This window comes from Salvelinus alpinus, chromosome 1 (assembly GCF_045679555.1).
Source record: "Salvelinus alpinus chromosome 1, SLU_Salpinus.1, whole genome shotgun sequence".
Classification (NCBI taxonomy): Eukaryota; Metazoa; Chordata; class Actinopteri; order Salmoniformes; family Salmonidae; genus Salvelinus; species Salvelinus alpinus.
The window spans coordinates 44,573,263-44,637,831 of NC_092086.1; the positions used below are offsets into that span (position 1 = coordinate 44,573,263).

Genomic DNA, 64,569 nt, shown 5'->3' on the forward strand with positions numbered 1-64,569 from the left:
CAAATTAATTACTTAAAAATCATACAATGTGATTTTCTGGATTTTTGTTTTAGATTCCGTCTCTCACAGTTGAAGTGTACCTATGATCAAAATTACAGACCTCTACATGCTTTGTAAGTAGGAAAACCTGCAAAATCGACAGTGTATCAAATACTTGTTCTCCCCACTGTATGTGTTAACCCTCACAAGGCTGCCGGCTCAGACGGCATTGCTAGCCCTGCCCTCAGAGCATGTGCAGACCAGCTGGCTGTTGTATTCTCTGACATTTTCTCTCCCTAGGTCAGGCCGCTATACCCACCTGCTTCAAGATGTCCACTATCATCCCCGTGCCCAAGAAAGGGAAAGTAACTGAACTGAATGACTACCAACCAGTAACACTCACTTCCGTTATCATGAAGTACTTAAAGAGGCTAGTCAAAGACCATATCACCTCCTCCCTCCCTCCCACACACACTCGACTCTCTCCAATTCGACCTACCGCCCTGACAGTTCCACGGACGACGCAATCGCCATTGCACTGCACACTACCCTTAGCCACCTGGACAAAAGGAATGCATATGTGAGGATGCTGTTCATCGACTACAGCTCGGCCTTCAATACCATAGTGCCCTATAAGCTCATTACAAAGCTCACAGCCCTGGGTCTGAACTCCTCCCTTTGCAACTGGGTCCTTGGCCTCCTGACGGGACACCCCCAGGTGGTGAAGGTAGGCAACATTACCTCGTCGACACTGATTCTCAACACAGGGGCCCCACAAGGGTGCGTCCTCAGTCCCCTTCTGTATTCCCTGTATACACACGACTGCATAGGCTCGCACAGTTCCAACTCCATCATCAAGTTTGCTGACAACACGACAATAGTAGGCCTGATTACCAATAACGACAAGAGAGTTTAAAGCTAGGAGGAAGGCACTCTGATGGCGTGGTGCCAGGTAAACAACCTCTCCTTTAACGTTAGCAAAACAAAGGAGCTGATTGTGGACTTCAGGAGGAACAAGGCTGGACATGCCCCCATTCTCATCAACGGGGGAGCCGTGGAGACAGTCAATAACTTAAAATTCCTTGGGGTACACATCTCAGAGAAGCTGAAATGGTCTAACCACACGGACAGATGAAGAAGGCACGACAGTGACCTTTTAACCTCAGGATGCTGAAGAAATTTGGCCTGTCCCGAAAGGCCCTCACAGTGTTCTACAGGTACATCATCGAGAGCATACTGTCGAGCTGCATCACAGCCTGTTACGGCAACTCCACCACCACGGACCGTAAGGCACTTCAGAGGGTGACACATGCAGTCGAATTCACCATTGGGTGCACACTGCCTGCCCTACAGGACACCTACCACATCAGGTGTCGCAGGAAGGCCAAGATGATCATCAGGGACCCCAGCCATGCCCTGCCCTGTTCTCCCTGCTTCAATCACTCAGATGCAAACAGTTGTAAGGGATTTCTGCCCTATGTTCATACAAGAGACCACAGGAAACTTCTTTGATCGGAGGTTAGTTTGTTTAATAAGGATTGCAACCCGGAGTATACACTTACAGTAATTTGAAAGTAACACACTCAGTTCTGGAGATGGTGTTTTCCCTTTTTACCCCCTACTATGGTTCACTCCGCCCAGGGTGATGTCCCTTAACTTTAATACCATATAAGCTCATAATTATCAGTTGCTAATACAAAATTGTCTCTGCTAGCCATGTCTTGAGGGTATGCATTGTTCGTTTACATTTAGGCCTACATTGTTTACAAACATTGGTGTAAATCAAGCTTATATTTTGGGTTCTGATGGGGTAGGTCTACGACAGTTGAACTAGCTCATGAGGCATTTATAACTTAGCCTATTACTCAAGAATCAATGGGTATAGGCTATATCATTCTTTTAATGCCTATATCCAAAATTGGATGTAGCAACTAAGAGTTATAGCTGTGTTTGTTGGTTAGAATAAGAGAGCTCCTTTTACGGCTTGCCTCAGAAAGAAAAAGTGAGGAGCGCTATACACTATAAACCTACTTCAAACTGAGGACTTTCGGAAGTCTGCCAAGACTTGTGGCTTTCCACTTACATCAAATGTTGGCGAGAGAATGTTGGCTGCGTTCCGAAACGGAAAACTATTCCCACCAGGGTCCAGGAAACACGGCGGGCGACAACAGACAAATCAGATGAGGTGTTTTTTCACTTCGACAGTGCAGTGAGACCCAGGCTAGTGAAAAGCAACAAAAGCAACACCATCAATTGTTTTGTCTGCGCGTGATGCCTGGTTTATAGAGGCTTCTCAACTAAAATAACCATTATAGTGTATTTCAACTTCAAGAAGACGATGCTCTTGCACACCACATTTTGTGTAAAAATAGTTACACATTTAATTTTCTATCTAGGCCTACATGAACTAATAAAATATCTGTAAAAAATATATCAACACAACCAAGTCCATTGAACAAGTATTTATTTGACAGGAACGCACAACCCTTTCCACAGGGAGCATACAATATGTGCGTAAAATACACTTTACGCAGGAGGAATGTTGGCCTTTATCCAAAAACTATTGGATTAAATCCCGGCAATTGCATAACTTTATTCAAAGTATACGAGAACTTTGAATTTCTTGAGGGTGCTGCACGGGGGTGGGACGAGGGACGGACGGGTGTGGCTCATCCCAAATTCACTTGCCGCCTAATCTTATGCTCATCACAATCGCCTCCTCTATCCAGAACACCCCAGGATGTTTAGATTGTGGTTTGGAGAATGACTTCATTAGTTAAATGGATATTGATACTCTTGGGACTGATCTCAGTAATAGCGAATATTGTCATCGTATGTCTTTACTCAGGTAGGCTGCCCAAATGCTCCTCGAAGCCGCATCATGTTTTCAAGGGAAAACACAATGAACGCAGCGCGATGTTTGCTGACCTGTCCGCGGAGGAATATCTCCAAGTCCGCGACTATATGAGTAATCAGAAAGACTTGGATATTTCTGTCAATGCGCTTACAAAGCCTTCAGGGAATTTTCTCTTCTTAATTGATATTTTGCTGCCAAGGAAAGCGGATGCACTTGGCTACCTAGATAACAATAAGCCCAAGCCGGTGAGAGAGGCGACTGCGGTGGTTTTCTATGGCACCCTTGGGCACATTAAAGAATATGTGGTGGGACCTCTCCCCAACCCGACTTACCACCGCGATGTCACCGTTGAGAGGTATAAAGAAGAGTTGCCCATCAATGCTCGTACGGTCACCATTGGTGAATATGCACTTATTTTCAAGTTTATTAATGAAGAGGTATTTACAAAACTTGGCCAAATAATGAAAGAAAGTTTTGATGTCAGTAAAGAGAAAACCCTGAATGGTTTCGAAGGCATGCCTCGGGGTGTCAAATCCGGAGAGAGACAGACATGGATATCTTTCTTTCGTGATTTGAGTGGGATGTACATCCACCCTGTAGGTTTGGAAGTTTTAATCAACCACGAAAGCACCAACGCGTCTCTTTGGAGTGTGAAGAGATTACTTTATAACGGACAGTACTTCGACAGTGTGGAGGATCTTATAAAACAATATGATGCCGGGACAGTGACTAAAATTGTGTATAAACCTGTCCAGAACTATGCATCACTCAAACCTAAAAGTAAACCCACCGGTTTAAGCCCTCAGCAGTTTTACGCGCAAGGTAAACGCTTCAGTGTCAAGAATAATCATGTCATGTATCTCGAATGGAGTTTTGCGTTCGGTCTGAGTTCCCTCACCGGTATGAGAGTTTTTGACATTCGTTTCAAGGGGGAGAGGATAGTTTATGAGCTTAGTGTTCAAGAGGCAATGTCAGTTTATGGTTCCATCACACCCGGCATGATTCTGACTAAGTTTTTGGACTCTAGTATCGGAATAGGTCGCTTTGCGCACGAGCTCGTTCGAGGCGTGGATTGTCCGTACGCGGCAACCTACATCGACACTTTCCGATACATTGACGTCAGTGCACCTCATAGATTCAGGAATTCAATTTGCCTTTTTGAGCACAATACAGGCCGTCCTCTCAGAAGACACTTCTCGGACTTTTTCAGCAATAGTTATGGAGGCATGGTAAACAGTGCCTTAGTTTTTAGGACCATTACGGCCATAGGTAACTATGACTACTTGTGGGACTTCATTTTTTACCAGAGCGGCTCTGTTGAGACCAAAGTGCATGCCACTGGATACATATCGTCATCTTTCAATGTTGATGGCAATCTCAAATACGGACACCAGGTGGCAGAAAATACTATTGGGAACATCCACACTCATTTCATCAACTTCAAAGTTGACCTGGACGTGTTGGGTAAGTGTGAACAATACATTTGGCCTAGTATGAACCGATGAAAGTCAAGCACAGTTATACATGTTTTAAATGAGTTATCTTTCATTTCGATGATAGGATTATAACATGATCCAATAATTAGAATTTTGAATTGGGATTTTGTACCACAGGGGTTGAGAATGTATTCCAGACCAAGGACATGAAGTTTATGAATGTTTCTTTACCCTGGATGCCGGAGCGCTATGCCATGGTTCCTCAGCTGGTGGAGGCCCAGCTAAAGACTGAGAAGGAGGCTGCTCTCCGCTACGACACCAAGACGCCACGCTACCTTCACATCGCAAGCAACCGCACCAACCGCTGGGGCCACCAACGCTCCTACCGCCTCCAGGTGGTCAGCTTCACCGGTGACAGCCTTCCAGAGACGGAGCCAGAGGAGAAGTCCATGTCTTGGGCTAGGTGAGGCTCCCTCCTCTCTCCTCCTAAGGAAGGTCCTAATTCCCAAAACACAGGTTACAGGTAGACCAAAGGCAAAGCAGTTTGACCAACTTTTGTTATTTTATTTGGCAGGTATAAAGTGGCCATCACTAAGCACAAAGACTCGGAGCAGACCAGCAGTAGCCTGTACAGTCAGAACAACATGTGGACACCAGCAGTGGACTTCAGCAAGTACATTGAGGATGACGAGAGCATTGAAAACCAGGTGTGTTTTTGGTCTTATGTGCCGTTGTCCTTACATATATTTTACCACTCTCTTGAGATTTGCACATTTTCAGGTCATTGATAAATGAAGGTTTGGTAGTCACCAAATGAGTGTTTTTTTGTCTAGGACCTGGTTGCCTGGGTAACCACCGGCTTCCTCCACATTCCTCATGCTGAGGACATCCCCAACACAGTTACCGTTGGAAATGGAGGCGGAGTGATCCTGAGACCACATAATTACTTTGATGAGGACCCGTCTATTCACTCTCCAGACGGGGTGTACATCAGCCCAGGGTCAGAGGGAAACTGTGAAAATAACAAGATGGCCTGCTTGGCTGAAGACGCATGCAGCCCAGTCGTTGAACCGTTCACCTACAATGGGTTTGAAGGGACCATGAAGTTGAAGGGACCATGAAGTCCCCAGTCCCAATCCTGAGTGTGCTCTGCGCTAAACACTAAAACACTTATGAAAATGTGAAAATTTGAAATAATTAAGAAACAATTTTGGATTTCTAACTTGGCATGGACTCTACAAGTTGTCAAAAGTGTTCCACAGGGATGCTGGCCCAAATTGACTCCAATGCTTCCCACAGTTGTGTCAAGTTGGCTGGATGTCTTTTGGGTGGTGGACCATTCTTGATACACATGGGAAACTGTTGAGAGTGGAAAAACCCAGCGGCGTTGCCGTTCTTGACACACTCTTAGCTGTGTGCCTGGCACCTACTATCATACCCTGTTCAAAGGCACTTAAATCTTTTGTCTTGCCCATTCACCCTCTAAATGGTACACTCACTGTATATATTCAACTCAATACAGTATAGGTTTATATCTGCTCATTTGAATACTTTATCACTGCACTGAGGCTTTTCAATTCACGTTCGTATGACCACTCTCTGTATGAGGAGGAAGCTGTAACTCTCCGTTGATTGTTTTGTTTATGTTTTTACCTTACACATAAGAAATAATCTGTCTAGTTGTCTCTCCCAATAAAAATACAAATATTTGTTTAAAATGGGCTGGACCTCAGCTGTTTCCTGTTTTTTACAGTCTTTCTACTCCCCATGGTGTCTGCAGAGACCAGATCAAAGTGGGTGAATGAACTCCCCACCCCTCCTCACTTAATGGGAACGGAAGTTGTTGTTGTATACCTTTTAATATGTTGATTTTTTTTTTTAACCTTTATTTAACTAGGCAGGTCAGTTAAGAACAATTTCTTATTTACAATGACGGCCTACACCGGCCAAACCCGGACGACGCTGGGCCAACTGTACGCCGCCCTATGGGACAATCACGGCCGGTTGTGATACAGCCTGGATAAGAATTAACTTAGACATTTTTTTCACAGTACAATAGGGTTTGTTGGACAAGATTTTGGCATTTTTAAGGCCATTGCGAGTTTGTAATTTTCCCCCTTGGACAACCCACAGATTTTGTAACATATCTTGGCACAGCCTCCAATCCCTACTAAAGGTGACCTGAAAATGACCTCCTCTCCCTGGCCATTGTAAATATTTGAAGGAATGTCCATGCAGCTAACAGGCCTCTTACGCAGAACTTTGTCCACATTTTGGAAAGATGGATTTCTGCTCCGCTGCTAAGTGCCTCTTAGACCTGTATAGGCTACTCATCACACACACATACATACATACATACATACATATACACACACAAACACACACACACACACATACATATGTCTACTCCCACTTGTGTTGCAAAACGTATGTTTTAATTTGACCTTCCACTTTCAATAAATTCCACTCAGACTGTGTAGACATTCAGTTACAGACTAGATGTTAAAGTGTTAGAACTGTGAGGGGAATGGATACATTGAATCAACACTGGAGTTAGTGGTGTCAGAGAAAACGTTCCTATGGAGATTACCACATCTGGGTTCGCATGATTTCAGTCAGACACTAAGGAAACTTTGGTTTGTTCTCCATTCTAATTAATGCCTGCAGGCTAGCTTGGTTAAAACAAGAAAGATTAGCAACAAAAAAAAAACACTCAGGAGAAAGCAAAGGAACTTAATTTGTCAAATTCCTAACTTGACTCCTGACACAGCAACCACATCCCCCCCCTAAATAAAGAGGAGATAACTGCATCTGTGTTAATGTCAGGGACATTTTACATTGGATTCAAACTCTCAGCTGCCTAGTGCTGGTCACCCCAACGTCCTCGCCCTGTGATCTTCCTGCTCCACTAACCATATAACGGTCATGAGTCATGACCAGTAGACTGCTCCGGTTACTGGTAAGAACCCCCACACACTGATCTCAGTGGTAGACCAAAGATTGGTTGTCAGTCTCTTCAGAGGCACATTCATTCTGAGAGTCACTCCCTTGGAGTTGAAAAGTCTACGCCAAGATTACTAGACTTAGACTAAGCAGTAAGAAGACTTGAATAGAGGAATATACACAGGATAGCCTATAGCCTACATAGAAAGATAACATATTTCTATAAAACATTAGATCAAATGCTGGCCAGATAAAATCACACATCTTTAGCTATTTACCTGAGTTGACTTGAGTTTGATTTTCATTTTATAATAAAAGACCCATGCACAACTATTAGGTAACTTCAACCATGGGAAATGTTTTTGTTTATGGCAACAAGAAAATCTAGCATAAAATACTCAATGTCAGGGTCTCTTGGTTCAGGGCATACTGTGAGGAGTCTGAACAGACTTGGGAAAGTATGTTGGTAGTTTCTATAAAGAACCTTACTGTCATAACAAGACTGTTTATCATTTGGATTTTCTTGGCAGACTGCCTGACGAGACATCGATAGCAACATGGGTGTCACAAGCTATGGCTTCATCTGTCTATTCTCAAGGGCAATAGATGGAAAGTTGCCTATAAGCTGAGGTTCATGATAGTATAGTACAACACTTCCTTTGAGCCTGTAGTCCTTAATTGGTCTAGTTTCTCTTTCAACAACAACTGCTATAACAGATGTATAAATGCTGAACAGACCAGATGACTATATAAACAAGACCTCAACTTTATGGCTAAATTGTATTGTGTAAACACAGTGATGCTATTTTAATACGCTAATCTAGCTGATGCAACACATCAGATGATTGTTTATTCAATATTTCAATGTGCTTGTACCCATCCCTATTAAAATAAACCATAAATGTAATTAAATCTAGGCTTATGCATGGTGTGAGACCCCAGTATTTGACTACCCTTTGGAACTTCCTCAAAGGTAAGCCTCTCCAACTGATGAAAGAGGATGCTGACAGAGTCCAGAAACTCAGGGAGGAATCCTACCATGTGATCTGCAAGGATAAATTTCACAAAAATCTCCCATTGACATGAATGCATTATTTCCGCAAAAGTCTGAGCCTTGTGATTCCCTGGTGCTAAAAGTCTCCAGTAGACCATTATCCTCCTTTTATAACGTGGTGAACAACAGCAACAATAGACAATGTAATGAACGCATGGTGCCCTGCACATGTTTCCTCTCTAATGCATTATGCATCCTCACACTTGTGATGAATGTGTTGGGGATGTCTGTATTCATTAACTAATAGACCTGGTTGGGTCATAACTCACAGTCCCAAACAGCCACAGCTCAGAAGCCTGATCTCCATACAAAGCAGACAAACATCGGCTGAACATTCAATATTTGGACAACTGTGTGTTTTTCTCTAGTTTATCAGCACTGTCCACTGGGACAGATGGTACCTTGGTGTGCAGGGCAGTGATGTTGGTGATGTGGTCTATGGCAAGGGTATTATTGGTGATGGAGTGCCCGGTTTAACCTCTGTTTTAACTCTGTTTACTAAACTTGGTAAAAGCACTCTGGTAATCAACATGGCGCAATTAAGACAATTGCCTTGTTAATCACAGACGTATTTGTGTAGACATAAACAAGAGGCTTTTGACTGAGTAAACATCTTCACAGTGACATGTTGCATAGCAGAGATCAACCACAGTTAATGGCCTCCTTGAGTTGGAAATAACAACTTTCTTGTCACGTTCTGACCTTAGTTCCTTTTTTATGTCTTTATTTTAGTTCGGTCAGGGCGTGGGTTGGGGTGGGCATTCTATGTTGTGTTTCTATGTTTTGTTCTGTATTTATATTTATATGTTTTTGGCCTAGTATGGTTCTCAATCAGAGGCAGGTGTCAGTCGTTGTCTCTGATTGGGAGCCATATTTAGGTAGCCTGTTTTCTATTGTGTTTTGTGGGTGATTATTTTCCGTTTCAGTGTTTGCGCCATACGGGACTGTTTCGGTTGTTTGTTTGTGTTTTTTGTTATTTTGTTCTGTGTTCATTTTGATTTATTAAAAATCTAATTATGGACACTTACCACGCTGCACATTGGTCCGATCCTTGCTACTCCTCCTCAGACGAAGAGGAAATCCGTTACATTTCTCCCCTCTCACACCAGTAGCAGTCCCTTAGCTGGCTAGAAAACATCAATAGGTTTGTAATGGATTTACAAAGGTTACGTGAATAAATATCGCGAAAATATGTCCTATTATACCATCAGGGAAGAGTTCAACAAAACACACTTAGATCATGCATCTCTCACCTGGTTTCCCCTCCCCACCCCAATCACACGTTCACTTGTCTCCCCCCTCCCTGAACGTGTTTCTCAAGGGAAAGCCATCCGCTCCGTTAGTGCAGTTGGAGGGGTGGGGGACGGACATGAAATGGGAATTGTAGGATGTGTGTGTACGTGTGGTGGGCTGCACAGTGGGACCATGCTAGTGTTATTTTTAGCTCCCTGGGGAAGATCATGGTTTGTGGAGCAAACAAGAGCAGCAGCAGGCAAGGAACAGGCCTAATGTCTGTCAGCCGGCCACGGCCAGATAACATATCACCTTGGAAACGTGTGCTGGTTGGAGGGTGGTGGCTGGGAACACGCTAGAAGTAAACACAGACCCTCTCCTCCTCCTCTCCTCTTCCCTCCTTCACTCCCCTACATGCCTCACTAAACGAGGCTACACTCTTTTCCATCACTAGCTCGACGTGCCTGTACAGCGTGGGTTTTTCCATGTTGTCCTCTTTTTTTCCCTCCTCCTTTGACCTTCAGCAACACATGCTAAGTAGTATGTCCTGAAAAAGTCATCTTTCTTAACATGGTGAACCATACACTCTTAGAAAAAAAGAGCTATCTAGAACCTAAAAGGGTTCTTTCGGCTGTCCCCATAGGAGAACCCTTTTTGGTTCCAGGTAGAACCGTTTTGGTTCCAGGTAGAACCCTTTTGGGTTCCAAATAGGACCCTTTCCACAGAGTGTTCTACATGGAACCCAAAAGTGTTCTACGTGGAACCAAAAAGGGTTCTCCTATGGGGACAGCCAAAGAACCCTTTTGGAACCCTTAGAGAGTACATGTAGTTTAAAGCAGTCATTGAATGAAATAAGAATGATGGACCAATGAGACATTGAGGGATATTGAACTCTTGAAAGGAGAAATCTGTCAGCGATTCATTAGCGCTTATATTGAACCCATACACTTGTTATTGTTCAACTCCACTAGCCCCATAAGAGGGCAATCAGCCGGCGGGGGAAAAAGAACAGTTCACATTTACTTCATCTGGTATCTACTCACTCTGAGCTCTCAACAGGGCAGGGAGCGATAACTGGAGGAGCAGCCCCTGCACATGCATGACGTGACGGTGGTGATGAGTATGTGTGCATGCATATGTCTTTCAGTGGAGGCTGGTGGGAGGAGGAATAGCAGGACGGGCTCATTGTAATGGCTGGAATGGAATTAATGGAACGGAGTCAAGCATGTGGTTTCCATATGTTTGATGCGTTTGATACCGTTCCATTGATTCCGATCCAGCCACTACAATGAGCCCGTCCTCCTATAGCTCCTTCCACCACCCGCCACTGGTGTGTGTGTGTACGTGCGTGCATGTGGGGGGGGGGGGGGGGGTCTTCCAACAATACCACACCACAGGTAGTCCCCATGGTGATGCACTGACCAGCTGGCTGCAGTGCAGTCAGTCATGATGTAATGTTTGTCCAGTTCGTTTCCCTCCTCACTCTCTCCAGTTCAAAGATCAGGCGTGGTGGAGTGACCAGGTGTTCACACAGGGTATAAAAGGGATGGCAGCGGTGACAGGCGGGCACTGGACAGACAAGTAGCACACACTACAAGGGCTGCACAGAGACCTCACACCACTACCTCTTGACTTTATCAGGCAATACACACAGAACTATGGTACTGCCAGCGGGCATCTCAGCAGACACCTCTGCTCTTCTGACATAGGATATCAGACACAGCAGCAGCTATAGACTAGTTGTCGAAGACTGGTCTTGACGTTAGTGTGACTGTCAGATATAGTGAACTAGAGAGCAGCCATGGACACCGTCCACACCTATGGGGTTAGCACCACACGATACCTCCAGACTCACTACAGGGACACTCAGAGCTGGTTCCTGTTTGTTTCCATGGCAGCTGACCTGCGGAACACCTTCTTTGTCTTCTTCCCTGTGTGTTTCCACCTGCGGGAATCAGTGGGGGTCAAGCTGGTCTGGGTGGCTGTGGTGGGAGACAGGCTCAACCTTATCTTCAAATGGTAGGTGACTACTAATACTAATCACAGTGCTCAGATGGTAAGATAAAGAATAACAATATAATATGTATATTTCCAGGATAAAAAATACTGCAGGTTCCGAATGATTTAACTATGCTATGAGAACAATCCAACAGATGATCCCTCCAGTGCGTATGTTGCTAGACAGAGGAGGATTCAATATGTGATACATGATATATTACTCTCTCATGTCTACACAGGATCCTGTTTGGCGAGCGTCCCTATTGGTGGATTCAAGAGACTCCTTACTATGGCAACTCATCAGCGCCACAAATTGGGCAGTTCCCTATGACCTGTGAGACTAGTCCAGGTGATTGCCTGTTTGTCTGCTGCTGGTTGCAAAACCACTTTCCTTTCTGGAGAATCCATGCAGTATTTTCAACTCAAATGAATTAAATTCCATTATTTTATTTTATTTTTTATTTATTTAACCTTTATTTAACTAGGCAAGTCAGTTAAGAACAAATTCTTATTTACAATGATGGCCTACCAAAAAGCATAGAAGCAACACATGACAACACAACATGGCAGCAGCACAACATGGTAGCAGCACAAAACAGGGTACAAACATTATTGGGCACAGACGACAGCACAAAGGGCAAGAAGGTAGAGACAACAATACATCACGCAAAGCAGCCACAACTGTCAGTAAGAGTGTCCATGATTGAGTCTTTGAATTAAGAGATTGAGATAAAACTGTCCAGTTTTAGTGTTTGTTGCAGCTCGTTCCAGTCGCTAGCTGCAGCGAACTGAAAAGAGGAGCGACCCAGGGATGTGTGTGCTTTAGGGATACTTTAACAGAATGTGACTGACAGAATGGGTGTTGTATGTGGAGGATGAGGGCTGCAGTAGATATCTCAGATAGGGGGGAGTGAGGCCTAAGAGGGTTTAATAAATAAGCATAAACCAGTGGGTTTTGCGACAGGTATACAGAGCTGACCAGTTTACAGAAGAGTATAGAGTGCAGTTCGATTCAGTTTGATTCCATTCTGTTCACAATTTTTTTTTCAAGCAAAACTGTACTTGACAGCAGTTCTCCTCTCACAGGAAGTCCGTCGGGTCATGCCATGAGTGCTGCAGGGGTTTACTACGCTATGATCTCATCACTCCTTGCCATCCTCCTCAAGGAACATGGGGGTCACATCAAGAACTGGTAAGAGGACAAATTCTATGTTGTATATCAGAGTTTATCTGCTAGACACAAATATCTAGATTGAATGATCCAACTCTGCTAAGTAGGTGACTGTGTGTCCTTCCCTGTGTGTGTGTGTGTGTGTGTGTGTGTGTGTGTGTGTGTGTGTGTGTGTGTGTGTGTGTGTGTGTGTGTGTGTGTGTGTGTGTGTGTGTGTGTGTGTGTGTGTGTGTGTGTGTGTGTGTGTGTGTGTGTGTGTGTGTGTGTGTGTGTGTGTGTGTGTGTGTGTGTGTGTGTGTGTGTGTGTGTGTGTGTGTGTGTGTGTGTGTGTGTGTGTGTGTGTGTGTGTGTGTGTGTGTGTGTGTGTGTGTGTGTGTGTGTGTGTGTGTGTGTGTGTGTGTGTGTGTGTGTGTGTGTGTGTGTGTGTGTGTGTGTGTGTGTGTGTGTGTGTGTGTGTGTGTGTGTGTGGCGCGCGCGCGACCCTGTGGGCTGTCTTCTGGTGTGTGCAGGTGTGTGTCTGCCTCTCCAGGGTTTTCATCGCTGCCCACTTCCCTCACCAAGTTGTCGCTGGGGTCGTCACAGGTCAGTGGAGAGCCCCAACTCTTATACTGAATTCTAAATCAAACCCTACACCCTACTACCCTGTTGGCCCTTCTTTCAGTTCTGGATAAGCAATATGGTAATAGCACTGCTTTGAACACTGATTGGCTTGGTGTAACTTCTGCTATGAATGTAGTTTATGCCAAATATGTTGTTTATGCATACACACATCATAACATACGCACTATACACACACGCACACATAGATTTTGTGTTGTAGATATGTGGTAGTAGAGTAGTGGCCTGAGGACACACACTCAATGTGTTGTGAAATGTATTGTGATGTTTTTTTAAATTGTATAACTGCCTTAATTTTACTGGACACCAGGAAGAGTATCTACAAATACAAACCTTTCAGATATACACTGAGTGTATAAAACATTAAGAACACCTGCTCTTTCCATGACTTAGACTGACCAGGTGAATCCAGGTGAAAGCTATGATCCCTTATTGATGTCACTTGTTAAATCCACTTCAATCAGTGTAGATGAAGAGGAGGAGACAGGTTAAGGAAGGATTTTTAAGCCTTGATACAATTGAGACATGGATTGTGTATGTGTGCCATTCAGAGGGTAAATGGGCAAGACAAATAATTTAGGTGTCTTTGAACAGGTATGGTAGTAGGTGCCTGGCGCCTTTGTTAGGTGTTTTCCCAATTGAGAACATGCAAGTGAAAGCTGGGAAAGAACTTCTCTTTGACAAGCCTGTCCGTTTTCCTAGGCATCCTAGTGGCGGAGACCTTTGACCGGGTCCAGTGGATCTACAGGGCTAGCCTGATGCGTTACATCTACACCACCCTCTCCCTGCTCTCCTTCGCTGTGGGCCTTTACCTGGTCCTCAGGGGCCTGGGGGTGGACCTGCTCTGGACCCTGGACAAGGCCCAGCGCTGGTGCCAGCGGCCCCAATGGGTCCACATAGACACTACACCCTTCGCCAGCCTCCTGCGCAACACCGGCACTCTGTTAGGCCTGGGCTTGGGCTTGCACTCGCCCCTCTACGCCGAGGCCCGGAGAGTAGGCGGTGGCGCCACATATAGGCTGGCATGCGTGGGCGCCACACTGCTGCTGCTCCACCTACTGGACTCATTCAGGCCACCAGCCCACACCAGGGCTCTGTTCTATCTGCTGTCCTTCTGTAAGAGTGCCACTGTGCCCCTGTCCACTGTGGGCATAGTGCCCTACTGCGTGGCCGAGGCAGCGGGATGGAACGGAAAGAAACACCAGTTTTGAACTAATTCGAACTTATTGTAATTCTGTGACAAATGCCCTGAAGGGACAGACAGAGGCGGACTGTCATAGGAGAAGCAGGAATGTTCACCCCAGTTGAAAGGGCTTGAAGGTCGGTCAGTAGACACTTGTTGCTGCATGAGGTGGATGTTTAATATGACTTTTTTTCCCTCTTTTTTTTGTCACATGCACAGATGTAGTTGCAGTGTACAGTGAAATTCTTAAGCTCCGAGCTCCAGCAGTGCAGGTGTGAATGAAACAATAAAAAAATACAAATAATAATCATTATTATTATGTATACATGTTTACAACGTGACAATGATCAATATAAATGTTCATTGGGTGTGGGCAGGGTAATTGTCCGTTGGGGGGGGGGGATAAAATGTCCATAGAGGGATCAGCTGTCGTTTTTCAATGGAAAAGTTCTGGTAACCTCACACAGTGCAGTGGTCATGGACAGGGCCTGCCCTGAGAAATTAGACAGCAATATAAAGCCGTTATTTACATTTACATTTACATTTAAGTCATTTAGCAGACGCTCTTATCCAGAGCGACTTACAAATTGGTGCATTCACCTTATGATATCCAGTGGAACAACCACTTTACAATAGTGCATCTAACTCTTTTAAGGGGGGGGGGGGGGGGGTTAGAAGGATTACTTTATCCTATCCTAGGTATTCCTTAAAGAGGTGGGGTTTCAGGTGTCTCCGGAAGGTGGTGATTGACTCCGCTGACCTGGCGTCGTGAGGGAGTTTGTTCCACCATTGGGGTGCCAGAGCAGCGAACAGTTTTGACTGGGCTGAGCGGGAACTGTACTTCCTCAGAGGTAGGGAGGCGAGCAGGCCAGAGGTGGATGAACGCAGTGCCCTTGTTTGGGTGTAGGGCCTGATCAGAGCCTGAAGGTACGGAGGTGCCGTTCCCCTCACAGCTCCGTAGGCAAGCACCATGGTCTTGTAGCGGATGCGAGCTTCAACTGGAAGCCAGTGGAGAGAGCGGAGGAGCGGGGTGACGTGAGAGAACTTGGGAAAGTTGAACACCAGACGGGCTGCGGCGTTCTGGATGAGTTGTAGGGGTTTAATGGCACAGGCAGGGAGCCCAGCCAACAGCGAGTTGCAGTAATCCAGACGGGAGATGACAAGTGCCTGGATTAGGACCTGCGCCGCTTCCTGCGTGAGGCAGGGTCGTACTCTGCGAATGTTGTAGAGCATGAACCTACAGGAACGGGTCACCGCCTTGATGTTAGTTGAGAACGACAGGGTGTTGTCCAGGATCACGCCAAGGTTCTTAGCACTCTGGGAGGAGGACACAATGGAGTTGTCAACCGTGATGGCGAGATCATGGAACGGGCAGTCCTTCCCCGGGAGGAAGAGCAGCTCCGTCTTGCCGAGGTTCAGCTTGAGGTGGTGATCCGTCATCCACACTGATATGTCTGCCAGACATGCAGAGATGCGATTCACCACCTGGTTATCAGAGGGGGGAAAGGAGAAGATTAATTGTGTGTCGTCTGCATAGCAATGATAGGAGAGACCATGTGAGGATATGACAGAGCCAAGTGACTTGGTGTATAGCGAGAATAGGAGAGGGCCTAGAACAGAGCCCTGGGGGACACCAGTGGTGAGAGCACGTGGTGCGGAGACAGATTCTCGCCACGCCACCTGGTAGGAGCGACCTGTCAGGTAGGACGCAATCCAAGCGTGGACCTTGCCGGAGATGCCCAGCTCGGAGAGGGTGGAGAGGAGGATCTGATGGTTCACAGTATCAAAGGCAGCCGATAGGTCTAGAAGGATGAGAGCAGAGGAGAGAGAGTTAGCTTTAGCAGTGCGGAGCGCCTCCGTGACACAGAGAAGAGCAGTCTCAGTTGAATGACTAGTCTTGAAACCTGACTGATTTGGATCAAGAAGGTCATTCTGAGAGAGATAGCAGGAGAGCTGGCCAAGGACGGCACGTTCAAGAGTTTTGGAGAGAAAAGAAAGAAGGGATACTGGTCTGTAGTTATTGACATCAGAGGGATCGAGTGTAGGTTTTTTCAGAAGGGGTGCAACTCTCGCTCTCTTGAAGACGGAAGGGACGTAGCCAGCGGTCAAGGATGAGTTGATGAGCGAGGTGAGGTAAGGGAGAAGGTCTCCGGAAATGGTCTGGAGAAGAGAGGAGGGGATAGGGTCAAGCGGGCAGGTTGTTGGGCGGCCGGCCGTCACAAGACGCGAGATTTCATCTGGAGAGAGAGGGGAGAAAGAGGTCAAAGCACAGGGTAGGGCAGTGTGAGCAGAACCAGCGGTGTCGTTTGACTTAGCAAACGAGGATCGGATGTCGTCGACCTTCTTTTCAAAATGGTTGACGAAGTCATCCGCAGAGAGGGAGGAGGGGGGAGGAGGGGGAGGAGGATTCAGGAGGGAGGAGAAGGTGGCAAAGAGCTTCCTAGGGTTAGAGGCAGATGCTTGGAATTTAGAGTGGTAGAAATTGGCTTTAGCAGCAGAGACAGAAGAGGAGAATGTAGAGAGGAGGGAGTGAAAGGATGCCAGGTCCGCAGGGAGGCGAGTTTTCCTCCATTTCCGCTCGGCTGCCCGGAGCCCTGTTCTGTGAGCTCGCAATGAGTCGTCGAGCCACGGAGCAGGAGGGGAGGACCGAGCCGGCCTGGAGGATAGGGGACATAGAGAGTCAAAGGATGCAGAAAGGGAGGAGAGGAGGATTGAGGAGGCAGAATCAGGAGATAGGTTGGAGAAGGTTTGAGCAGAGGGAAGAGATGATAGGATGGAAGAGGAGAGAGTAGCGGGGGAGAGAGAGCGAAGGTTGGGACGGCGCGATACCATCCGAGTAGGGGCAGTGTGGGAAGTGTTGGATGAGAGTGAGAGGGAAAAGGATACAAGGTAGTGGTCGGAGACTTGGAGGGGAGTTGCAATGAGATTAGTGGAAGAACAGCATCTAGTAAAGATGAGGTCAAGCGTATTGCCTGCCTTGTGAGTAGGGGGGGAAGGTGAGAGGGTGAGGTCAAAAGAGGAGAGGAGTGGAAAGAAGGAGGCAGAGAGGAATGAGTCAAAGGTAGACGTGGGGAGGTTAAAGTCACCCAGAACTGTGAGAGGTGAGCCATCCTCAGGAAAGGAACTTATCAGGGCGTCAAGCTCATTGATGAACTCTCCAAGGGAACCTGGAGGGCGATAAATGATAAGGATGTTAAGCTTGAAAGGGCTGGTAACTGTGACAGCATGGAATTCAAAGGAGGCGATAGACAGATGGGTCAGGGGAGAAAGAGAAAATGTCCACTTGGGAGAGATGAGGATCCCAGTGCCACCACCCCGCTGTTATTAGCTCACTACTTGGTTTTCTTTTTATATGACATGAGAGACAATTATTTTAAAATTAAATATCTACAGTGGGGAGAAGAAGTATTTGATACACTGCCGATTTTGCAGGTTTTCCTACTTACAAAGCATGTAGAGGTCTGTAATTTTTATCATAGGTACACTTCAACTGTGAGAGACGGAATCTACAACAAAAGTCCAGAAAATCACATTGTATGATTTTTAAGTAATTCATTTGCATTTTATTGCATGACATAAGTATTTGATCACCTACCAACCAGTAAGAATTCCGGCTCTCACAGTCCTGTTAGTTTTTCTTTAAGAAGTCCTCCTGTTCTTCACTCATTACCTGTATTAACTGCACCTGTTTGAACGCGTTACCTGTATAAAAGACACCTGTCCACAGACTCCAACCTCTCCACAATAGCCAAGACCAGAGAGCTGTGTAAGGACATCAGGGATAAAATTGTAGACCTGCACAAGGCTGGGATGGGCTACAGGACAATAGGCAAGCAGCTTGGTGAGAAGGCAACAACTGTTGGCGCAATTATTAGAAAATGGAAGAAGTTCAAGATGATGGTCAATCACCCTCGGTCTGGGGCTCCATGCAAGATCTCACCTCGTGGGGTATCAATGATCATGAGGAAGGTGAGGGATCAGCCCAGAACTACAATGACCTGAAGAGAGCTGGGACCACAGTCTCAAAGAAAACCATTAGTAACACACTACGCCGTCATGGATTAAAATCCTGCAGCGCACGCAAGGTCCCCCTGCTCAAGCCAGCGCATGTCCAGGCCCGTCTGAAATTTGCCAATGACCATCTGGATGATCCAGAAGAGGAATGGGAGAAAGTCATGTGGTCTGATGAGACAAAAATAGAGCTTTTTGGTCTAAACTCCACTCGCCGTGTCTGGAGGAAGAAGAAGGATGAGTACAACCCCAAGAACACCATCCCAACCGTGAAGCATGGAGGTGGAAACATCATTCTTTGGGGATGCTTTTCTGCAAAGGGAACAGTACGACTGCACCGTATTGAGGGGAGGATGGATGGGGCCATGTATCGCGGGATCTTGGCCATCAACCTCCTTCCCTCAGTAAGAGCATTGAAGATGGGTCGTGGCTGGGTCTTCCAGCATGACAACGACCCGAAAGACACAGCCAGGGCAACTAAGGAGTGGCTCCGTAAGAAGCATCTCAAGATCTTTGAGTGGCCTAGCCAGTCTCCAGACCTGAACCCAATAGAAAATCTTTGGAGGGAGCTGAAAGTCCGTATTGCCCAGCGACAGCCCCGAAACCTGAAGGATCTGGAGAAGGTCTGTATGGAGGAGTGAGACAAAATCTGGTATGGAGGAGTGTGTGCAAACCTGGTCAAGAACTACAGGAAACGTATGATCTCTGTAATTGCAAACAAAGGTTTCTGTACCAAATATTAAGTTCTGCTTTTCTGATGTATCAAATACTTATGTCATGCAATAAAATGCAAATTAATTACTTAAAAATCATACAATGTGATTTTCTGGATTTTTGTTGTAGATTCCGTCTCTCACAGTTGAAGTGTACCTATGATAAAAATTACAGACCTCTACATGCTTTGTAAGTAGGTAAACCTGCAAAATCGGCAGTATATCAAATACTTCTTCTCCCCACTGTATTTTTTTAAATTGTGTACAATCCAGATTAATCATGGTCTATGAAACAGCCCCTTTTCCTGTAAATGCCCTGTGATTTGTAATACCCAATGGCACATTTTATTTGACTATCAAATAGCATAATTAATCATCACTTACTGTAGATAGACCACAGTTCATTTATTTGTTATCGCTCTCAGCCAGAAAAGCCTGTGGAGGATTCAGACTTTAGATTGTAAAATCAAGAAGCACTCCCAATCGGTTTCTTGTCTTCATGAAATATTGTTATAGGGAGAGAAGGAGGGTGAGCATAGAATTACATATATACTGAACAAAAACGCAACATGTAAAGTGTTGGTCCCGTGTTTCATGAGCTGAAACCAAAGAGCCCAGAAATTTTCCATACGGACAAAAAGCAGATTTCGCTAAAATTTTACGTACAAATTGGTTTACATCCCTGTTAGTGAGCATTTCTCCTTTGCCAAGATAATCCATCCACCTGACAAGTGTGGCATATCAAGAAGCTGATTAAACAGCATGATCATTACACAGGTGTCACACAACACAATGCCACAGTTGTCTCAAGTTTTGAGGGAGCGTGCAATTGAATGACTGCAGGAATGTCCACCAGAGCTGTTGCCAGAGAATTGAATGTTCATTTTTCTATCATAAACTGCCTCCAACGTTGTTTTAGAGAATTTGGCAGTATGTCCAACCGACCTCACAACCGCAGACCACGTGTACTGCAGTCCGCCGCGTAACCGACTTCAGTGGGCAAATGCTCACCTTCGATGGCCACTGGCAAGCTGGAGAAGTGTGCTCTTCACGGATGAATCCCGGTTTCAACTGTACCGGGCAGATGGCATCGTGTGGGCGAGTGGTTTGCTGATGTCAATTTTGTGAACAGAGTGCCCCATGGTGGTGGTGGGGTTATGGTATGGGCAGTGTCGTGGCTGAATCAGATTTAGCTAGGTAACATAGATAGATAAAATGTTATTTTCATCATATACTTGTGAGATACTGTGGGCAGTTGCATTTTCCCTTCTGAGCTAGGGCGTAGTCACTTGGGGCCCAGAGAGGGGAGAGGTCAGGCTTGTCTTCATATGTCAATGTATCTGTTAAACCATGTGGTGCTATGTAGAATATCAGAAGGGGAGGAGGACAGAATTGAACATTGTCTTCTTATGGGAATGTGTCTGTAACTATTCCTAACCATGAGAAGGGATAGCGTTATTAATGGGGAACCAGTTAGATATCTCATACAATGTCTGTACGCCAGTCACTCCCTACTTTTCTCATGGGGGGAAGGAGTAAGGCAGTGTTTGGAACCATTGTAAGTCCCCTCTGAGGTTGCCCTTATCTTGATCTAGTATATGACCTAAGAGGCTCACTGTCTTTTCTGAGCTTATCCAGGAGGGGTTGTATTTTGGATGGGAGTATCTAGACTTGACAATTGATGTATGCCATTGGATGAGGTGATGTTGTGGTACCAAGCATGGGATTGGGCCTCGTCTTGGGAGACCAAACTGAACGATGATTTATAGCTAATGTTATCTAGCTATGGGATACTCCTCTTTCAAGTAACAGATTCTTTGTAAGTTGAGAGGGGTGTATCTTGGCTATAAATGAAACTAAGAATTCTTTTGTAAGCACTCTCAGAGAATTCATTTATAGACACTGAATTGATCTGAGAGTCAAAAAAGGGCTATGGTGAAGCTCATATATATATTAAAGATGGACTTTATAATATAACTCTGACTTGTGTGTGGTTGGCTCTCTTTATTGAGTAATACAGGAAATTACCACGTCAGCAGTCATAAGCTACGGACAATGAAAACAATTGCATTTTATCAATGGCAATTTGAATGCACATCCCGTGACGGGATCCTGAGGCCCATTGTCGTGCCATTCATCCACTGCCATCACCTCATGTTTCAGCATGATAATGCACTGTCCCATGTCGCAAGGATCTGTACACAATTCCTAGAAGCTGATAATTTCCCAGTTCTTCCATGGCCTGCATACTCGCCAGGCATGTCACCCATTGAGCATGTTTGGGATGCTCTGGATCGACGTGTAAGACAGTCTGTTCCAGATCCCGCCAACATCCAGGAACTTCGCACAGCCATTGAAGAAGAGGCCACAATCAATAGCCTGGACAACTCTATACGAAGGAAATGTGTCGCACTGCATGAGGCAAATGGTGGTCACACCAGATACTGACTGGTTTTCTGATACACGCCCCTACTTTTTTTTTTAAAGGTATCTGTGACCAACAGATGCATATCTGTATTCCCAGTCATGTGAAAGCCATAGATTAGGGCCTAATGAATTTAAATTGACTGATTTCCTTACATGAACTGTAACAGTAAAATCTTTTAAATTGTTGCATGCTGCATTTATATTTTTGTTCAGTATAGAACTCTATAGAACTCGGTGGGAGTGAGACTTAGTAGTAAAGACAGAATGTGTGGGGGAGGGGAGGTCAGTTACACAAGACCTCCCCTGATAAACACTCAATGAGCGCTCTATGATGAATGAATGGTCTATTTACATCCTCATCAAACGACTTGCTATGCATCTTGTGTACTGTACTGTATCTTACCTCAGGAAAAAAATACACAGTCTATTTTTATGTAAACTATGAGTCAGTGTACTGTCAATGTATTTCCCTGTACAGGATCCTGGGACTGAACACCTCCCTCTGCAACTGGATCCTGAACATCCTGACGGGCTGCCCCCCAGGTGGTGAGGATAGGTAGCAACACATCTGCCACGCTGATCCTCAACACTGGAGCTCCCCAGGGGTGCGTACTCAGTCCCCTCCTGTACTCCCTGTTCACCCACGACTGCATGGCCAGGCATGACTCCAACAACATCATTAAGTTTGCAGACGACACAACAGTGGTAGGCCTGATTACCGACAACGACGAGACAGCCTATAGGGAGGACGTCAGAGACCTGGCCGGGTGGTGCCAGAATAACAACCTATCCCTCAACGTGATCAAGACTAAAGAGATGATTGTGGACTACAGGAAAAGGAGGACCGAGCACGCCCCCATTCTCATCGACGGGGCTGTAGTGGAGCAGGTTGAGAGCTTCAAGTTCCTTGGTGTCCACATCAACAACAAACTAGAATGGTCCAAACACACCAAGACAGTCGTGAAATGGGCACGACAAAGCCTTTTCCCCCTCAGGAAACTAAAAAGATTTGGCATGGGTCCTTAGATCCTAAAAAAGCTGCCATACAGCTGCAAAATCGAGAGCATCCTGACTGGTTGCATCACTGCCTGGTACGGCAATTGCTCGGCCTCTGACCGCAAGGCAATACATAGGGTAGTGCGTACGGCCCAGTACATCACTGGGGCTAAATTGCCTGCCATCCAGGACCTCTACACCTAAAAATTGTCAAAGACCCCAGCCACCCCAGTCATAGACTGTTCTCTCTACTTTTATTTGATTTATTTTTATTTCACCTTTATTTAGCCAGGTAGGCAAGTTGAGAACAAGTTCTCATTTACAACTGCGACCTGGCCAAGATAAAGCAAAGCAGTTCGACACATATAACAACACAGAGTTACACATGGAGTAAAACAAACATACAGTCGATAATACAGTAGAAAAATAAGTCTATATACAATGTGAGCAAATGAGGTGAGATAAGGGAGGTAAAGGCAATAAATAGGCCATGGTGGCGAAGTAAATACAATATAGCAATTAAAACACTGGAATGGTAGATTTGACAGTAGATGAGTGTGCAAAGTAGAAATAATGGGGTGCAAAGGAGCAAAATAAATAACTAAATACAGTAGGGGAAGTGGTAGTTGTATGGGCTATTTATAGATGGGCTATGTACAGGTGCAGTGATCTGTGAGCTGCTCTGACAGCTGGTGCTTAAAGCTAGTGAGGGAGATAAGTGTTTCCAGTTTCAGAGATTTTTGTAGTTCGTTCCAGTCATTGGCAGCAGAGAACTGGAAGGAGAGGCGGCCAAAGGAGGAATTGGCTTTGGGGGTGACAAGTGAGATATACCTGCTGGAACGCGTGCTACGGGTGGGTGCAGTTATGGTGACCAGCGAGCAGAGATAAGGCGGGACTTTACCTAGCAGGGTCTTGTAGATGACCTGGAGCCAGTGGGTTTGGCGACGAGTATGAAGCGAGGGCCAGCCAACGAGAGCGTACAGGTCGCAGTGGTGGGTAGTATATTGGGCTTTGGTGACAAAACGGATGGCACTGTGATAGACTGCATCCAATTTGTTGAGTAGGGTGTTGGAGGCTATTTTGTAAATGACATCGCCAAAGTCGAGGATCGGTAAGATGGTCAGTTTTACGAGGGTATGTTTGGCAGCATGAGTGAAGGATGGCTTGTTGCGAAATAGGAAGCCAATTCTAGATTTAACTTTGGATTGGAGATGTTTTATGTGAGTCTGGAAGGAGAGTTTACAGTCTAACCAGACACCTAGGTATTTGTAGTTGTCCACATATTCTAAGTCAGAACCGTTCAGAGTAGTGATGCTGGACGGGCAGGCAGGTGCAGGCAGCGATCGGTTGAAGAGCATGCATTTAGTTTTACTTGTATTTAAGAGCAGTTGGAGGCCACGGAAGGAGAATTGTATGGCATTGAAGCTCGTCTGGAGGGTTGTTAACACAGTGTCCAAAGAAGGGCCAGAAGTATACAGAATGGTGTCGTCTGCATAGAGGTGGATCAGAGACTCACCAGCAGCAAGAGCGACATCATTGATATATACAGAGAAGAGAGTTGGCCCAAGAATTGAACCCTGTGGCACCCCCATAGAGACTGCCAGAGGCCCGGACAACAGGCCCTCAGATTTGACACACTGAACTCTGTCGGAGAAGTATTTGGTTGGCGCATGGCAAGCGGTACCGGAGTGCCAAGTCTAGGACAAAAAGGCTTCTCAACAGTTTTTACCCCCAAGCCATAAGACTCTTGAACAGTTAATCAAATGGCTACCCAGACTAACTGCTACTCTCTGTTTATCATATATGCATAGTCACTTGAACTATACATTCATGTACATACTACCTCAATTGGGCCGACCAACAAGTGCTCCCGCACATTGGTTAACCGGGCTATCTGCATTGTGGCCCACCCACCACCCGCCAACCCCTCTTTTACGCTACTGCTACTCTCTGTTCATCATATATGCATAGTAACTTTAACCATATCTACATGTATATACTACCTCAATCAGCCTGACTAACCGGTGTCTGTATGTAGCCTCGCTATTTTTATAGCCTCGCTACTGTATATAGCCTGTCTTTTTACTGTTGATTTATTTATTTTCCTACCTATTTGTCACCTAATACATTTTTTGCACTATTGGTTCGAGCCTGTAAGTAAGCATTTCACTGTAAGGTCTACACCTGTTGTATTCGGCACACGTGACAAATAAACTTTGATTTAATTTGATTTACACTATCTGGGCCTTTGGGATGTCCTTACCTCTAAACCCTAACCTTACATTTCAACTTCAATGTGGGGGGTAGGGACATCCCAAGGATTCCGAATAGCAAGGGGCCTTTACACAAGGGACCATCATGTACAAGATACAACACTGCTATCTAGTGGCCAATTGAATAACAGTTGAACCGTTTCAAAACATTCCGAAACGTGTCGACTTGCTTGAACATACCACGGAAGTGTGAGACAAACGTTGAGCGGTATGTCCAGTCAACCAGTTTCTTTAGTGAGCATTTTCATTTTAAAACGCTGTGTTTATTTTTACTGCTAAGGGATAGCCAACGTCTTAAAACAGACGCCGTTAAAGTGAAATATGCCTCGGAGAAAGGTAAGAACTTGGTTGATTTAGATACGTAACGTTGGTGGTAAAATACAGGTGACTGACTCATGCTAGCTATATGTAATGTTAATTTGTTTAGCTAATTAGCTATCATGTCACTATAACGTGACAAATAGGAGCTAATTGAGCCCTAGTTTGCGTTAAAGCATAGCACAATACATTTTGTGTAACATTTAGAATAGCACAAATGCCATGGCAAGCTGATGCGATACTGATCTAGCTAGCTATCTGTGAGTGTGTGCATTCATGGCTATAGTGATGGGGCGCATTTGAACATCATTTCACAATCGTTTTAGCTAGTTAACGTAGTTATCTAGCTAACAGATGAACCACCAGTTAGCAGTGATAGAACCAAAAGCTTGGTGGAACAGGCCCGCAGGGTGTACGGAAAAGGTGTTATCTAGGTTCAAACCTCTGGCTTTAGCTACTTGAATCCTGCTGGTGGTGAGGGAAATAATTGTCTTCCTCAAAACAACGATTTCATTGGCTTGATTCAGGAATAACATAGTGTCAATTGGTTTAATTTTCTCATGTCCCGCCTTTCCTCACTTGCAATTGGTTTAAAGACACATAGTGCCCTTAAGATTGTTGAGCCATTTTCATCTCGAAATTATCTTCGCTACGCTAGTTGTTAACGTAACAGTATGGTAATGTTGTTGATATACATATGTATAGTCCGTTTCATGTTCATGTTTGTTTTGGAACATTTCCCGAGTGGATTTCAATTCTGGCCGTTGGTAAATGTTTTGACATGGTGCATTGTGGGAAAAGTACTACGGAAGTGTTGCTTGTACACATGCTCCTCCTCCATATTAATAAAGATGTAAACCATTGACGCCTGTAAACAATATTTTCGGGTGATTCTTGTATTTTATGTGCTTATGTTGTTGGATTATGATTTTTTTCTATGTAGAGTACTAGCTAGTACTCCAGTCCAGTTTGCTTCAAAACATACAGTGCCTTCAGAAAGTATTCATACCCCATGACTTATTCCACATGTTGTGTGACAGCCTGAATTCAAAATGGATTAGATGTTTTTTCTCACCCGTCTACACACAATACCCCATAATGACAAAGTGAAAACATGTAGTTTTAGCTAATTTATTGAAAATTAAATCAGAAGTATTCACACCCGTGTCAATACATGTTAGAATCACATTTTCAGCAATTACAGCTGTGTCTTTCTGGGTAAGTCTCGAAGAACTTAGCACACCTGGATTGTACAATATTTGCACATTTATTATTTTTTAAATTCTTCAAGCTATGTCAAGTTGGTTGTTGATCACTGCTGGACAGCCGATTTCAAGTCACAACTGTAGCTCGGCCACTCTGGAACATTCAATGCCATCTTGATAAGCAACTCTTGTGTATGTTTGTCCTTGTGTTTTAGGTTATTGTCCTGCTGAAAGGTGAATTTGTCTCCCAGTGTTTAGGTTTTCCTCTAGGATTTTGCCTGTGCTTAGCTCTATTCCTTTTCTCTTATCCTAAAAAACTCACTTGTCCTTGCTGATGACAAGCATACCCATAACATGAGGCAGCCACCACCATGTTTGAAAATATGAGGAGTGGTACTCAGTGATGTGTTGGGATTTGCCCCAAACAACGCTTTCTATTCAGGACATAAAGTACATTTCTTTGCCACATGTTTTTGTAGTTGTAGGGGGCTTTCACACAATTGGTTTGGTGCGTTTTTTCCGACCTCTGGTGCGTTTACCCCCTTAGTTAGGCTCGTTTGGACTGGTGTGATTACTATATGCACTTGGGAGCACACTGAACAACGCACCATGATTTGTTCAAAAAGGGTGTACTCGGTCCGATTCAATTCATACCGTGGTGCGGTTCACTGCAGGTGAGAATGCAGTCTGGACTAAACACAGGAAAAGAACCTATGTCGCATTATTATTTGTTGTTTGACTGCGAGCATTTGATGAAATGCACGCAGCATCATAACTTGAGAAAGCTGAAACATTCTGTGAGTAGCAGAGAATTTATGAGTGCATCCGATGCAGATTAGGGGAGACCGGAGCTATATTGGGGATATACAGTGCATTCGGAAAGTATTCAGACCCCTTCCCCTTTTCCACATTCTGTTACGTTACAGCCTTATTCTAAAATATATTTTCTTTAAACAACTAATATCTACACACAATACCCCATAATGACAAAGCAAAAACAGGTTTTTAGACATTCTTGAAAATGTATTTTTTTTAAACACCTTATTTACATAAGTATTCAGACCCTTTGCTATGAGACTTGAAAATGAGCTCAGGTGCATCCTGTTTCCATTGATCATCCTTGAGATGTTTCAACAACTTGATTGGAGTACACCTGTGGTAAATGTAATTGATTGGACTTGACTGGTACCACAGTTAACAGCGCATGTCAGAGCAAAACCAAGCCATGAGGTCGAATTAATTGTCCGAAGAGCTCCAAGACAGGATTGTGTCGAGGCACAGATCTGGGGAAGGGTACCAAAACATTTCTGCAGCATTGAAGGTCCCCAAGAACACAGTGGCCTCAATCCTTTTTTAATGGAAGAAGTTTAGAACCACCAAGATTCTTCCTAGAGTTGGCCGCCCGGCCAAACTAAGCAATCGGAGCCTTAGTCAGGGAGGTGACCAAGAACCCGATGGTCACTCTGACAGAGCTCCAGAGTTCCTCTGTGAAGATGGGAGAACCTTCCAGATGGACAACCATCTCCGCAGCACTCCACCTTTCAGGCCTTCATGGTAGAGTGGCCCGACGGAAGCCACTCCTTAGTGAAAGGCACATGCCCTCTTGGAGTTTGCCAAAAAGCACCTAAAGGACTCTCAGACCATGAGAAACAAGATTCTATGGTCTGATGAAACCAAGTCTGGAGTAAACTTGGCATCATCCCTAAGGTGAAGCATGGTGGAGGCAGCATCATGCTGTGGGGTTGTTTTTCAGTGGCAGGGACTGGCAGACTAGTCAGGATCGAGGAAAAGATGAACGGAGCAAAGTACAGAGAGATCCTTGATGAAAACCTGCTCTAGAGCCCTCAGGACCTCAGACTGGGGTGAAGGTTCACCTACCAACAGGACAACGACCCTAAGCACACAGCCAAGACAACGCAGGAGTGGCTTCGGGACAAGTCTCTGAATGTCCTTGAGTGGCCCAGACTTGAACCTGATCGAACATCTCTGGACAGACCTGAAAATAGATGTGCAGTGATGCTCCCCATCCAACCTGACAGAGCTTTAGACGATCTGCAGAGAAGAATGGGTAAAGGTGCTTCAACAAAGTACTGAGTAAACAGTCTGAATACGTATGTAAATGTGATATATATTTTTGACATTTGCTAAAATAAAAATAAAAACATTTTGCTTTGTCATTATGGGGTATTGTGTGTAGATTGAGGAGGAAAAAACGATTTAATCTATTTTAGAATAAGGCTGTAACGTAACAAAATGTGGAAAAAGTCAATGGGTCTGAATACTTTCCGAATGCACTGTAGGCTACTGAATATAGCCTATTCACGTCGCAGTTATTGGGCTGTTTCCTCCCACATGTTGTTGGAAGATAGGAAGATTGGGGAACACAAGTGATGCTTCATGATAATCATAAATGGATTCAACGATAGCATTTTTGTTCATACAAGCTAACAGAAACCAAACCAAAGAATCGTGATGTTTATGTTACTGATGTGCATAACTGACGATCAATCTTTCCTTTTGTTCTATGAAAGAGGAATGCTGGGAGCAGCTCTGAGGGCACTGAAGATTCAGACTTCTCTGCTGACCATGAGCACACAGATAGAATCGAGACCTATGGGAGAACACGGAGGAACACGCGCCTCACCCGGGCATCGCTGCGACTCAGCCAAAGTTCTCAAGGTAAATATGCTGTTTTCAAATCAAAATGTATTTGTCACATGCGCCGAATACAACAGGTGTAGTAGACCTTACAGTGGCTTGCTTACAAGCCCTTAACCAACAGTGCAGTTTTGATATGGAACTGTCATGAGATGGCCAAGATATTTATATTGTTATGTTTCTGCATCAAGAATCTGCTGAATAACTATGCATCCTATGTGAATCCCTTGGATTCCAGCCCTATGAGTTTTCAGTCTCGGTCATTGAACCAAATGTTGTGACAATAATCTAAGTCAGAAGATTCAAAATGAAGATACTGACTGTAATGCTGGGGTTCTCTTTTGTCTGTAGATATACCCATAGATGTGCTCATGTGTTGTTGTCGCTTGCTGTACAATAGCCATTGTAAATCAGCATTCAAGCTCATAAACTGCGAATGGGTTTAGACAGCAGTCATCCCCCCTGATCCCTATTCGGTCTGGCTGTCATGGTTTGAGTAGACGATAATATAGTTCCCACTCCCTTTTGTTATTGAAATAAAACTTGATGCATTCTATGTGGTTTTTGAAAAGCTTGGCATGTCCCTTGGTCCTCAATGTGACAACTGAACTGATATTGTTATTAAGTTGTTATATACAACAAGTAGCCTACTGCTTGGGCCTATGTTTTGTTTTGTTGCCTGTATATGAATCCTATATGGTCAGGTATGTTGTGGAAATGAATATGTTTGTTAAGGGAGTGTAAGTGTCTCTGCTTGAAAGGGATTTCTCCATTGACGAGACAGAAGACTTGTAGCTCCTAGCCTGCTACATTACTGCTGAGGGCCAGAGACCCCTGAAGATGCCTGTTAAAAAAAAAATGTTTTTAGATTCCAGCCCTGTCCAGATCAGCCCAGCAGAGGTGGTGACCTTCTCTGCCCGGCGAGTGACCCGTAGCCGTAGTCTGCAGCAAGGGCCGCCGGTCACCCCCAAGAAATACCCTCTGCGCCAGAGTCGCTCTTCGGGGTCGGACACGGAGCAGCATGTGGAGGGTAGGAGGATGAGGCAGCATGGTCACTTTCTCTCACAGTTCCCCCCTGCTCCATTGTCCACACCTGAGAGCTGGCCACCCACTGCGTTATTTATGATATTTTTTCATTGTATCATTTTAAGTTTTCGAAGAGGCAGTGGTGCTCAACCAGCGCATTTCTACTCTTAAGTTTGTTTTGGACTTGTGTCCTCAAACAGATGATTTGAGCTTGTGTTGTCCTCCACATGTTATTCCACTCATTTGTTATGTTTCTACTGGTTACTCAGACAGTTCGGCTGAAAATTGCAGCCTATGCTTGTAGCTACCATCCCTATTCATTCCTTTGGGTTCTGTTGCTGGTGTGGTGGGGTCATTGTATGCGATCATGTATTGGGTGTTTGGTGTCACGATGAGTCATCATCCCCTCTTGTCCTATTTCATACCCCTCACTTTTTGCCTTTGGAAAAACATGCCTTGGGAAAACCTGAAGGGGGCGTGCAAGAATTTTGTGAAAAACAAATGCATCACCAACATTGACAAAAAATATATAGCATAGTGTGTGTATAACAGCATCACAACAAAATGGAATCTTGTGTCCTGAAACTGTATAAACATGGTACTGTGGGCTCCTGAGTGGCACAGCGGTCTAAGGCTCTGCATCTCAGTGCTAGAGGCGTCACTACAGACCCTGATTCGATTCCAGGCTGTATCACAACTGGCCATGATTGGGAGTCCAATAGGGCGGCGCACAATTGGCCCAGCGTCGTCGGGGTAGGCCGTCATTGTAAATAAGAATTTGTTCTTAACTGACTTGCTTAGTTAAATAAAGGTAAAAAAAATGTGAGGTGTCTGTCGGGCTTGTGAGTATAACAATTATTTTACATGTGTTCTTCTCCTCGTTGGCTCTTCCAGACCTGAAGCGAGCAGCAGACCAGGACGAGTCTCCGCCCCGCACCCCAACAGGGAACGCCCTCTCATCGGAGTCGGACATTGACGTGTCCAGCCCTAACGCCTCTCATGACGAGAGCCTGGCCAAGGAGCTGTCACTCAAAGACTCTGGCAGCGACGTCTCCCACAGGCCCAAGCGCCGCCGCTTCCACGAGAGCTACAACTTCAACATGAAGTGCCCCACACCAGGCTGCAACTCCCTGGGTAAATGATCTCATTCTTAACTGTCAGCTCCACCGTCAATGAGGACAGGACATTTTATTTACATAGTTGACTTTTTGTGCAATGTGAATGCTACACCTTCAAAACACACACTGTTAATTGTTATGTTCTGCATTTGTTTCACTTGACGTTCTGTTTTATTTGTTTTTCAGGCCATTTGACAGGGAAACATGAGAGGCACTTCTCAATATCTGGCTGCCCTCTCTTCCACAACCTCTCTGTAGATGAATGCAAGGTAAATCTACAAGACCTTGGAAGTTGGCTTTAGTGTTGAGGTGTGTGATTCTTTTGGCCGTGTCTGAAGTCTGTCTGCCTACTACTTAATAAAACAACATACTGCAGGCATATCTTTAGTAGGGATGGCTTACCAAACGGGATTTCTCTTCACAGACGAGGGCCTCCTCTCGTGACAAACAGGTGGAGGAGCGGACGTTGTCCCACCGGCAGGATGAGAACAGACACGCTACCCGTCACCAGGTACTATGATCCTGATCCTGGGCCTTTCATTTGGTCAACCATCTCATTTTATTACTACGCTACTGTTTTTGGTTTGGATTTGTCCTTCCTTGCAGTAAATGTTTCAAGAAAGGCAATAGGGTGCAAATGAGTTAAGGATTTGGATTTACAGGCAGTGTCATGGCAGTATCATAACATTGCATAATGGATTAGGCCCCAACGGAGAGGCAGATGAGGTACAAGGAGAAGGTGACTGAAATGAGGAAGAAGAGGAACTCGGGTCTGCTAAAAGAGCAGAAAGACCAGTACATGGTGAGTGTGATGATCTGACCTCTAATCCAAACTCTAGGAAAGAAAAAACGACCCTTTTCCATTAGTGCCAGAAGAAAAAGCTTCCTTGTAGCCTACGCGTTGTAATACACTCTTATCCCATACGAAAGGTAAACAAATATAATACTTGCAAAATTAAAAAGTGTCTTGCAAGCACAGTTTGACAACTGTTCGGACAACAGATATGTTGAAGGTAAATAATGTGTCCGGTTGAAGAGATGTGCTGATTGTTCTGAGGCTAAAGGCTTCTTCTCCCTCTCTGATGTCCCAGGATCACCGGCAGTCCCACGGCAACAACCGAGAGCCCCTCCTGGAGAACATCACAAGTGATTACGACCTGGAGCTCTTTCGAAAAGCCCAGGCACGTGCTTCGGAGGATCTTGTAAGAGAGAGAACTCATCGCCCTTCCTCCCATTTTCCTCTTTCTTTTCCTGAGCCTGTACTAGTGACTGTCTGGACTGGGCCCAGTCGACGCCCAGCTCTCACCGTTTATGGTGGGCAGTGCCAGACGGGGAGCATTCTGGGTAATCTGGCTTCTCACACTGTCTGGTGTTGTCAGTTACAAGACCGGGTAGTTTATGGAGAAGTTCTTCTTCGCTCTCTTTGAGCTAGATTTACTCTAGCCGATATCTTTAAGAGGCTCCCCTTTCAGTCTTCCAAATCAAAGCTCTCGCTTATCCTTTCTACACATATTTCTAACCTTTTTTCCAAATTAAAGCGTATTCTCTGTGGTCGCTTCCACGGAGAGTAATGAGTTCTCCTCCCGTGGCGTTTGGCCTGCCCCACTCCCTCGCTGCGTTGGTCAAACCTCTCTCTTCCTCCTCTCTTTTCTGTCCCCTCTCCCTGTCCTCCGCCTGGTGCAGGAGAAGCTGCAGGGCCAGGTGGCGGAGGGCAGCAACATGATCAAGACCATCGTGTTTGGCCGGTACGAGCTAGACACCTGGTACCACTCGCCCTACCCCGAGGAGTACGCCCGCCTGGGACGCCTCTACATGTGTGAGTTCTGCCTCAAGTACATGAAGAGTCTGACCATCCTGCGCCGGCACATGGTGAGAGCGTTGGTGCATGTCAATTCGTTTCTCTGGTGTTTTCTGATTGTTCTTTATGGATGGATTCAGACATTTCAGAGTGGATCTCAGTTCTCAATAGGTTTTTGTATGATGATCGGTGCTGTCCCTCCCCCTGTACAGGCCAAGTGTGTCTGGAAACACCCACCAGGGGATGAGATCTATCGAAAGGGAAACATCTCCGTCTTTGAGGTGGACGGTAAAAAGAACAAGGTGAGAGATTTCTGTGGTTCCGGGAATGTTATGTTATCCTGCCTTGTGAATGTTCTGACTACCCTGCTCTGACCATAGCCCTGCTAAATGACCCTATCGTCCACAGATCTACTGCCAAAACCTGTGCCTTCTGGCTAAGCTCTTCCTGGACCACAAGACCCTATACTACGACGTGGAGCCCTTCCTCTTCTACGTCATGACAGAGGCTGACAACACCGGCTGCCATCTTGTTGGCTACTTCTCAAAGGTAACCAGTCAGTCGTAGTTATAATGCTACGTTTTATTTATAAACTGCTTTTCTCAAACTCAAAATGTCTATGCCCTCGCATTTTAGGAGAAGAACTCGTTCCTGAACTACAATGTCTCCTGTATCCTCACCATGCCACAGTACATGAGGCAGGGCTACGGAAAGATGCTGATTGACTTCAGTGAGTACAGCCACTACCCTGTGGTCTCTCTGTAACTCTACCTGATCTCTCTGTAACCCCGTGTCTGGTCCTGGTTTCTCTCTAACCCTGGTCTCTGTGTGACCCTGTGTGTGGTCTGCCCTCTCCCAGGTTACCTACTGTCTAAGGTGGAGGAGAAGGTGGGCTCTCCAGAGCGGCCCCTCTCAGACCTGGGCCTAATCAGCTACAGGTCCTACTGGAAGGAGGTGCTGCTGCGCTACCTCAACCAGTTCCAGGGGAAGGAGATCTCCATCAAGGAGATCAGCCAGGAGACAGCCGTCAACCCAGTGGACATCGTCAGCACCCTGCAGTCCCTCCAGATGCTCAAGTACTGGAAAGGGAAGCACCTAGTCTTGAAGAGACAGGTATGTCACCTACCATTTCTTCATATATTTATTCTTTATATATCATTTAATCAGCCAAGAACAAATTCTGATTTAGTATGACGGCCTGGGCATTTCTCCAACTAACTGTGGAATTAGTTGGGTTTTGGGTTATTTCATTAGACGTCAGTTCAGTCTCGATATTGTCGTGGACATCCACTTATCATGAGCCGAGCAGTGCTAACGTGCTACTAACCTCACGGAGCCATCCTTCCAAATCTCGTCACGTTGACTTTACTATTGGAAGTCTGGAGAACTTTGGTATTGGATTTTGAGTATTAGTGACATTTCCCCTCAGAGAGGCTTTTTTTTTTTGCTTTAAAAAAAAAATGCTTTGTTTCTCTTTCTACCGTGTCAGACAGTTTGCCTATGCTGTGTTAGTTGTGTATTAATTTAAAAAAAATCTGAAACATGCTAAATATTTAATAGGTTTGAAAGTGGCAACATGTCTAGTTTCCATCTATACCACTGTTGTCTGTCCTTTTTTAATTTTAATTTTGGGGAGAACTTCCACAGGATTTGGAACAGAACGTGACAAATCTTGGCTTCTGAGGCTAACATGCTAACTATCTCCTCCAGGACCTAATCGACGACTGGAAAGCCAAGGAGACCAAGCGTGGCAGCAGCAAGACTATTGAACCCACCGCCTTAAAGTGGACCCCACCTAAAGGAACATAGGACACCCTTCCCCCTACACCATACCACGCCAACTCTCCAACCCAAGGACCTGGGTTCAAAGCTCACTATCAGAATAGTTTACTTCAAACAACTTTTTGATCAGTATACTGTGTTAGTGCAGAATTATTGATCATTATTATTGAGAGTCCTAACCAGGCTTAAGTAGTAGATCATAATATCAAGAAGAATACTAATGGTGGGTTGCTTGAATCCAGACCCTAGCTTTCCACACACAACTTCTCAGTAGAACCATGTTAACCTAGTGAGCCAGTCAGTACGTATGGGAATATAGCTGTCTTTCTGGGGAGGGGTCGAGGTAACACAACAATGTATCCATGTGTCTTGATTGTCTTTAGTGTTTCTGTTTGATTTTGGCTTTATTTATTTTTTTAAACATTTTTTTTAAATTTTTAAATTTTTTAACTTCTGTTTGGTTTTACCACTGTTTTAAGCTGTTTTGGCTAATGTCCTTTTTTAAGCTATTTTAAATTTGGCTTCCTGAAAGATTGCCAATTCCCTTTCTTCCCCTTCTTTCCACAGTGTGCACTCTTTCAAGTATTTAAAAGCATCGGACTGGTGAAAACGTTGGCTGGAGGAAGTTCCTTACCCCAATCCATTCCTTTTAAATGCATGAAGGAGAGTGCACAAGTAAACACTTTGGGAGAGTAGGAGGAAGAACAGAACTGGAATTTGCAGTCAGGCTCTGTCTGAGGCCGAAGTACGAATTTGATGTCAAGTTCAAGTCATGCTGTCAATATATTTAAATGATAGAGAAGATTTTATGGTACAGGTTTGGCAAGACAAAGTATATTTGAAGAAAGTTTTTAAAATGTGCAGGACTGGATTCCTAGCCGTACTGAGAACTAGATTTGAACGTGTCATTAGAAGAGATTTTCTCGAACATGTTGCAGAGGAACAATGCATGTAGTACCCAGCAAAAGAGACTATTTGTTTTGCGTTGTAGTCAACCCATTTTATGTCAGTTTATGTGTATAAGGATAAAATAATGGATATTTTTCACCAACATTTTGAATTGCTGCAAATGTTACTGACTGCTAGACTATTTGTGCATATACATTGGATGAAACCAGAAATTACCTCCATCTGCTGTGTGTGTATATATAAAGATTTTGAGTTCCACAGCAACGTATGGCCCTCATCTCAAGAATTTATAGCCACAATAGGGCAATAAATATATGAAGTGCACATCTTTATAGTTGCAGAAGAAATGGCCTTTACTGACCATATGTCAAAAGTTAACTCTTTACTAACATCGTAAAGGATTGACAAACTTCACTGTCATTCTGAAATGGTGTTAATCCTTGTGTAGAGTTTTTATTGTTGCGTTTTTGGGCTGTTATTGTTTTTCTTGTGTACTTTAGAAATAAGCTATTTGAGCTGTGCATTTGTATGTCATAGGGGAGTAACAAAACAAGCTCAAAATCTGAGAGAAGAGGTATTTATTCAAGGCTGCCAAATATACTGTATATTTCACTGTCATATTTCAAAATGTATTTCAATGGATCCAGGTTGAACTAAGAAAGTAATTCTCCAATAATATGGGGTTTATGATTATTTTCAGAATATAAGCACTCGTGTTGGATTTCCAATTTAAATTGCATGTTAAAATAGTTTTGGGCCAGTCAGGCTTTATTCATTCCCTCTGCTTTTGAATGTTAAGTGACAGGCCTTGAAATATACCTGCCCATCAGATTGTTTACTTCCTTATTTTGACTAGATTGTACACTGTCCACTATATTTTGGGGTATGGTTTTGATTTAGTTGCAAAGTTCATGGTTCATCATAAAGAGTTTATAATATCAGCATCTTTGGCATGAATAGATGCTAACTTGGCCTAACATCACACAGAGGTATTATAGCAGGTGAACTTGCAGCTCATTTCACTGTAGATTTTATTGGTACCTGAGAACACTGCTACAACAGGTCAACTGTTAATTTCCCACAAACAATTCTCTTCCTTTACCTCTGCCTTTCATATTTTGCCACCCAACATGTTGCTGTGGTCTGTGTTGTCTTGATGCTTCCTCCTGTGCCAGTCATGGCAGCTATAGAAAGCAACTCCAGAACAGCTCGGTTTACCTGAAACCAGTGTGCCTGGTCATAATGTTCACCTTCATACAAGAATTTGTTCTTCAGTAAACTATCAAAAGAGCAGTAGACCACTGTAGCTACACAGCAGTACCTCTGTACAGCATTAATATGTAGATCAGTTGTGTGCACCTGCTTTTGTACTTGCTTCCTCTCCAATAAATCTAAACTCCAAAATGTCTTGATCCTGTGTGCAAGGTGTTCTTTCTGAACTTTCTGGGGCAGCATGTGTAGGGGTTCACTGACAAATGATCAGCATTTGATATGAAGCACAGAAAAGCAAATTGTTTTTCAATATTAATGAATCTTGATGTTCAGTAATGCTCTCAGTGATGACATGTGTGAATTATCTTAAGTTAGACAAATATACCCGTTTGTATGCATAACAAGCCATCTAATATTATGCAACAACAAAAAATACTTGATTGAACATGACAAGCAGCTTGTATTGCAAAGGAGAGTACAGAATGATACAGTTAAGGAAGGCATAAAATGTCAATTAGTTGCAGCAAATCCCTGCCCCAGTTTTAAAACGCATGGGTCAAATAATTATTGACCCTTATTACACATTCCTTACTTATGTTACATCAATTAAGCTTTGTTGCACGTATTGGATTGCTTTGACCTTGATTAATAATTTGAGAAAGATTGATTATTACAGTAACTTTGAACAATCAAGTTATATCTTCATCTCTAGTAATACTGGGACTTGTTCCATTCCTCTTGTGACTCTGGAAAAACAAATATGGAATAAATACATTAGATTGAAATTGTTCTGAAGAATGATAGCTAACATATTTATCATCTGGTAAGGTGCTTGCCTCTACCTCGACTTGAGGACCTTCGACCCATGAGTCCAATAAACATGTCTGCTTTATTTCCTGATGAAACACACACACACACACACACATTTATTTGAGAAGAACATAATATAGGCTATAGCCCAAAGCAGGCCAATTAATAATTTAATTTAAAATCCTTTCAAATTTGAAACACCTACTTCGAATCGGTTGAGGGACTCCTAAATCTGGAAATGAAATGTGTTTAATTCATTCAAATTTCTATCATTTCTATGAATTATAGCATACAAACTTATTTTACTATGACCCCCCAAAAAACAGACCAAATCAAAAGATATGAAAGTTGAATTGACCTGAGCTTTGCCCCACGAGTTGTTGAAACTGCTGCGATTTGGACCTCTTGGTGAGGTCAGCCACGCGGAAGGCCAAGCCACTCTCCAACGGATCCCTCTGTAACAGTAATTGTAACAGTGAATAAGTAACAGAAGCCTTCTATCAGATGTCCTAAACGTGAAACATAAAAATAATAGCTTGAACGCAGCAGGACGCTACAACATTGGCTGCTAACCACTAGAGGGACGTGCGTTTTACCTGCCAGGTTTCAATCGACCAAATATCTCCATCGTCGCTGGTTGGGGTTCCCAGGGCACCGTATACCTGCGCAAACACTGCAACTATCAAAACCACAAACTTTAAAACGTCCATGTCGGTAAATTTGAGGGAATAGATGATAGGCTGCAGGTGTTTCTTCTGTATGAAACAAACAGATATCTATTAAGCAAAGCCAAAGTTGTAACAGGCGTTATAGTGTGGTCTCTCTCGTGTGCCTATCAATCGGTAACGCTGTGGTCAATTTATATTCCAATATTTCGCTCCGCCCCTCTCTCCATATAGCATCATATGTGCATCTTTACGAGAGTAAATATTGTTTTTGACATAGCTTTGTGCGCAACTGGTGAGCAAACTCACGATTGTCTAAAGCCTTGTCTAAAGCCATCTGACCTTTTTCTCATGATGCATGTGTTGTTTTTCTCAACCCATTGTGTGTTCGAATCGTTTACCTCTGGATAAATGATCATCCAATAAGGGCAGAACAACCAGAGGTGAGTACTATTGAGTTGGGACAATAAGCAATGACTTATTGAAGAAATATATATTGCAGTTGCAGTTGACTTGGTGAAAAAAGGCGAATGGAATCAATGTTGGACAAATCAAACCCTCTCTAATGAATATATGTATTGAAAAAAGTTTCTTAGATCTTAACGGTTCTCATTCGGTAATTTCACTCTTTCTATCTCTGTGTCAGACTGGGGCATCATGCAACCCCAAAAACCTGAGGGGGCACAAAGTATGTGAGGATGGCTGGTGGGTGGGTCAGAGAGGGGCTATAAATATAAAATCACAGAAGCTAATTTACAAAATAAACCCAGAACGCAATTATGTAATTAATTAGGAATGTATAACATTGCTTTGTTCATTATGACCAATAATTCAGATATTTGCCAATTTGGAGAATTTAGCATTTTTCAAACATCTGAAACATATTTTTTTCTGCAATCTAGAGCCGTAAGCATTATGCTTAATTCTATGCAAAAACAACATGGTTATTTTTATGCATATCGAATCATACCTCTTGAGCTGTCTGTATCCTACTGACTGGTGTTTTTTTAATTTAAGAAACTAAATATGCTACACAGCATTTCTACTAAAATCTGAGTAAAACATTGAAAGGAATGAGTCTTGTGCAGTACATTTAGTAATTGCTTGCTTTTCTAGTCCACCAACCTTGCCAGCAGGCAGCAAGATAAGATAGTTAGACAAGCTACTCTGACTTGATAGCCTGAAATGTCTTGGTAGCTAGTTATGAGGTTGGGAGATTGGGAACATATCTGGTCTAGCTAAAGCCAACTTCATAAAATTGCTACAGAATTAAAGGAGAGCCGCACACTCTAGGAGCTCAGATACGGTAATTTAATAACCTAATAACCAACGTTTTGACAGACAAGCTGTCTTCATCAGGGTATAATGACAAACACTACGGGGTGACTAGTTTATATAGTGTCAAAGGACACACACAGGTGTCTGTAATCATGGCTGGGTGTGGCCTGATATCATTGGTTAATTCTCAGATATAAAAATAACATACCAAAAACATAAATGGATAGCATACGATCATAGATAGAATTTGGCTACACAGGCCTACAAACATTTACAATAGCAAAATCACAATAATTACAAGAATGGCTTCAGATCAAAGTCTACGTTAAGACCGAAGGGGGCACGGGTCTATAAATTAAAGATCCAGGCAGCCTCTCATTTTAACAATAAATTGTCGAGGTCACCCCCTCTCCTAGGGAGGGTGACATGTTCGATGCCGATATAAAGTAGGGATGCAATCGAGTGGTTTGATTCCAAAAACTTAATTAGGCCACCCTGTTAGGATAAGTTTCCTGCAATGAGGAAATGTTAAACTTGTAGTGTATTTGAGGTTTAAAAAGGTTTCTGAAGTCTGTCATTTCCACTTTGAAATAACAGACTTGATTTTCCCTTACAAAAAATGTGCATGAATTATAATCCACATAATAATTCCCATTTCGTATTGCTGCAGGATTATTTTCCTGCTGTAGTAAACTGCCTTAAATTAACATCCTACATCTGTAGGTGTCTAGTAGTATTACAAAGAAAGAATAACAACAAATGAAACAAAAAAATGTAATGTTATTTTTTTTTTTCCCCCCAGGACACATCTGAGGGGGCACGTGCCCCTGTTCCCCTTATGGGCATGACACCTCTGGTGGCAGATCTGCATGTAGCATGTAGGCCTACAGCTTCCATGTGTTTTATGGCATGCATCACATAGCAGGCATAGGCTAAGGTCTATGTTAATACACACATACAGTTGAAGTTGGAAGTTTACATACACTTAGGTTGGAGTCATTAAAACTCGTTTTTCAACCACTCCATATAACAAACTATAGTTTTGGCAAGTCGGTTAGGACATCTACTTCGTGCATGACACAAGTAATTTTTCCAACAATTGTTTACAGACAGATTATTTCACTTATAATTCACTGTATCACAATTCCAGTGGGTCAGAAGTTTACATACACTAAGTTGACTGTGCCTTTAAACAGCTTGGAAAATTCCAGAACATTTTGTCATGGCTTTAGAAGCTTCTGATAGGCTAATTGACATCATTTGAGTCAATTGGAGGTGTACCTGCGGATATATTTCAAGGCCTACATTAAAACTCAGTGCCTCTTTGCTTGACATCATGGAAAAATCTAAAGAAATCAGCCAAGACCTCAGAAACAAAATTGTAGACCTCCACAAGTCTGGTTCATCCTTGGGAGCAATTTCCAAACGCCTGAAGGTACCACGTTCATCTGTACAAACAATCGTACGCAAGTATAAACACCATGGGACCACGCAGCCGTCATACCGCTCAGGAAGGAGATGCGGTCTGTCTCCTAGAGATGAACAAACTTTGGTGCAAAAAGTGCAAATCAGTCCTAGAACAACAGCAAAGGACCTTGTGAAGATGCTGGAGGAAACAGGTACAAAAGTATCTATATCCACAGTAAAACGAGTCCTGTATCGACATAACCTGAAAGGCCACTCAGCAAGGAAGAAGTCACTGCTCCAAAACTGCCATAAAAAAGCCAGACTACGGTTTGCAACTGCACATGGGGACAAAGATCGTACTTTTTGGAGAAATGTCCTCTGGTCTGATGAAACAAAAATAGAACTGTTTGGCCATAATGACCATCGTTATGTTTGGAGGAAAAAGGGGGACGCTTGCAAGCTGAAGAACACCATCCCAACCGTGAAGCACGGGGGTGGCAGCATCATGTTGTAGGGCTGCTTTGCTGCAGGAGGGACTGGTGCACTTCACAAAATAGATGGCACCATGAGGGAGGAAAATTATGTGGATATATTGAAGCAACATCTCAAGACATCAGTCAGGAAGTTAAAGCTTGGTTGGGTCTTCCAAATGGACAATGACCCCAAGCATACTTCCAAAGTTGTGGAAAAATGGCTTGAGGACAACAAAGTCAAGGTATTGGAGTGGCCATCACAAAGCCCTGACATCAACCCTATAGAAAATTTGTGGGCTGAACTGAAAAAATGTGTGTGAGCAAGGAGGCCTACAACCCTGACTCAGTGACACCAGCTCTGTCAGGAGGAATGGGCCAAAATTCACCCAACTTATTGTGGAAAGCTTGTGGAAGGCTACCGAAAACGTTTGACCCAAGTTAGACACTTTAAAGGCAATGCTACCAAATACTAATTGAGTGTATGTCAACTTCTGACCCACTGGGAATGTGATGAAAGAAATAAAAGCTGAAACAAATAATTCTCTCTACTATTATTCTGACATTTCACATTCTTAAAATAAAGTGGTGATCCTAACTGACCTAAGACAGGGAATTTTTACTAGGATTAAATATCAGGAATAGTGAAAACTGAGTTTAAATGTGTTTAGATAAGGTGTATGTAAACTTCTGACTTCAACTGTAAAATACAGGCTGGATATACACCACAAGAATGAACAAAATAACATGTTACACACATGTTGGTTATATCATCCCTCTAATGATAGATGGACCAATTCCAGGCTGAAGTACAGGTGCTATTGGATGTGCGTGACAAGAGTGGTTCAATCAGCACATAGCCATGTGTTTTGCATTCAATATCCCAGCCAGTCACAAAGGTTCCTAATATCCTCATTGTCTTTTTGGACATTGGGGTCAACTCTAGGGATGAATCTGTGAAATGAGATTGCTGCTTTATCCAGCTCAATCCTACCCAGGCCACAGAGGTAGTTTCAGTGAAATGGCGAGTCTCACTGAGTAGGCAGTCAATCTCAGGCATGTTGCTGCCTCTCACACTGCCAACTAAAATGCTCCTGAGGGAGAGCATGATTAGTCCTTAGTGTTATCTCTCGTTCACCAATCAAATCAAATCAAGCTTTATTTATACAGCACATTTCAGACATGGAATGCAACGCAATGAGCTTCACAGGATTTTTTTTTTTTTTAAACCTACGAAAATAAATAAAGCTGAAATATTTACTACACAACAAACATAAGATAAACATACAAAAGAATGACACAAACTGAACAACTAAAAAGCACCCTAAGGAAAAGCAAGGCTAAAACATGTGTTTTAACATCTCTTTTAAATATGTCCACAGTTTCGTCCCCTCTCAGGTTCTATGGGTGTAACGGCTCTCGTTGGTGGTATGAAGAGTGGACCAAGGCACAGCGGGGTAAGTGTTCATGATTCTTTTATTTCAAAAACACTCTAACAAAATAACAAACGTGAAAACGAAATCGCACAGTTCTGTCAGGCAGAAACCCAAAATAGAAAACAAGATCCCACAAAACCCAAAAGGAAAATGACAATTTATATATGATCTCCAATCAGAGACAACGATAGACAGCTGCCACTGATTGGGAACCAGCCTCGGCCAAAAACAAAGAAATAGAAAACATAGACTTTCCCACCCGAGTCACACCCTGACCAAACCAAACATAGAGAATAATAAGGATCTCTAAGGTCAGGGCGTGACAGTACCCCCCCCCCCAAAGGTGCGGACTCCGGCCGCAAACCTGAACCTATAGGGGAGGCTCCGGGTGGGCACCTACTCTCGGTGGAGGCTCCGGTGCGGGACACAGACCCCGCTCCGCTTGAGGCTCCCCCCACTTCGGTGGCGCCTCTGGTGCAGGGATCGTCGCCGGGACCTCCGGAACGTAAATCGTCGCCGGGGACTCCAGGCTAGGAATCCCCCCTGTAAGCTCCGGACTGAAGACCCTCGCTGGAGGCTCCGGACTGGGGACCGTCGCTGGAGGCTCCGGACTGGGGACCGTCGCTGGAGGCTCCGGACTGGGGACCGTCGCTGCAGGCTCCGGACTGGGGACCGTCGCTGGAGGCTCCGGACTGGGGACCGTCGCTGGAGGCTCCGGACTGGGGACCGTCGCTGCAGGCTCCGGACTGGGGACCGTCGCTGCAGGCTCCGGACTGGGGACCGTCGCTGCAGGCTCCGGACTGGGGACCGTCGCTGCAGGCTCCGGACTGGGGACCGTCGCTGCAGGCTCCGGACAGGGGACCGTCGCTGCAGGCTCCGGACAGGGGACCGTCGCTGCAGGCGCCTTGCCATGGATCGTCGCTTCAGGCTCCGGGCCATGGATCTTCACTGGAGGCTTCGTTCCATGGATCATCACTGGAGGCTCCGGGCCATGGATCATCACTGGAGGCTTCGTGCCATGGATTATCACTGGAGGCTCCGGGCCATGGATTATCACTGGAGGCTCCGGGCTATGGATTATCACTGGAGGCTTCGTGCCATGGATCATCACAGCAGGCTCCGGGCCATGGATCATCACTGGAGGCTTCGTACGTGGAGCCGGAACAGGTCTCACCGGACTGAGGAGACGTACTGGCAGCCTGGTGCGTGGAGCTGCCACAGGGCTTACCAGGCTGGGGAGACACACTGGAGGCCTTGTACGTGGAACCGAAACAGGTCTTACCGGACTGGGGAGATGCACTGGAAGCCTGGTGCGTGGAGCAGGCACCAGATACACTGGGCCGTGGAGGGGCACTGGAGGTCTCGAGCGTAGAGCTGGCACAACCCGTCCTGGCCGGATGCTTACTTTCGCCCGGCAAATGCGGGGCGCTGGCACAGGACGCACTGGGCTGTGAAGTTGCACCGGAGACACAGTGCACAGAGCCGGCGCAGGATATCCTGGGCCGAAGAGACGCACCGGAGACCAGGAGCGCTGAGCCGGCACAATCCGTCCTGGCTGAATGCCCACTCTAGCACGGCAAATGCGGGGAGCTAGCACAGAGCGCACCGCATAACACGGTGCCTGACCAGTCACTCGCTCCCCACGGTTAAGCACGGGGAGTTGGCTCAGGTCTAAACCCTGACTCCGCCAATCTCCCCGTGTGCCTCCCCCCCCAAAAAATGTTTGGGGCTGCCTCTCGTGCTTGCTTTGTTGATTTAACTCCTCGTATCGTCGCCGTTCCGCTCTCGCTGCCTCCATCTGCTCCCTTGGACGGCGATACTCTCCGGCCCTTGTCCAGGGTCCTTCTCCATCCAGGATTTCTTCCCATGTCCACTCCTCCTGGCCACGCTGCTTGGTCTGTTTTTGGTGGGATCTTCTGTAACGGCTCTCGTTGGTGGTATGAAGAGTGGACCAAGGCGCAGCGGGGTAAGGGTTCATGATTATTTTATTTCAAAAACACTCAAACAAAATAACAAACATGAAAACGAAAGCGCACAGTTCTGTCAGGCAGAAACACTAAACAGAAAACAAGATCCCACAAAACCCAAAAGGAAAATGACAACTTATATATGATCCCCAATCAAAGACAACGATAGACAGCTGCCTCTGATTGGGAACCACACTCGGCCAAAAACAAAGAAATAGAAAACATAGATTTTCCCACCCGAGTCACACCCTGACCTAACCAAACATAGAGAATAATAAGGATCTCTAAGGTCAGGGCGTGATAATGGGAGGCTATTCCAGAGTCTGGGGGCATAATAACTAAAGGCTGCCTCTCCATGCCTCTTGGTCCTAGACTTTGGGATAGTTAAAAGGACAGTGCCTGAGGGACCTACTGGGTACATAACTTAAAACATGTCTGACATGTATTGGGGTGAACAATAGAATAATCTTAAAATGAATTCTATAACTCACAGGCAGCCAGTGCAGAGACCTTTAAACCGGTGTAATGTGTGCTCTCTGTCTGGTCTTGGTCAGTACTCGTGCTGCCGCATTCTGTACGATTTGCAGTTGACCAATGGCTTTCTTGGGTAGACCAGACAGGAGAGCATTACAGTATTCAAGCCTGCTTGTAGTAAAAGCATGGATGATTCTCTTTGTATCAGCCTGAGAGAGAACCGTTGGCAATGTTCCTCAGGTGGTAGAAAGCTATTTTGGTCACATTCCTAACGTGTGATTTGATATTTTGTACAGAATCTAAAATAAAACCTGGGTTTTTTACCTTTTGTTTTATCTTTATTGCCCGTGAATTAGAATGTGCAGCTAGATTCTCTCTCTGTGCTTTGGCTCCAACAATAAGTACCGCAGTCTTGTCTTGATTTAGCTGGAGGAAGTTGTGAGCCATCCAAGAATTTAAATCACTAATACAGTCTAATAATTTATCTGTGGAGCTAAAATCCTCTGGTGACACAGAAATGTAAAGTTGTGTATTGTCTGCGCATCAGTGAAAATCAATGCTTTGCTTTCTGATAACGCTGCCAAGGTGTAACATACAGTGGGGAGAACAAGTATTTGATACACTGACGATTTTGCAGGTTTTCCTACTTACAAAGCATGTAGAGGTCTGTAATTTTTATCATAGGTACACTTCAACTGTGAGAGAAGGAATCTAAAACAAAAATCCAGAAAATCACATTGTATGATTTTTAAGTAATTAATTTGCATTTTATTGCATGACATAAGTATTTGATACATCAGAAAAGCAGAACATAATATTTGGTACAGAAACCTTAGTTTGTAATTACAGAGATCATACGTTTCCTGTAGTTCTTGACCAGGTTTGCACACACTGCAGCAGGGATTTTGGCCCACTCCTCCATACAGACCTTCTCCAGATCCTTCAGGTTTCGGGGCTGTCGCTGGGCAATACGGACTTTCGGCTCCCTCCAAAGATTTTCTATTGGGTTCAGGTCTGGAGACTGGCTAGGCTACTCCAGGACCTTGAGATGCTTCTTACGGAGCCACTCCTTAGTTGCCCTGGCTGTGTGTTTCGGGTCGTTGTCATGCTGGAAGACCCAGCCACGACCCATCTTCAATGCTCTTACTGAGGGAAGGAGGTTGTTGGTCAAGATCTCGCGATACATGGCCCCGTCCATCCTCCCCTCAATACGGTGCAGTCGTCCTGTCCCCTTTGCAGAAAAGCATCCCCAAAGAATGATGTTTCCACCTCCATGCTTCACGGTTGGGATGGTGTTCTTGGGGTTGTACTCATCCTTCTATTCCTCCAAACACGGCGAGTGGAGTTTAGAGCAAAAAGCTCTATTTTTGTCTCATCAGACCACATGACCTTCTCCCATTCCTCCTCTGGATCATCCAGATGGTCATTGGCAAACTTCAGACGGGCCTGGACATGCGCTGGCTTGAGCAGGGGGACCTTGCGTGCGCTGCAGGATTTTAATCCATGACGGCGTAGTGTGTTACTAATGGTTTTCTTTGAGACTGTGGTCCCAGCTCTCTTCAGGTCATTGACCAGGTCCTGCCGTGTAGTTCTGGGCTGATCCCTCACATTCCTCATGATCATTGATGCCCCACGAGGTGAGATCTTGCATGGAGCCCCAGACCGAGGGTGATTGACCGTCATCTTGAACTTCTTCCATTTTCTAATAATTGTGCCAACAGTTGTTGCCTTCTCACCAAGCTGCTTGCCTATTGTCCTGTAGCCCATCCCAGCCTTGTACAGGTCTACAATTTATCCCTGATGTCCTTACACAGCTCTCTGGTCTTGGCCATTGTGGAGAGGTTGGAGTCTGTTTGATTGAGTGTGTGGACAGGTGTCTTTTATACAGGTAACGAGTTCAAACAGGTGCAGTTAATACAGGTAATGAGTGGAGAACAGGAGGGCTTCTTAAAGAAAAACTAACAGGTCTGTGAGAGCCGGAATTCTTACTGGTTGGTAGGTGATCAAATACTTATGTCATGCAATAAAATGCAAATTAATTACTTAAAAATCATACAATGTGATTTTCTGGATTTTTGTTTTAGATTCCGTCTCTCACAGTTGAAGTGTACCTATGATAAAAATTACAGACCTCTACATGCTTTGTAAGTAGGAAAACCTGCAAAATCGGCAGTGTATCAAATACTTCTTCTCCCCACTGTATATATAAACTGAGCAGTAAAGGACCCAATATCTAACCTTGTGGAACACCACATGTGATATGTGTTTGATGGGTGACCAAAAAAAAGGGTGACAAAAAAGTCTTGCCCGGTTAAATCAATCCGAAACCAATTTATAACTGGACCAATGGCTTTCACATAACTCTCTGGACAATGTCAATAATAAAGTTAACCAGTCCACCATCAACTATCAAGGTATTCGTTTTATGTTAACAAATGTAAGACGTCAATCTCATTTAATTGCAGACAAAGACATTCCATTTGATTGGTAATCATCTTTGTGCTTTTAGCATAACTCTCCCAGATGCCAACATTTCGTCAAGGCACACATCTACAGAAAGGAAACTTTAGTTGAGGTAAGACATTTCTCTCTGACACTTTGTGGTGATTGAAAGTAGTCAGACATCTCTGGCCATGTTTAGGCGTGGAGTGATGAGGGAAGGGTCAGAGGATGCAGAGAGATGAGATGAGTTAGACCAGACCAAGGCTGATTGAGGATGTGATCTAAGGAGGGTCCTCAGATGATCTGAGTGTCCTGATGAGAAACACTGTCACCACTCTCCAAACGGACAGGGAATAAATTAGACTGCTTCTGTCCATATGAATTCTAGACAAAAAGGAACGACAACACCACCATGTCACTGCTCATAACCGTCTCTACAGTAATGTGGCTACAAATATCCTGTAATTCCTTGTCTAGCAAGGGTAATACTGGTGCTATCTGGAGGCGAAAGAAACGCACACCTGTTTAGGTGCTGGCTGGCAGAGTAGAACACTTGAAAAAGAAAAGGAGAGCCACACACTCTAGGAGCTCAGACGCACTAATTTAATAACCTAATAACCAACGTTTTCGACAGACAAGCTGTCTTCATCAGGGTATAGTCGTGGTGCTATATCATATTTATGCACATACAGTACCAGTCAAAGAAGTTTGGACACACCTACTCATTCAAGGATTTTCTTTATTTTTAATGTAAAATAATATTGAAGACATCAAAACTATGAAATAACAAATATTGAATCATGTAGTAAGAGAGCTTACTCCAATGAATATGTCTGTCACGACTTCCGCCGAGGTCGGTCCCTCTCCTTGTTCGGGCAGCGTTCGGCGGTTGACGTCACCGGTCTTCTAGCCATCGCCGATCCACCTTTCATTTTCCATTTGTTTTGTCTTGTTTTCCCGCACACCTGGTTTGCATTCCCTCATTACTCGTCTTGCATATAACCCTCTGTTTCCCCCCATGTCTGTGTGTGGAATTGTTTTATGTAAATGTATGTGTACTCCAGGCTGGTTTGCGCCGGGTTATTGTAACCCGTGTGTGTTTAGTTTTCTTAGTACCGTGTTTTGTTCGCCTCAATAAAGGGCTGCGTTTGCTACCCATTTCTGCTCTCCTGCACCTGACTTCCCTGCAGCCAGTTACGCATTCCTTTACAGAACTCCACACCCAGACATGGGGGGAAACAGAGGGTTATATGCAAGACGAGTAATGAGGGAATGCAAACCAGGTGTGCGGGAAAACAAGACAAAACAAATGGAAAATGAAAGGTGGATCGGCGATGGCTAGAAGACCGGTGACGTCGACCGCCGAACACCGCCCGAACAAGGAGGGACCGACCTCGGCGGAAGTCGTGACAATGTCATTCATGACTGGGCATTTCCCTCAATGATGGATTGACTCAATAATTTGCCTGAGAGACCAGCATGTGTCTTTGAGGCATGTTTCCTCTAAAGTCCTCGACTGATTGGAAAGCAGTTAAACTCAAATCAAACATCAGTCAGTTAGTTGGTGTGTTGCCTTATGGTACACACTCGCTCTCCACTGCAACGTGTGTGTGTCACAGATGGGCTAGATCTCACTACCTGCCAGACTGAGCTGTGAGGTACACCCACACCCTGTTAGGAAATTGTCTTTTAAAGAGCGAGTCACTGAGAGGCATCTGCCTTCATCTCCTCTCCACACCACTAGCTACTGTGTGGTAAACTACTGACGCACTCTGGGCTTTATAATCAAGTCAACCCCTTTTAACTTAACTATAACTGTCACATCGGAAGATAAGCAGTGTTAAATCACACATGGGATGGCAAGCCACTGTATTGAGTCAATGAATGAGTTGTGTATTCAATACTCAGCAGGATCTTACCATTTAGTCCGACCTTCTGTTTATTATATGAAGATATCAGGGTAACACATACAGTGATGCCATTTAAATTAAAGTAATAACGATATAACTACGTTATTTTATTGATCATTTAGAAATCATCAATAAACTTTTACTCCTTCTCCAGGGAAAAGATAACCTTGAAAATAGATTCATCCCAGAGGCATTTCCAAGCTCCTAACTGCTTTCCATATGCTTCAATTTGGCAAACAAATATTATTTTCCAGGGGCAAAGAGTGTGCACAGCGGGTCTGAAATTATTGACACCCTTGATGAAGATGAGCAATAATGACTGTATAAAATAAATTATTCAAATACTGGGCTATATTGTACGCTCAAAAACAAGTGGGAAATTATATAATTTTATAGTAATACAATTGCTAAAGAAAAATTGATTTTGCTTAACAAGTAATAACTTTTTTCTCAAAAAGGTAGCGGTCCCAATTATTGACACCCTTAAAGATTCGTAAAAATAAAGTAGTCAAAAGTTTAGTATTTGGTCCCATATTCCTAACAAACAATGAATACATCAAGCTTGTGACTCTACAAACTTGTTGGATGCATTTGCAGTTAGTTTTGGTTGTGTTTCAGATTATTTTGTGCCCAATAGAAATGAATGGTAATTAATGTATTGTGTCAGAAAATCCTGAATGACTATTGGTTTTATTGGTTTATTAGAATCCCTATTAGCTTTTGCTGAAGCAGCAGCTACTCTTCCTGGGGTCCACACATGCAACACGACAAGTAACAAAACACTGATAGACAAGAACCGTCACACAAATATAAAATACAACGATATACAAACAATACAACTAAAGAATGTATATATATATATTTTTTTACCTTTATTTAACTAGGCATGTCAGTTAAGAACAAATACTTATTTACAATGACGGTCTACACCGGCCAAACCCGAACAGCGCTGGGCCAATTGTGCGCCTCCAAATGGGACTCCCAATCACGGCCGGTTGTGATACAGCATGGAATCTAACCAGGGTGTCTGTAGTGACGCCTCTAGCACTGAGATGCAGTGCCTTAGACCGTGTTAGTGTGTCAGTGTGTGTCATTTCACAGTTCCTATTGTGCCATGAGATGTTGTTTTATAAAACATCTTTAGGTCATTTTGATGTTTGCTTGAGTAATTGGAGATAGAAGGGTGTTCCATGCGATCATGGCTCTGTATAATACTGTGACGAGTCCCCTGTCTTGTGGGGTATGTATGGGTGTCTGAGATGTATGTTATTTGATTACGCAGACAATCTGGAATTCTCATCAAAGTAATATTTCTCATAATAACTACAAGTTAAGTATTTAATCTCTCTTTAACCCTCAACAAGGAAAGATTGGCATGCATGTTGTTGATGTTATGCAGTTACTGTGCATTCGGAAGGTATTCAGACCCCTTCCCCTTTTCCACATTTTGTTAAGTTATAGCCTTATTCTAAAATCGATAAAATAAAATAAATCCTTATCAATCTGATTGGACATGATTTGGTACCACAGTTAACAGTGCATGTCAGAGCAAAACCAAGCCATGAGATCAAAGGAATTGTCCGAGGAGCTTCAAGACAGAATTGTGTCGAGGCACAGATCTGGGGAAGGGTACCAAAACATTTCTGCAGCATTGAAGGTCACCAAGAACACAGTGGCCTCCATCCTTTTTAATGGAAGAAGTTTAGAACCACCAAGACTGTTCCCAGAGCTGGCCACCCGGCCAAACTGAGCAATCGGGGGAAAAGGGCCTTGGTCAGGGAGGTGACCAAGAACCTGATGGTCACTCTGACAGAGCTCCAGAGTTCCTCTGTGGAGATTGGGGAAGTTTCCAGAAGGTCAACCATCTCTGCAGGACTTCACCAATCAGGCTTTTATGCTAGAGTGGCCAGACGGAAGCCACTCCTCAGTAAAAGGCACGACAGCCCGCTTGGAGTTTGCCAAAAAGCACCTGAAGGACTCTCAGACCATGAGAAACAAGATTCTCTGGTCTGATGAAACCAAGATTGAACTTTTTGGCCTGAATGCCAAGTGTCATGTCTGGAGGAAACATAGCACCATCTCTACGGTAAAGCATGATGGCGGCAGCATCATGCTGTGGGATGTTTTTCAGCAGCAGGGACTGAGAGACTAGTCAGGATCGAGGGAAAGATGAATGGAGAAAAGTTCAGAGAGATCTTTGATGAAAACCTGCTCTAGAGCACTCAGGACCTCAGACCGGGGCAAAGGTTCACCTTCCAACAGGATAACGACCCTAAGCACACAGCCAAGACAATGCAGGCTTCGGGACAAGTCTCTGAATGTCCTTGAGTGGCCCAGCCAGAGCCTGGACTTGAACCAGATTGAACATCTCTGGAGAGACCTGAAAATAGCTGTACAGTGACGCTCCCCATCCAACCTGACAGAGCTTGAGAAGATCTGCAGAGAAGAATGGGAGAAACTTCCCAAATACAGGTGTGCCAAGCTTGTAGTGTCATACCCAAGACGAATCGAGGCTGTAATCGCTGCCAAAAGGTGCTTCAACAAAGTACTGAGTAAAGGGTCTGAATACTTATGTACATGTGATATCAGTTTTAAAAAATGAAGAAAAAAAAGTCTAAAAACCTGTTTTTGCTTTGTCATTATGGGGTACTGTATGTAGATTGATGAGAAAAAAACTATTGAATCAATTTTCGAATAAGGCTGTAACGTAACAAAATTTGGAAAAAGTCAATGGGGTCTGAATACTTTTCGAATGCACTGTAAAGGCAAGGCGTGCTGTCGTTTTCAACCAGCTGCAGATTTGCTAGGTTTTTCTTTGCTTCATTTGACCATATTACCGGACAGTAATCAAGATGGGACATACCCCTCCCCATCTTCACAACAACTTAGTCAATATGATAATTGACCATCCAATGATAATTGACCATCCAATGTTATACCTAGGAGTTTAGTCCCTCTGTAACTTTCTCACTCATCATTATTTACGATTCATTAAGGATTATCCGCAATCAAGGTAGCACCCACATTAATGTAGAAGTGTTTAGAAACATTATAATCGTATTTACAATAAAAGTGATTCCAAAAAGACACAATACATGATTTTCTATTGGGCACAAAATGATCTGAAACACAACTTAAACTAACCGCAAATGTGTCCAAAAAGTTTGTAGTCACAAGCTTGATGTAGTCATTGTGTGCTACGAACATGGGACCAAATACAACACTTTTGACTATTTTATTTATAAGAATCTTAAGGGGTGTCAATCATTTTGATCACTACCCTTTTGAGAGAAAAATAATAATACCTGTTAAACAACATCTCTTTCTCTGAGGAATTGTATTATTAGTATAAAATAAAAATTTCCCCGATTTTTCCCACATACAATATAGCTCAGTATTTGAATTCTTTAGTTTATAAAATCAATATTGCTTATCTTTATCAATAACTTTGAACCCCACTGTAAATGTTTTTCTCGGGTTATTCTTAAACAAACAGAATAAATTGTGCTTTATTGGTGTATAGGTATCTTCTAAATTATTTACAGTGAATTTAAAATCCACGGTGGCATGTCTGTGATTTTTCCTCCTAAAAATTGTGAAAGAATCCAGCCACCCATATCATAGACTGTTATCTCTGCTACCGCACGGCAAGCAGCACCAGAGCGCCAAGTCTAGATCCAAAAGGCTCCTTAATAGCTTCTATCCCCAAGCCATAAGACTCCTGAACAGTTAATCAAATGGCTACCCGGACTATTTGCATTGACCCCCTTTTTTACCCTGCTTCTACTTGCTGTTTATTATCTATGCATAGTCACTTTACCCCTATCTACATGTAGATATAACCTCAATTAACCTGTACCCCGCACATTGACTCGGTACTGGGAACCCCTATATATAGCCTTGTTATTTTATTGTGTTACGTTTTTGAATATTGTCTTATTTTCGTACTTTTTTAAAACTCTGCATTGCTGGTTAAGGGCTTGTAAGTAACAGTTCACGGTAAGGTCTACACCTGTTGTATTCAGTGCATGTGACAAATACAATTTGATTTGAACCCGAGTCGTATTGAAAATTAATAATAGTCAGATTTCATAATGCATTATTTGTTTTTTTGGGGGGGGAAACCAAAATGCATTATTTGTGTTTTATAATATATTCTTGTTCAGGTTGATACGACAAATCTATTTGAACACACACATCACTAGAAAGCTAACTCCTGAATAGGTAACCAAAAGTAAAGTCAGAATTTTGGGCAGTAGCCAGAGCAGTCAATCTCCCCTGATCATTCAGACATTAAGCAGCAGCAACAACACGTGGCAACATTTCAATAAGCATAAACAAAGCCAAAAGCAAAACATGAAACTAGTTATATCATCTCACTTACATCATCTGACTGTTGTGAATATTGAGCTGTATTTTCATGGTTTTTAAAATGAAAGGAGAGTAGAACCAATACTATGTCGTTAGGCCTATGAGATGCCATCCTCACACTGAATGTGAACCTAAGGCAAACCATCATATCCTGATCGTTGGAAGCACCATTGGGGAAGCATGGAAGCTGCTCACGACTGTTGGTCACTGGTAACATCAGTGCTGCTCTAGCTGCTGCTGCTACCACTACTGTTGTCCTCTTCACTCTCCTCTCTGATGTCATCCATGATGAGGTCGTACAGGTTCTCCAGGCTTCCTTGGCTTCCTTGGCTCAGGCAGGTGTTGACGGTGGAGCCGGAGCTGATGTGGATGGAGCTGGGATTGACCACGCGAGGCTTCCTGTTCCTCTGGCGACTGCGGGGGTGGACACACTCTGTCCCAGGAACATGGGGCTCTGGAATGGAAGTACAAGGCCAGTTAGTTGGCTGGAGCCAGCAGCCAGACAGACATGTAAAAGGACGCCATCTGGTGGTACTTGTTTGTAGTAACACACTCTCTGTACAGCGCAATGTGTGGGTGTGTGTGTGTAGTTTAACCTTGTCTGTTGTAACAGTCCTCAGCGAGGCAGCTGTGTGGGACAGGTTTTCTGGGTCCCACTACTCCTACCCCTCCCTTGCGTGGAGGAAGAATCTCTGTTGGGATCACCAGAGTTCGGCAAGAGTAGCAGGGGGAGCCCAAATCCATCCTCCCAAAGCCCCTGATGGACAAATCAAACCAAGTGCATAGAGATTAAATCACATGTATAATTTCTCATAATCACACATGTACAGGACAGCTCCAGCTTTTACCTGAAGGAGCGTGTGCATTTGGTGCAGCAGAACTCTCCAATACCCCACATTTTGTCATAAGGGACAGGGTCATATTTCTTCTTGCACAGGTGACAGCGAGATACCTAGGACAGATGACAGTCAGTGGAGGCCCCGGTTAGTAGATGAACTGGCCATGTGAAATACACATTCTAAGACAAAGTAACAAGGTAACAGAAACACAGTTACAGACACAGGCATGGAGAAATACATTTGAACTATTATGAATGGGTTTGGCATGCATATCAAACAGAGTGTACAAATGTGTGAAGACCACGGTGGATACCAGGTGGGTATGTATGGAAGAGCATTACCCTCTTCCTCTGGGGCACCCGACGCCACCAGTCCTTGTCACAGGTCTGGCAGGCAAACTGGTGCAGGACAGAGGGGGTGAGGTGGCGCTGGGCATTATCAAACATTCTCTTGTTCTTCTCAGTGAGAGGCAGGACCCGCAGACGCTCTCCCAGCTCCTGAAGACTCAACACACACGAGCCACACACATAATGGCAGGGACGCACCGATGCGCACACACACCTTTCAGTTAGCCATCCACTTAACCCTTCATCTCTTTCCCCACCAGTAAAGTCGGTAAATAGCCTGTGGATGACTGACCTTGATATCATTATCGTCTTCAGGCTGTCTGCTTCCTCGGGACTGTAGGGAAGACAAATGTAAGTCATAGAATTAGAAATAGTCAAGGCAACCAATTTACCAACCTGATCATCAGATTGGATATTGGACCAATGTAATATGATAGGAGTTTTATTCCCTCTTTCAGGCCTTGAACAGTGTTGCTATAATAGCTCACAAATCTATTCCCAATGTGTTATTAACCATTACCAATATGGTTATGGAATACGGAACTTCAACATCAACAGAGATTTTTGCATTATACTGAAATGCCTGAAATCCAGATGTCTTCTGATGAACATTGACTCTTTAACCCAATGAAAAAGGACTAACTAACACTGTGACTGTGTTGTACCTGTTGTGCAGGAGGGACCAGAGGTTCCCTGTCCTCAGCTGTGAGTCTCTGCACCACATTCTGAAAGAGAGAGAGGTGGGTCAAGGGTCAGGGTACAACTGAACTATCATGTTTATGACCACAAAGACCACATTTTCAAAGAATTACAGACCCTCCTGGATACACCCATAAGCCAAATAGACACACACAAAGCGACAGAGAATAGTATGGAATTCATTAATGTAACCTTGACTGCCTGATCCGTCTCTAAGCATTTTCTGTCCTCATCATCCAGCTCTGCACGGCAAGAGTAGAGAAAGAGGAAGAATCAGAGATTAGATTGTCAACATGGCCAACCCTTTGACGCAAATAAAATAGGTATGGTTGTTAAACCACCAGAGAGCATGTCTGAATAGAGAGGATAAAGAGGAAATCAGCAGCTGAAACAATAACAGTCTTCCTCGCCCCTGTTTCTGTAAAACATGTATGGATGGGGCTGGAGAAATGTAGACACTTTTAAATGTATACACAGAGCTATGGATGCAAGGACTGGCCATCCATGATATAAAAATGATAGTTTTAACCATGTTTTGAGGCTATATGGTGTTTTTTCTTCATTTACTTTGTTTACAAACAATGGAGTAAAACAAGCTTATATTTTGGGTTCTGATGGGTTACGACAGTTGAACTAAGCTCATGAGGCATTTATAAGTTATATTCTTCAAGAATCAATGGGTACATATCATAAATGCATAAGTCCAACAAATGGATGTAGCAACTGCAAATTGCCACTTTAAGGGATAGTTTCCAGGACAGATGAATCCTAGTTTTGTTCCTGGACTAAGGGGCACATTTAACGGAGAATCCCCATTGTACAAGCTTTTTAGTACAGGACCTGGTGTCTTGGAAACCCCCTATGGTGGTATGACTGGGGTTAGCATTTACTGTAAACCATTTCTTTACCGTTGCCTTTCTTCAGTATAACTGCCCAGGTGACCATTTGATGATTGTTGGCATAGCGTCTCATCAGTAAGGTTGCCTTTTCCACCGCTATCTTTCCATGGAATGTCTCCCTGAACCGCCTGACACTTTTCTCCAGCTGAGTTAACAGACAAATAAGAAAAGGTCAATAAGAATCTAAAATAAACAGGCTGGTCTCAATCATGTTGTAAATAAAATAGAAGATCGGGCACATTCAACAGGAAGATCGACAGAGCATTGCAACAAATGCAAATGCAGCCTAAGGGCATGGTTTATTCAAAAACAGATCACAACACAACGCACAATGAAACACACTGCTCTTGCCCTGTCCTCTCTAACCACATAGGCCTATTTATAAAGTGTAATAACTCTATAGTGTTTGATGACGTTATTTAAGTTTGGGCTAAACGTATGAGAAATGTGATTAAAAAAAACATATTTATTATCCAACATTAAAAGTTTCACATCGACCAAAACACAAATTGGACATTGGATCCGTAGGACTACAATACAAACAAGAAAGGCGCATACAAATCGACCATATAAAACAGTGTTACTGGCCAAATGAAAACTAAGTTTACCGTAGCCTACCTCAAATTCATCTTGCAGACAGCTCATTTTGTTATCGTCTAGGCTTTTTTTTACCCGTGTATATGTCGTTCTATGGCAACATATTTTGCAACAATCGATCTATTTCCTTGTAGCGCTGCAGTTGCAGTGTGTTGACTAACGTTAACAACTTTCACGTTGATAAGATGGCGCGTTCAAAACCACTGGGAACTTGGAACAATACGATGTCAGATCATTACGTCAGGGATCTTTAGGGTGATAAGTCGGAGCTCTGGTAAGAGGCCGAGTTCACGAGTTGAAATTCCGAGTTGGATGACCGTTCAAATCAAAAATTTTCCAGTCGGAGCCCCTTTTGTTGTGCGAGTTTCCATTTGTTTTAACAGACTGAAGTCGGATTTCGGGATTCCCAGTTCCGAGTTGTTTTGAACGTATCATTAGACTGGTCATACGTACCACGCGTCCACGCACGCACACGCACGCCACACCGTAAAAACAAACACACACCAACCAATGAACACACAACCAGCCCCCGCTACCTCTTCTTCTTCTTATTTGGTGTCATGGCGTTGCACATTTTGTTTGTGCATTTCGCCACCTACTGTGCGGCAGTGTATGTTCAATCACATTATACAAAAATAAAAAGGGGTAATACATATGTATATATACATTTCACCACCAACCAACCCTACAACTATATACCACTATTTAATTAAAAAACATCTAAAAAATCTCACACCCAGCTGCCAGCTACACTCATTAAAAAAACCACTACCCCATTCCACTACTTTGACCCTATCTGCTCCTACACCATGCCAATGGCCTGGGAGGACGGGACACCCCCACTCAACACACCCTGTAACTCTTCTGAATTCAAATGTCATATACCCAAATACTTCTCTGCAGCTGCCACCACAGCATCTATCTTCTGTGATTTACGTTCCCTTTCTGCGGTACAGTTGATAACCATTGCTATGAATGCTAAGAAGGCAGCCTCACTGAAGCTCAAAACACTGTGGCCTCTCCCTCTGTGCTGGCACAGATCTACGACTCACTGGGCTCCTCTCAGGATTCCTCACCTTTGACCCATCCGCCTCTGCTTTCTTCACTGCCTCAGCATACAACACCTTCTGCACTACTCTCTGGCCACTTCAACCTGCCACTCTCGTACCGAACACTTCCCATCCCCAGCAACATGGGCACCACTACAGTTGACACACACAACTTTCCCAAAACGACACAATCCTCTGTCCAATGCCCTCCTGCACACTTCTCACATCTTGGAATCTCCCTCCTACACACTGGTGCAACATGACCATAAACGTTGTACCTGAAACAGAGCAGTGGATTCACCACAAAAGCTCTAACAGGACAACTGATATATCCTAACATGACTTTGTCTGGTAAAGACTCCGGCTCAAAACTCAAACTGTTTCACCATGCTCCCCACCAGGTCTGTGTCGCACCAAACGGCGGGCATCAAGAGCAAAACACGAAACAGATCATGACCCAAGTTGCGTGACACGGAGCGCCTGCTCCCTCTGGTCAGAAGAAACATAAACAAAAAGTCCACTTCAGGTCACCTTCACGGATTCTACTGGACCCAACTCCTTTCCCACCCATCCTGAAATCACAAATGGATCTGCCAAAAGGCAAGGGTCCACTCTCTCCCAATATGTCACTCCTATTGAACTAGATTATTTTGTATTTTGTTCAATGATGTCAAGCTCTTCACCACACCTTCCACCTCACTTAACTCACCCTCATACACTTCCATTTCTCCTCTAGAACTCAGTCTGGCTCATGGCTCTCTCTGTTTGACACCAATCATCTTCAACACCCCATCTCCATTTTTATCTCCATCTTCCTCCAGATTCAAATCCAACCTCTGCTTTCCTCATTCTCTTCAACCACCTCTTCCTCTTTTTCCACCTCCATTCCTCCTCAGAAATCCACATTTCTTTGTCCCTGTCCCAATATTCCCGTTCTTGCTCCAGGATTCCTCTTCAGAACCCCTTTCAAGTGAACCGTTCCAACCAGCCCTCTCTGCTTCTTCTTCTTTGGGATTGGATTGGTGGATCCCATCCAACTTTTAAGGTGCATACACCACCACCTACTGTACTGGAGTGTAAGGCCAGTAACAGCCTACCAAAATGTAATTATCTTCATTAGTCCTGTTCCTCTAAGAAAGTGAAATACCACGTCCCTCCCATTTACTCCCCCCACTACACCACCCAAACCCCAGCCCCGTCCAGCCTCTCTAACCGTTTCACACAATCTCTCCCTATCTACATTACCAGTCAAAAGTTTATACACACCTACTCAGTCAAGGGTTTTTCTTTATTTTTACTATTTTCTACATTGTAGAATAATAGTGAAGACATCAAAACTATTAAATGACACATATGGAATCATGTATTAACCAAAAAAGTGTTAAACAACAAAATACATTTTAGATTTTAGATTCTTCAAAGTAGCCACCCTTTGCTTTGATGACAGCTTTGCACACTTGGCATTCTCTCAACCAGCTTCATGACGTAGTTAACTGGAATGCATTTCAATTAACAGGTGTGCCTAGTTAAAAGTTAATTTGTAAAATGTATTTCCTTCTTAATGCGTTTGAGCCAATCAGTTGTGTTTTGACAAGATAAGGGTGGTATACAGAAGATAGCCCTATTTGGTAAAAGACCAAGTCCATATTATGGCAAGAACAGCTCAAATAAGCAAAGAGAAACGACATTCCATCATTACTTTAAGACATGAAGGTCAGCCAATCCGGAAAAGTTTCTTCAAGTGCAGTCGCAAAAACCGTCAAGCGCCATGATGAAACTGTTTCTCATGAGGACCGCCACAGGAAAGGAAGACCCAGAGCTACCTCTGCTGCAGACGATAAGTTCATTAGAGTTACTAGCCTCAGAAATTGCAGCCAAAATAAATGCTTCACAGAGTTCAAGTAACAGACACATCTCTACATCAACTGTTCAGAGGAAACTGCATGAATCAGGCTTCATGTTCGATTTTCTGCACAGAAACCACTACTAAAGGACACCAATAATAAGAAGAGACTTACTTGGGCCAAGAAACACGAGCAATGGACATTAGACTTGTGGAAATCTGTCCTTTGGTCTGATGAGCCCAAATGTGAGATTTTTGGTTACAACCGCCGTGTCTTTCTGAGACGCAGAGTAGGTGAACGGATGAACTCTGCATGTGTGGTTTCCACCGTGAAGCATGGAGGAGGTTGTGTGATGGTGTGGGGGTGCTTTGCTGGTGACACTGTCTGTGATTTATTTAGAATTCAAGGCACACTTGACCAACATGGCTACCACAGTATTCTGCTATGATACGCCATCCCATCTGGTTTGCGCTTAGTGGGACTATCATTAGTTTTTCAACAGGACAATGACCCAACAAACCTCCAAGCTGTGTAAGTGCTATTTGACCAAGAAGGAAAGTGATGGAGTGCTGCATCAGATGACCTGGCCTCCACAATTACCCGACCTCAACACAATTGAGATGATTTAGGATGAGTTGGACCGCAGAGTGAAGGAAAAACAGCCAACAAGTGCTCAGCATATGTGGGAACTCCTTCAAGACTGTTGGAATGGCATTCCAGGTGAAGCTGGTTGAGAGAATGCCAAGAGTGTGCAAAGCTGTCATCAAGGCAAAGGGTGGCTACTTTGAAGAATGTAAAATATATATATATAATATTTGTTTAACACTTTTTTGGTTACTACATGATTCCATATGTGTTATTTCATAGCTTTGATGTCTATTATTCTCCAATGTAAGAAAAACCCTGTAATGAGTAGGTGTGTCGAAACTTTTGACTGGTATTGTACGTCATACAGTTCACAAAATATCAACACATGCTCCGCTGTTTCGTCCACTAAACACTCATCACACAGCCCTGTTTCATGTCTCCCTATCATCCACAACGTGGCATTCAAACCTGTGTGCCCAAACCGTAGTCTACTCTACACACCTTCCTTTCTCCTACATCCCATTCTCCCCACCTCTTTATTTACTGACCGGTGCACGCAAACAATTTTCCTCCCCTTATACCTAGCATCCCACTGCCTTTGCCAAAGATCAAACCCTTTTGCCCGGATTAAGGACTTGACTTCCCTGTGGCCCAGCGGGACCTGAATATCTACCCCCTCTATCCTCACAGCACTCTTAGCCACCAAATCGGCCTTCACATTACCCTCCACACCCACATGGGCGGGAACCCAGCAAAAGCTCACCACCACTCCCACCCTCTCCAAAATCCCATTAACAGCACCGTCATCTCCACTAAACAAGTCTAACCTATCCGACCTGCCCTTCTTCACACTACCCAACACTGCAGCCGAATCAGAGCAGATCACCACTCTGAGTGGTTTCACCTCCTCCACCCATCTCAAACCTAGAATCATGGTCACCAACTCGGTCGCATACACTGACACATAATCAGTTAACCGCTTACGAAAAGTAACATTGAAATCTGGGATATACACCCGTGCCCCCACCCTACCACTGACTGGATCCTTTGAACTAGCTTCATATATCAAAACTCTACACACCGTCTCACGTCACCCAATTCTCTCCTGCCCTCAATCATGTCCACATCTACACTTGGTTTAGGAAACAGCCATGGAGGAGCGTTCCCCAATGCAATTGTCGGCCCTTTCCCTCTCTCCCCCAGTCCATACTCTACCACCTTCTGCCCGATTGTCCACCAGTACGCCCTCTGCTTACCCAGTCCTCGCTCCCAGCATTCCCCAGGTGCCGTGACCGCAGGATGTCCTTCTGAACTCCCTTTCAACCTCGCCCAGTACGCTAATGCAAGTTTGTCCCTCCTATCCACCTGCAATGCATCAACAGGTGTCGTCCTGAAGGCACCCACACACAATCTCAGGGCCCTTGACTGTATCCTATCCAGGCGCTGTAGTACCGTTTTGGCTTCCGATCCATATACAAAGCTCCAATAATCCACAGATGACCTGATCAACGCCTGGTACAAATACAACAGTGTTTGTCTATTCGACCCCCAATCATATCCTGCCACTGCCCTCATGAGGTTCAGCACCTTCCTACACTTCATTTCAATATACTCAACATGTCTCTTCCACGTAAGCCTCTCATCAAACCACATACCTAAATACTTAAACTCAGACACCCTAGACTCTTAGGAAAAAAAGCGCTATCTAGAACCTAAAAGGGTTCTTCGGCTGTCCCCATAGGATAACACTTTGAAGAACAATTTTACCTTTACCTGGTTTTACAAAGGGCAACACCAGCTCACGTTTCCACCCAGCAGGTATCACCCCAGTTCACACCTTATTATACAACCCTAACACTGCTTCCAACACACTGTCTGGTGCATGCTTAAACATCACATAACACACCCTATCTTCGGGAGCAGTCTGCCCGCAGCCCTCCCAACACCCTTGGCATCTCAAACATCCATAGCTTCTCCTGACTCCCCTTTTCTCTCTAAGACATTTCCATGCTCCTTTAACTTTTCCCTACGTCTCCTCTTACTCTCATCACACAGGTGCTCACATCTATGAACCGCTGCAAACACCTCCGAGGACATTTGCCTTTTCTTCCCTTGATACAGCTGTGACGTTTCCTTCTACCAACACTGGAATTTCAGCAGTTTAACCCTTCCCAATCATTTTTAAAAACATTTTCCAAACCTCACCAATTTTGGCCCCTATACCAATAGTGGAGCAAAATTCACACCATGCCTCCCCTTTCACTGTCTTAATCATTATTCTGGCCATCGCTCTCTTCCTTTGATACTTCATGATACACACTGGAACAGTCACATCGGCAGCTGATATAATTACAGACATTACTGCCTCGGTCCTTCACAGACCTCTCAATTGATCACGTTTGTCCCACACGCTCACACAGGTACTAACATCTTCCAGTTAGCTTTCTCAAAGCACCACCGTATGTTATTTTTTTTATTTTACCCGGTAAGTTGACTGAGAATACATTCTCATTTACAGCAACAACCTGGGGAATAGTTACGAGAGAGGAGGGGGGATGAATGAGCCAATTGTAAGCTGGGGATGATTAGGTGACCATGATGGTATGAGAGCCAGATTGGGAATTTAGCCAACACACCAGCATTAACACGTCTACTCTTACAATAAATGCCATGAGATCTTTTAGTGACCACAGAGAGTCAGGACAGCCGTTTAACATCCCATCCGAAAGACAGCACCTTACACAGGGCAATGGCCTTGAGGCATTGGGATATTTTTTTAGACCAGAGGAAAGGGTGCCTCATACGGGCCCTCCAACACCACTTCCAGCACGCACGCACGCACGCACGCACACGCACGCACGCACACACACACACACAACCGGAAAACGATAACTCCCTACCGTGGTTTCTCTCATCACTTCCCATTCATTCACACCTCCCTGCCACCGCTGCAGATACCAATGCCAAGTCCGAGCAAGACTCTCTACCACTCACCACATTGATTCTCGTCTCCCTCCCATCATTAACACACACTAATCCCCTGTTATCCATACATTGTTAAACTGTACTCCCATTGTCGTCTTCATTATGGGTATTAAAATCACACCATATTAGCTTCTACCCCTACAAGTCCAATCAATCCCTTTAACTTTGCTAACCAGAGAGGTTTGCAGGGGTTATAGAAGTCTATTCCTCTATTCCTACATACAGTTGAAGTCGGAAGTTTACATACACCTTAGCCAAATAGATTTAAACTCAGTGTTTCACAATTCCTGACATTTAATCCTTGTAAAAATTCCCTGTCTTAGGCCAGTTAGGCTCACCACTTTATTTTAAGAATGTGAAATGTCAAAATAATAGTCGAGAGAATGATTTATTTCTGCTTTTATTTCTTTCATCACATTCCCAGTGGGTCAGAAGTTTACATACACGCAATTAGTATTTGGTAGCATTGCCTTTAAATTGTTTAACTTGGGTCAAACGTTTCAGGTAGCCTTCCACAAGCTTCCCACAATAAGTTGGGTCAATTTTGACACATTACTACTGACAGAGCTAGTGT

The 64,569-nt window shown here is 44.1% G+C and overlaps 5 protein-coding genes across 8 annotated transcripts; 3 read left to right on the forward strand and 2 right to left on the reverse strand.

The window, feature by feature from the left end:
• Positions 1–2,668: 2,668 nt before the first annotated feature.
• On the forward strand, positions 2,669–5,993 carry LOC139577252 (amine oxidase [copper-containing] 3-like). Its single transcript, XM_071404232.1, has 4 exons — positions 2,669–4,300; positions 4,450–4,735; positions 4,847–4,979; positions 5,106–5,993. Exons 1-4 carry the CDS (start codon positions 2,743–2,745, stop codon positions 5,391–5,393), a joined length of 2,265 nt encoding a protein of 754 aa, XP_071260333.1. The 5' UTR covers positions 2,669–2,742; the 3' UTR covers positions 5,394–5,993.
• Positions 5,994–11,114: 5,121 nt separating this feature from the next.
• On the forward strand, positions 11,115–14,683 carry LOC139567850 (glucose-6-phosphatase catalytic subunit 1-like). Its single transcript, XM_071389434.1, has 5 exons — positions 11,115–11,521; positions 11,740–11,849; positions 12,587–12,695; positions 13,141–13,253; positions 13,992–14,683. Exons 1-5 carry the CDS (start codon positions 11,304–11,306, stop codon positions 14,498–14,500), a joined length of 1,059 nt encoding a protein of 352 aa, XP_071245535.1. The 5' UTR covers positions 11,115–11,303; the 3' UTR covers positions 14,501–14,683.
• Positions 14,684–25,056: 10,373 nt separating this feature from the next.
• Positions 25,057–37,118, forward strand: LOC139577255 (histone acetyltransferase KAT7-like). Of its 3 annotated transcripts, XM_071404246.1 has the most exons (14): positions 25,058–25,228; positions 28,947–29,094; positions 29,942–30,103; positions 30,994–31,233; positions 31,404–31,486; positions 31,642–31,728; positions 31,921–32,019; positions 32,309–32,419; positions 32,901–33,086; positions 33,228–33,317; positions 33,424–33,564; positions 33,652–33,745; positions 33,875–34,128; positions 34,726–37,118. In XM_071404246.1, the coding sequence occupies exons 1-14, from the start codon at positions 25,214–25,216 to the stop codon at positions 34,822–34,824; spliced, it is 1,809 nt and encodes a 602-aa protein (XP_071260347.1). In that variant the 5' UTR covers positions 25,058–25,213; the 3' UTR covers positions 34,825–37,118. The 3 variants fall into 3 exon arrangements, with proteins under 3 accessions (XP_071260355.1, XP_071260347.1, XP_071260364.1); XM_071404254.1 differs by lacking the exon at positions 29,942–30,103 and having other exon boundaries at positions 25,057–25,228; XM_071404263.1 differs by lacking the exons at positions 31,921–32,019; positions 32,309–32,419.
• A 229-nt stretch (positions 37,119–37,347) lies between these two features.
• Positions 37,348–38,609, reverse strand: LOC139577272 (protachykinin-like). The gene is made up of 5 exons (XM_071404275.1): positions 38,325–38,609; positions 38,087–38,183; positions 37,934–37,960; positions 37,761–37,814; positions 37,348–37,664 (listed from the first exon to the last, which is right to left on the reverse strand). Exons 1-5 carry the CDS (start codon positions 38,436–38,438, stop codon positions 37,627–37,629), a joined length of 330 nt encoding a protein of 109 aa, XP_071260376.1. The 5' UTR covers positions 38,439–38,609; the 3' UTR covers positions 37,348–37,626.
• Positions 38,610–48,588: 9,979 nt separating this feature from the next.
• LOC139577280 (shiftless antiviral inhibitor of ribosomal frameshifting protein homolog) lies at positions 48,589–59,481 on the reverse strand. Of its 2 annotated transcripts, none has more exons than XM_071404291.1 (9): positions 59,288–59,481; positions 56,942–57,077; positions 56,226–56,275; positions 56,000–56,059; positions 55,627–55,668; positions 55,329–55,484; positions 54,997–55,100; positions 54,745–54,905; positions 48,589–54,602 (listed from the first exon to the last, which is right to left on the reverse strand). In XM_071404291.1, exons 1-9 carry the CDS (start codon positions 59,291–59,293, stop codon positions 54,376–54,378), a joined length of 942 nt encoding a protein of 313 aa, XP_071260392.1. In that variant the 5' UTR covers positions 59,294–59,481; the 3' UTR covers positions 48,589–54,375. The 2 variants fall into 2 exon arrangements, with proteins under 2 accessions (XP_071260392.1, XP_071260386.1); XM_071404285.1 differs by lacking the exon at positions 59,288–59,481 and adding an exon at positions 57,551–57,949.
• Between the last annotated feature and the right edge of the window lie 5,088 nt (positions 59,482–64,569).

What these genes read in the sequence shown, in the direction of transcription:
- LOC139577255 (XM_071404246.1), top strand. An exon ending in CCATCCTGCGCCGGCACATG is followed by an intron (nt 33,087 to 33,227) that starts GTGAGAGCGTTG and finishes CCCCCTGTACAG; the next exon opens with GCCAAGTGTGTCTGGAAACA. An exon ending in TGGACGGTAAAAAGAACAAG is followed by an intron (nt 33,318 to 33,423) that starts GTGAGAGATTTC and finishes TATCGTCCACAG; the next exon opens with ATCTACTGCCAAAACCTGTG.
- LOC139577252 (XM_071404232.1), top strand. Translation starts at nt 2,743, where the DNA reads ATGACTTCATTAGTTAAATGGATATTGATACTCTTGGGACTGATCTCA. An exon ending in AGTTGACCTGGACGTGTTGG is followed by an intron (nt 4,301 to 4,449) that starts GTAAGTGTGAAC and finishes TTTGTACCACAG; the next exon opens with GGGTTGAGAATGTATTCCAG. An exon ending in ACGAGAGCATTGAAAACCAG is followed by an intron (nt 4,980 to 5,105) that starts GTGTGTTTTTGG and finishes TTTTTTGTCTAG; the next exon opens with GACCTGGTTGCCTGGGTAAC.
- LOC139577280 (XM_071404285.1), bottom strand. Translation starts at nt 57,577, where the DNA reads ATGAGCTGTCTGCAAGATGAATTTGAG. An exon ending in GTCTGCAAGATGAATTTGAG is followed by an intron (nt 57,078 to 57,550) that starts GTAGGCTACGGT and finishes CTGTTAACTCAG; the next exon opens with CTGGAGAAAAGTGTCAGGCG. An exon ending in AGACGGATCAGGCAGTCAAG is followed by an intron (nt 56,060 to 56,225) that starts GTTACATTAATG and finishes TCTCTCTTTCAG; the next exon opens with AATGTGGTGCAGAGACTCAC.
- LOC139567850 (XM_071389434.1), top strand. Translation starts at nt 11,304, where the DNA reads ATGGACACCGTCCACACCTATGGGGTTAGCACCACACGATACCTCCAG. An exon ending in GGTCACATCAAGAACTGGTA is followed by an intron (nt 12,696 to 13,140) that starts AGAGGACAAATT and finishes GTGTGTGTGTGG; the next exon opens with CGCGCGCGCGACCCTGTGGG. An exon ending in TGTCGCTGGGGTCGTCACAG is followed by an intron (nt 13,254 to 13,991) that starts GTCAGTGGAGAG and finishes CCGTTTTCCTAG; the next exon opens with GCATCCTAGTGGCGGAGACC.
- LOC139577272 (XM_071404275.1), bottom strand. Translation starts at nt 38,438, where the DNA reads ATGGACGTTTTAAAGTTTGTGGTTTTGATAGTTGCAGTGTTTGCGCAG. An exon ending in GGTCGATTGAAACCTGGCAG is followed by an intron (nt 38,184 to 38,324) that starts GTAAAACGCACG and finishes TTACTGTTACAG; the next exon opens with AGGGATCCGTTGGAGAGTGG. An exon ending in ACTCGTGGGGCAAAGCTCAG is followed by an intron (nt 37,961 to 38,086) that starts GTCAATTCAACT and finishes TTTCATTTCCAG; the next exon opens with ATTTAGGAGTCCCTCAACCG.